The following is a 71,185-nucleotide window of genomic DNA, read 5'->3' on the forward strand; positions in this document are numbered from 1 at the left end:
GAAAGGCAGATAAACAAATACGTATTTTTCTGACAAATATATATATGTATATCTACAAAGTTATGAACCAAAGTGTTAATTGTTGGTATCATAAGGGTAGGAGTATAGCTGCAGCTTATGACCTCCTATCTCTAGAATAAACTTCTTGGGTAGGGCCTCCCTGGTGGCTCAAGGGATTAAGCACAGCACCGTGAAGCTATCTACAGCCTCTGCAGCACCAGTTCGATTCCCGGTCAGGGAGCTACCAACATGGAGCAGCAGATCTCTCCTGTCTCTCCCGCTGGTCCCCTCAGCAGTGTGTTTCAGTCAGTCTGCCTGTTCGGTTCCCCACTCTGTCTCTGGTGAATCCTCTCACCCCCTGCACCTCTGGCCTGTACCCCAGTTCTTGTATGCATAAATAAATAAATTAAAAAAACCCCAAAACCTTTTGAGTTGTGGTGAATTAGAACCAGCCTCTGGGTCCAAGTCCCTGCCCTGCAACTGTGCCACTGGTGGGCTTGGTGACCTTGAGCAAGTCCTTTAACACTTCTAAACCTAGTTGAGACATCAATAAATGTGGGTAAGAGTTCTTAACTCATAGAGTGAGTGTATTACTTTAGCCCCATGCCTACAGTATAGTAAACACTCAGAACAGAAGTTGTTCTCCTTGTGTAATTTCAAATTCCAAAAGAAAATGATTATTAAATCAGACATATTAGAAATGTGTCTTGGTGAAATAGCTGTGGTAGTTTCAAAAAAATGAACTATGAAGATGGTTATTTTCCTCTAACCCTGCAAACCATCTGAGGACAAGACAATGAAGGTTCTTATTCTCCTGAAGCTTGGCCATTAGCACGGAAAACATTGATGACCAGGTACTGTGAGGAAAGGGTGATCAGGAAGGCTGTGACTTTGTGGGCTGAAAGTCAACCGAAGGTCTGGTGCAGAAAAGAGTAGAGGAAACAGGACGTGCAAGGGCTTGCGGTGGGGAGGAAGTCTCTAAGTCAAAAGACGGCCCGTGGGGCTGGAGCAAAGGTAGAGAGAAGCAGGGCACAGGCCTGGGGAGTCAGGAGGCCATGCACTTGCAGTGATCTTGGGCAAGTCACTGTTTCTCTTTGAGAAATTTCTGTAAAATAGGAATGATAATACTCTGCTTCATACGGTTGCAAGGATCAAAGGAAATATTAATGGACGCGCTCTGCAAACACCTGTTCAGAATGTTACAAATACCACCTTTGGAAAAGGAGTCGCCAAGCTCAGTCTCGAACCAGCGAGCCGCACAGGTGTGCGCTTGCGCGACAGGCGGGCGGAGCTGGGCCTAGGGAGGCTGCAGGCCCCGCCTCTCGTCGCCCCGCCTCTCCTCGCCTCCTGGCCCCGCCCACTTCCGCGGGTACCCAACCGCGCGCCCTGCGTGCTGACGTCAGGCGCGTGCCCCTGTCCGGCAGCCGAGGAGACCCCGCGCAGTGCTGCCAACGCCCCGGCGGAGAAGCTGAGGTGAGTGCGGGGCCCGAGGCTCCCCGCGGGAGCGGTTCCCCCGCCGTCCCGTCCCCGCCGCGCCGCCCCCCGCCTCTCCCTGTCCGCGAGGACCCCCGGCCTGTGGGGCTCCGGGGCGCCTGGGAGCGCGAGGCGGGGGGGTGCCGGCTCGCGCGGCGCCGTCCTGGCTCGCGCGGGTCCGGGCTCTGAGGGGAACCGAGGGCTGGGGTTCTCGGGGTGAGGGCGAGGGGCGCCCGTCGGCCGAGGGGTGCGCGGCCCGGGCGCGGGGTGCCGGTGTGAGGGCGCGGGCGGGGCCGGGCTGTCACCGGGCGGCGGCGGAAGGAAGGGGTCACACCCATCCCGCCGCCGGGACTCCCCTCCCCCCGGCCCGGCCCGGCCCCGCGGGCCCGGGGTGTGCGGGGGGCGGGCGGCGGGCCGGGGCTCCCTGGGCCGCGGGGCGCTCGCGGGCGCCCGCGGCGAGCGGGGTGTGGGGGGCCGGGGCGCCGGGGCTGGGGCTGCCGGTTGCGCTCTGGCTTCGACTTCCTGCTTCGCCCGGCGGCGCCGCGGACATTTTGCGGCGGGCGGGGGAGGGGAGCGGAATCGCGAGCGCGGCGGGGAAGTGGCGGGGGGGGGGGGCGGGGGGGGCCGCGGGGCGGGGGCGCCGGGGGGGGGCGGGGACGACCGCGGCCGCAGACCGCCCCGGGCCCTGCCTGCGGCGCGCGGCGCTCGGCGGCTCCGCAGCCCGACGCCGGGCCGGCCGGCCGGGGGGGTCTGGCCGCGGCGTCTCCGGTCTCCTTTATTCCTGCCTCGCGCGAGTCCTGCGCCCGTGCCCTTCGCTTCTCCAGCGCGCCCTGCCTGGTCAGCCGAAGCTTCCCTTTCGGGGAGTTACCCAAGCACCTCGCGAAACTGTCGTTCCGCCGCTTGCCTAATTCCTCTTATGAGGGGGAAATTTTCTTTGTTCGCTTGTTTTTTCCTCCCCTTTAAGTCCGAGAGAAAATGCAGGGTGGAAGATTACGTCATCGCAATATAAGGGGTGAGAGTTTTAACTCCTACAAGTCAGGGACTCACCAAAATTCAGATCGCGTTTTGCAGCCTGGGTTGGTCACCGGCTGGTCTTATCCTGCCTGCTTTGCAGCGAAAGGTATTCAAGGGTGAGATTTTGGAACCCCAGCCGGCTCAGATGCATCTCGAAGCGGGGAATGTGAAATATCTCAAGATTAGCTTGTGCTGGGGAAGAAACGTAAGACAGCCCCTTTTACAGCCACTCGAGTGAGCAGTAACTTTTAAAGATCCCTTTGTTGCTCGAATGAAGTGAATTTATTAGTGGCAGCATTGCTTTGGTGCAAAAGGACTTCCCCAGATGGTTTGACTTCTTCCATATCACGCTGACTGATGCAGACTGTGGCCTAAATGGACTGACGTGCGTTTTTTGGGGCAAAGGTGTGGTGAAATTTGTTCATTTTTCTCCTAGTCTTTGCTTGCTAGACACTTTACTTTTGTAGTTCATAACAGGTTTTGGATTTTTAACCAACAAAACTTGAGTAACATCTTTGGACTTTTGGGGGGGTGGTCACAGTATTTGTTCCTCAGAATGTTAGGTCCATCCTAAATTGTGTGCTCTTCCTTGACTACAGAATGCAGTCGCACAGGAAAATGTTAGCGTTCTGAGACGAATGAGATCCAATTGTGTAATGCATCGTTATAAGGCTAGTTCTTGTTGGAGCAGGTACTTTCCTATTGTTTCTCATTTGTAGAGAGAACAGATTGCTTGTTAAGAAACACTTTAAAAGCAGTAGGTCGGTTTAAATCAGCTTTTTGTAGTGTGTAGGTGTAGATGATTGGATAGGTGTGGAACTTGGCTCTTCTGAAGTACATTTGTTTGCCATAATGTGGTATCTTTGTTCAAGAAATAAAAATGTAATACTTAGCTGCTGCCTTACTTCTTGAGTCTTGTATCTTTAGAAGCTTATATACCACTTGCATTTTTTACTTTTACAATACAGCAGGAGAGTTAGAATTTACCAGTCTTAGACTGAGACAAGGAGATAAGATGCTGGTAATTAACTCACCATTAAAAAATGAGCTCTTTTTCAGTAATCTCTTAAAGATCTGAAAGGTATCATAGCCTCCTAAAATGTTTTCATATAATCAGCATCTGTGTTCAGTTAAACTTAATTTTTTTTGGAATCTAAGTCAGGGCATAAAGGAAACGTGAGATTCTTAAAGCTTATCAAGCATTCTGTAACTTAAGGTTTGCTATCATTTATTAGGATTCTTTTTCTTGTAATTTTATAGTCTATTAAAAACCATTTCTGCTTATTTTCAAAATGGCTACACCAATAAAATGTTTTGATCCAAGAGCTGTCACATTTGGATAACTTCGAAGTACAGTTTACATTGCTCCTGGGAATATTAGTGACAGGCATTTTTGGAAGTAAATGTCAAATTGTGCATTTATTTATAGGTGCATTTTTAAAATTTTATTTTTTTATTATTTTATTATTAAAAGATTTATTTATTTTTGCAAACAAGAGCTGGGTACAGGCCAGAGATGCAGGGGGTGAGAGGATTCACCAGAGACAGAGCAGGGAGCAGAACAGGCCAACTGACTGAAATACACTGCTGAGGGGAGCAGCGGGCGAGACAGGAGAGGTCTGCCTCACCATGTGGGATTCTCTCTGGCTGGCCGGGAATCGAACCCACGCTGCAGAGGCTGTGGACAGCTTCACAGCGCTGTGCTCAACGCTCTGCGCCACTGGGGAGGCCCCCCATAGGTACATTTTATTTTATTTTAAAAAATTTATTTATGGATACAAGAGCTGGGGTACAGGCCAGAGGTGTGGGGTGAGAGGATTAAGTGGGGAACACAACAGGCAGAGTGACTGAAATACACTGCTGAGGGGAGCAGTGGGTGAGTCAAGAGAGATCTGCTGCGCCATGTGGGTCAGCTCCCTGACCCCAGATTGAACTCATGGTGTAGTGGCTGCGGATAGCTTCATAAATTGTGTCTTAATCCCCTGCGCCACCAGGGAGGCCCCTCTATAGGTACATTTTAAATGCATTTCTTTGTTTTAGGTTTTGTCTTTTTCTGAGAGGATAAGGAACATTTAGTGAGGAGTGGAGGTAATTATTTTAACTTATGTCCTATAAATGGATCTGTATATCCTACATTAAAAGACTCTTCTAGGCTTTTGTGTTGATTCCTTATTTAGCATTCTTTTTCAAGCATATTAGTTTCCCCCACTAGAATGTACATGCCATGAGGGCAGGGTTTTAATTGGCATGGTCACCTGTCTGTGGCACCTAGAATAGTGCTGAACACATAGGGGTATCAAGACAAGTTTGTCAGATGGATAATTTGATGATGTCTGAGCGTTAACACTTTCTGCATTTTCCCTAGACCCACGGTGGACTGTTTCCTGGACTCCTTTTCAGTCTAGTCAGCGGTATCCTTACTTGGGCTCACTGAAATGATGAGCACTGGTCTAGTCCTGCTCGACCTTGTCCCTCTGTTTGGTCCCGTGAATTCTGCCGCTGTACCGTTTGGACAGTTTACACTCCTTAGAGAGCCTTGTCTGATGACCAGTTCTTAATCTCCTAGAAATTATTCAGACCTTAATGTTTGTATTCTCTACTTCTTTGTTTGCAAATAGCAACTTATTTTTGCTCCTTCTTCCTCAGTGCTCAGCAGTGTCAAATTCCTGGTCATGTTATGCTTTGTTCCTTAACCAGTTTCTACTTTCAGTTCCCCTTCAGCCCAAAATATTTTTGCTAAGGTGGTTTTCTTAACTTGTTCATTTCAGCTGTGTCTGCCACTGCAGCTATTATAAATTCTGAATGTCAACCTCTTTCTCAGCAGTCACCCCTGGGATGTTGTTCTCAAACTGTCAGGTGTTTACCCAAATAGTGTCCCATTAAAAAACTATATTTGACAGAGATTTTTTTCCCTCAAATATTTAGTTATTGTGCTGAAGTTGGGAACAGTTTCTAATAGAGCAAAAAACTGTATATTGTTAGGTTGTGTTATTCACCTGCTTGCATTACGTCACCTGAAGAAAACCTCTGACTTGGGCTTTTTTGCTCACTGTTCTTTTTTTAATGCTTCACACTTTAACACTTGCATCATTTTCTCCAAAAGTAAGTCATTTCAGTTTGCCATTTTAGTTTCGCCTCTGCTGTTTTCTTGACAGATATACTTTATTATAATTATTAAAAGTGTGGACTCTGGAACCAGACTTCCTGGGTTCAAATCCTGCCATTTATTACCTACGTGTAGCCTAAGTAATGTCTTTGCGACTCAGGTTTAGCTTCTGTAAAATATGTCTAGCAGTAATCCCTATTGCACACTGTTATAGAATCAAAACTATTATCCACGTGAAATATTTAAGACTTATGGGCACATAGTAAGTGCTCTGTAGTTGTTTGCTCTTGTTATTATAACTCTGTTAGGTTCCTACCTTTGAGAAGCTACCTGTTTTCCCCAGACATCAATATTTTAATAACATAACCATCCTTTCTTGATTATTCTCGTGTGACCATAAAATTTATTAAATGAGGTGGTGCTTTAAGTTTTTATTCATTATCTTAACTGGTATCATAGAAACAAAGAGTGTGAAGTCTTAAGTATGCTTTGTTGTGGTCTATAGACCAGCAATATAAGCATTATCTTGGAGCTCAATAGAAATTTAAGGCTTCATCGAAGTACTGCTGATTCAGAAACTGTTTTTAACAAGATTCCCCACATGATTTTTATGCACATTAAAATTTGAGCACCTTTAGGACTGCTAGAATGACTGGTAGGTATCTTAACAGTGTTGAGTGCTTTATTTTTATTTATCCCTCTACTGAAGTATAACCTGGTTTCTTGTGGGTAGTGTACCAGAATTTATTGCAGGGATCGTAATCTGAAGGTGAATGTGAAGCTTATTTGACTTCTAAAGGAATTAAAATTTGCTTATTGTGTACAGTCACCTCATGTGTGTGCTTATGATCAGGAACTAATGTGCTGTTGAAAGTTATAATGTGTCAGACCTCCCTGGTGGCACAAGGGGTTAAGTCTCAGCACTGTGACTTTATGGGCATGTCATAGGAGTTCAAGCCCCCTGCCAGGTTGCTAACCCACAAGGCACAGCTGACCTCTCTTGTCTGGCTCTGGCCCGCTGCTCCCCTCAGCAGTGTGTTTCAGTACATCTGCCTGTTGTGCTTCCCACTCTGTCTCTGGTGAATCCTCCACGGCATTCTCCCCACCCCCCAGCTCTTCTATCCATAAATAAGTTAAATCTTAAAAAAAAATTATGTGCCATTACCTACTTAGTACTAATGAAATAATGTTAATTTCTAGTTACCATTTGAATGTATGACATTTTATTGAACACTAATTGTTATGAGGAACATAACAGGATTATTCATGTAATTGTTGACTATGAAAACAAGTGAAATGCAGTTGGCATTTAGCTGGTCAAATGTAAAAAATGTTTTTTAGGGGGCCTCGTTGGTGGCCTCGCAGTTAAGTCTCAGTGCTATCATCTTTATTGCCTGAGTTCCATCACCTGCCAGGGAGCTAACCCATACGGTGCAGCAGACCTCTCCTCTTTTGCTTGCTGCTCCCCTCAGCAGTGTATTTCAGTCAATCTGCCTGTTCTGCTCCCCACTCTGTCTCTGGTGAATCCTCTCACCCCTTCTCCCCCTGCTTATACCCTGGTTTTTCTATGCATAAATAAATCTTTAAAAAAAAGTTATTTGCTCCTCCCCCCAAATACATCATATCTCTGATCTCAAGGAGAAATGTTAATAACTAAAATCTAGTCTTAGCTCTCATCCTGGAAAAAAAAAAAAGTTGCGTTTTCAAGGGCCTAGATTGAATTTTTCTCCAATGAATTTTTCTCTAATTGAATTTTCTCTTAAACTGTTTGGTGTAGGAGAAACTCACCAGCACTCTTCCCTGGTCTGCTGGAGGGCAGTGTTTCCTAATCTTTTTCAGATTAAGGCAAACAGAATATTTGTATGCCACACTGGAGTAAATGCATGAGGCTCCTGTTGACTGCCTGGAGGTGCAGCTTTCCAAAATATGGTGTATTGTATATAATTTCCATAGGTAGAAATTTGTGCTTTGATGGTGTTGCTCTTGGTTTGAAAGTGTTCCTGAGATGGTAGATTGGTTTTCATTACATAGTTTCTTTTCTTTTCCTTTCTTGATCCATTTATTTGTGCATATAAGAACTGGGATACAGGCCAGAGGTGTGGGGGGTGAGAGGATTCACCAGAGACAAAGTGGGGAACAGAACAGGCAGACCAACCGAAACACACTGCTGAGGGGAGCAGCAGGTGAGTCAGGAGAGGTCTGTTGTGCCATGTGGGTAGCTCCCCGCCTGGGGATCGAATTGATGCTGCAGTGGCTTCGGATAGCTTCACAGGCTGCGTCCCAACCCCTTGCGCCACCAGGGAAGCCCCTACAGACTGTTTATTTTCAGTCTTTGCAGCTTGGTTTTTGTTTTGCTTGATCTTTTTTTAGTGGATACAGCTGTATTGTTACTGCTGTACCACTAAGCTGAGATATCTGCAGCAGCTCTACTGGACGTTCACTTTGGTGCAAATGTTATAGTATCTCTTATTACTTAAGATTATTTCCTCACGTGTACAGATGAATGCTTCTGTAGAAATTCACCCCATTAACAACAGATTTTGCATCAAAATTGGTAGACTGCTTTGATTCAGAATCTTGGGAGTCTTTTTCTTTTAAAAAAAAATGACTTGTGCTTTGTAAGAGGCAAGGTGAGAATTTGAATAGTTACCTCTATCTACCTCATTTGATACAACTAAGAAGGTTGACACCTCACCTGGTAACCTTTCAAAGAATGGTGTTCAGTTTGCCACTCATTTTAGAATTGTCTGTAATAATAGTGACTTAATTTTTTTTTTTTGATTTATTTTATTTATTTATACAAGTACTGGGTACAGTCAGAAGTGTGGGAGGGTGAGAGAATTCACCAGTCAGAGCGGAGAGCAGAGCAGGCTGACTGACGAAGTACAGTGCTGAGGGGAGCAGCAGGCGGCATGTGGGACCCTCACCCGGTGGCCGGGGATGGAACCGATGCTGCAGAGGCTGTGGGCAGCTTCGCAACCCAGCGCTCAACTGCTGCGCCACCGGGGAGGCCCTAGTGACTTAATTTTTTGCTGCAAATGTATGCTTGTATGTAGGATTTTGGATACAGGCTGGCACATGATTTCGTGCTTGATAGACTGAGGACCAGATTACTGGTACTGATTCTGAAAAGGCTGTTCTTTTGCATGTTTTCTTACAAGAACATAGCAGATTTCTTCAAACTTCTGTATCTGGTACACCTGTTCTCTGATTTCCCAAGCCAAAATTTTTCCTCCAGATTTGCTACCTCCTTAAATAAATCCATTCTCCACCCTCAAACTGTTAAATTATTTCTTATCTGTTTCCTTGCCACTACCCTAGTGTAAGAACTTCATGTAAGGCTTAGATTATTAAAATAGTTTCTTAAATGAGTTCCTTCAGTTTTTTCCTTAAATGAGTTCCTTTGTTTGTTTACCTTTGACAGTCTGCTTTGGAATACAGGTACAAGATTACCAAGATTCTGAATCAAAGCTGTGAATCAAAGTTCTGATGTTCACGAGTAAGAGAGAAGTGATAGCCTCCTACTCCCTACCCAGGGTAAAAGAAAAGACCTCTGCCTAGCTTTCATTGTCTATATGATTTGGACCTAATCTAGGTTTGTTTTTTCTTTTTTCTGCTTCCTCTTTGCAGAGTGGCACTATTTGTATACTTTTCTCCTGATATTCCATCTAACTAGAGGTTTAGTCTCATGTTCTTCTAGACCACTTCTGTATTTATTACTCTTTTGAAAACCTATGACACTTGCAGTTATAGTGTAATTTTGTAGGAATCAGACTACTACAGTTGTGTTAGTCTCTTCTGCTTGTAGCCAATAAAATATACCATGTGCGATGTATGTCAAACTGTTTATGGAAGTGTTTGGCACAGAATAAGCATTGTAAATTACTAAAATGTTTTGAGGGCCTTTGAAGGCAGGGTTTCTATCTTACCCAGTGTATTGCTATAATAGGCTGGCTTTTATACTTAATAGAGTTGTTTCTTGGAACAACAGAAGTCTATTGTTCTAGGTCCTAACTTGTGTCCTGAGGCAGTGAAGATTGGGTAAAATCTAGACACTTGAGTCTTGTTTTTTAAGGGACACAAATACTATGTGTGTCCATACAGCTACTGTTAAACTTTTTGCATTTATTTTTTACACATTAGAACACCAAACGTTAACAGTTTGGAAGTATATATTTTTAATAACATTGAATTACTGTGTTGGTAGTTCTTATAACTATATGGATGGCATTTCATCGTATAGTGTAGTGTTACTTAATTTTTCTGTTGTATTTACTGTTTTAATGTTACAGCATTTTATTGTTCTTTTTTTAAAGATTAATTTTATTTATTTATGCATACAAGAGTTGGGGTGTAGGCCAGAGGTGTGGGGACGGTGGTGAGAGGATTCACCAGAGACAGAGTGGGGAGCAGAACAGGCAGATCTACTGAAATATACTGCTGAGGGGAGCAGCAGGCAAGACAGGAGAGCTGTACTGCGCCTTGTGGGTCAGCTCCCTGGCCCAGGATTTAACTCATTCCACAGTGGAGCTTAATAGTGCTGAGACTTTAACCCCTGTGCCACCATGGAGGCCCCTGTTTTGTCTCTTAAATTTCAGATCCTCCTGCTACAAACTACATTTAGTTAAACTGTTCTTTGAGTTCAGAGTGAAGTTATACAGAAAGGAGTGATCATGGAACAGTAAATATTCATGTCAAGTAGAAGCACATTTTTCTGCATTTTATAACGTTGAGATGTTTCCACTTACCAGTGATTCTGATTATTTATCAGAGGACCATTTTGGTTTTTGCAAGTTTTAATTGGGGATAAGAGTAAGTTGCCATATTAGGTGTTTACTCTGTGCCAGGTGATGTATTACTTGCTTTATGTACATTACCTCATTTTCTTTATAGCACTTTTATGAGTTAGATGTTATTGTGTAGATGAGGATCATGCACATTGGAATAGAGCTAAGATTGGAACCTACATTTGTTTGCCTTAAAATATCCCCTTTTGGGCCTCCCTGGTGGCGCAGCGATTGAGCGCTGGCTTGCGAAGCTGCCCGCAGCCTCTGCAGCGCTGCTTTGATCCCGGGCTGCTCCCTGGCCACCGGAGGAGGGTCCCACATGGCGCACAGACCTCTCCTGCCGCCTGCTGCTCCCCTCAGCAGTGTACTTCGGTCCCTCTGCCTTCTCTGCTCCCCGCTCTGGCTCTGGTGAATTCTCTGACCCTCCCATGCTTCTGACTGTACCCAGTGCTTGTATAAATAAATAAATCTTTTTTTTTTTTTAAAAGAATAAGCACAACCACATGTGAATAAACTTAGAATGGCTAAATACTCACTTGTTATTCATTATTCAGTGAGTACCTGTGTGCCCAATATCCAGCTGTTTTCTGGGAATACGGCAGAGTCCCAGTCTTTAAGGGGCACTCATCTTTTTTTAAATTTGTCTACTGTTATATAACAAGTAAGCAAGATAATTACACATTATTACCACACTATAAAGAAGGTAAACAGGGTATTATGATAGATGTAAGGAAGGGATGGGGTGGGATGCTTAAGGAGAATTTTCTGAGAAGATTTGAACTCTGAGTTCTGAAGGATGAGCAGAGGGGACAGTACTCTTGACTAGTATAAAGATCTGGAGGCAGGACAGAGCCTGGCATATTTGCTTTTTGTTTATTTTTGTTTTCTTCTTGAGGCCTGGCATATTTGGAGAATATAGAGAGACCATGTAGCTATAGCATGGAGAGTGAGGGGAGAGGACTATGGAAGATGAGATTTGAGAGCTAAGAAGTGTCTTGTCCTGGGAGGTCAGAGAATGGGAGCAGTTTCTGATAGCTGCAATAGTTTGGGAAGATGTGTAAGATATGGTGGGATTTGGAGTGGTAAGTTTGGATAGAAATAGGAAGAGTTGCAAGGCCAAAATGTCCAAGATGTTTGGGGAGATATGAGTAAAGGCACAGACTTTGAAATATGCCCCAAACTATTGGACAACGGGCAGTTGACTAGCTGGGTTGAGTATAATGCATAGAAACGTGGTTGAGCAATTTTAGTCCTGTTTTCCCCCATGTTATCTGGCCCTCAGAGCTGTGGCCAATTCAGATTTGAGATTTGCTCTTTGGGGGCCTCCCTGGTGGTGCAGGCAGTTCAGCGCAGCACTGTGAAGCTGTCCGCAGCCTCTGCAGTGCCGGTTCGACCCCTGGCGGCCGCGGAGCAACCCACATGGTGCGGCAGACCTCACCTGTCTCGCCCGCTGCTCCCCTCAGTGTATTTTGGTCATCTGCCTGTTCTGTTCCCCACTCTGTTTCTGGTGAATCCTCTCAACCCTCCTGCGCCTCTGACCTGTACCTCAGTTCTTGTATAAATAAAATAAATCTTTTGAAAAAAAAAGCTCTTTGTCATTTTATGAGCCGGGAGGTCTGTGCATGTTTAACATCTCCTTGCACTTTCTTATTATTTCGTTACCCTTATTAAGAAAATGGGGAAAATGCGTATACGAGCATTAGTGTTGGTAATGTTACAAAGAATGTGTGTGGTGGAGAATGGTGCTTTTTTGTTTCTTTATATATTCTAGGATTGTTGACTCAAGAGTTCATTAACTTTGTTCCAGTCTTTGTGGGTAGGGCTATGTTTAGGTGCTTAAGGCTTTGTTGAATGAGTGAATGTATCTACAAGTGTTTAATATTTGGAGGGAAAATCTTAATGTAATCTCCATTCTCCTGTAATCAAATACTTTATTATTTATTATTGCTTACTTCACATTATGACTTACACATTATTGCTCATTCTTCAACTTTCTAAATTACTTTGAAAGCTAGAAACTTAAAATTTACATAGCTCATTTAAATACTGATAGGATTAATTTTCAAAAAAATCTCAGATACAGTATAAAATGATAACTAACACACCCTGGAGGAATTGGAGTTTGCTTTTAATGAGTGTATAATGTTTGCCATTCAACACTTTGCATATGTTAATTTAATTGGCAATTGGAGATAGTAGTTTTGCAATCATTTTGTTGGAGAGAGATTCATGGAGACTTGTAGCACTGTGTATTTGTCAAAAACCCAAAGATACTTTTATTTTACGTAGTATTTGAAAAGTATATTTAGGGGAAAGGACATAAATGATAGTATTGTTTCCAGCAATCAAAAGATGTAAGTAGGGGCCTCCTGGTGGTGCAAGGGGTTGAGTTGCAACCTATGAGGCTTGCCACAGCCACTGCAACACAGGTTCGATCCCTGGCCAGGGAGCTACCCACATGGCGCAGCAGACCTCTCCTGACTCGCCCACTGCTCCCCTCAGCAGTGTATTTCAGTCGATTTTCCTGTTCTGTTCCTTGCTTTGTCTCTGGTGAATCCTCTCACCCCCCACAACTCTGTCCTGTACCCCAGTTCTTGTGTATTTATAAATATATAAATAAATCTTTAAAAAAAAAGGATGTAGTAAATAGTATTGCTTATATTTCTGCCTGAATCTACTTCTCTGATTTTTTTTTTTTTTTTTTGGTAACTATCTACCAGTTTTGCACGTATTTGCCGATTTCACATCAGAAGCCAACAGGGAAAAAGCAATAAGGACTCTCAGACAGACATATACCATGGAGACCTTGTCCTTTAAACCTTTCTATAATGATTACTTAACCGCTATAGGAGAACACAATATAAGAATAGAGAATAAAATTAGGTTTTTTTTAAAAAATTAAAACAATGTATTAACTTTACTAAAAGCAAAACAAATTAATAATACATTCTTATTTGCTCACTGAGGAACCACCTTGCTTACCACCTTCGTTGATGCTAGACGCTTGCCTTCACTAATTTCTCCCTATAAGAACAGATATAGGTGGAACATAAGCAGATTAAAACAACCACTTGACTCTTACAGAAGTTGTATTGGCTGGACCGAGAATGAAAAGGTGGGAAAATTCTTGAAAATTATTTCAGGAGCACTTTCTATAGAAAAAAATTGGGTAATGAGTCAAATATTTAACACCATATGTTCTTATCTAACCTTTGCTCAAATCTAAGAAACTAGCTGCTGTATTACTTAGAGCACTTAAAATCACAACAGAAGGATTATTTTTCAAAGTGCTTTAGTCAACAGACAGGATCTGTGATTTTATTTTACTCTTTATAAAATAATCTGTTAGCCTGGCATTTTATGGATGCTGGCAGAAAATATAAGACTCCTGGGTCAGAAACAAAATAATGGTGTTACTGAAGGCACAAGCAGCAGTAGGAGTTCAAGTATAGTGTGTTACTTCCCCTTGGTCCTAAGATAGAAGCAGTGAGTTTGTTTCTCAGCTGAGAACACTAAGCTTGGGGAACTCACTATTTAATAGCAAGCAGGAAGCAAGCTTGCTCTTTCAGAGGGGGAGACATTACTGTATCCTTCAAAATTGTTTGCTGCAAACACAACCCTATGTCATAACCAGGTTAGAGTGGTTAGGGCCTTGCATTCTTAGCATACCCAAGATGTGTAGGAACACAGGAGAACTAGAGGGAACTGTCTTTTCCAACTCAGGCTTGTCTGCTCTTTACTTGTTGAAAGGTTGTTTAGGTTTTTTTTGTAGAAAATTCCATTTTAACTTATTTTTCAAATCAGAATGAATACATTTATTATTAAAAACTGAGCAAATTGCTGATTTTTAAAAATTCTCATTAGGGCGAGCAGCTGAGTAGAAGCTGTATGGGTTTCACCTTTTGAAGAATGCCAGTGTTTTCTGAGGTTATTTCCTATTTACTGAGAGATTCAGAAAACAAATTATTAAGTTCAAAAGAGCTACCTTTATGTGGCTTGTTTTGTACTTGCCTGTAGTCTGAAGAGTTGGGAGAGAATGTCAGGAAGCCTGGGCAGTGACTGTCTGACTCGGGACATCTCCTTCTCACTGAAGCCTCATTACCTGCAAATGATGAGGTTGAACTAGCTCACTGAGAATTCCAATTAAAAAATTGTTTTCTATTCTTTATTTTGGCTCTTTTAAGTGATATTGGGTGAACTCATGATTAAGTTCTCTTAAATTTTGTTTGACACTAAAAATTTACTTCAGGGTTTAAAAACATTCCCCTTAACAATAAGTAAGTCATTTAATCAGTAAGTCATTTAATCTTCTCTCTAAGCCTTGGAACTGGGACTTTAAGTAAAACCTACAGAGAAACTAGTCTTATAACAGGCAAAATGATATAAACAAGAGTTAAGGTCCTACTGCATATTTCTGGCTACAAAGACATCACTAGTCTTCTAAGTAAAGACTCCAAAGACATCTAATACGTCTAATAAAAAATTGTATTCGTTTTCCTGCCCACTTATTCCAGTTCAGGGTGGTGGATGGCTGGAGCCTCTCATGACTCTCTGGGCATTCTCGACAGGGTACCCTTTCAACTTGGTACGCTCACACATATACCGACACTTACTCTGAGTGGGACAATTTACACACACTAGTGAACCTGCCTTGCACATCTTTGGGATGTAGATGGAAACTGGAGGAGCTAGAGAAAACCCACAGACATGGAGACAGTGTGCAAACTCCACAGAGACTGTGGCCCCCACTGGGAATTAGCTTATTCCCTCATCAACTTTAGTGTTCTAGGACCTGTTGTATTGTTTGTTTTGGGGGAGAAAGGGATTTGTGGTGGAAGTGAAATGAGATTTTGGGGTTGGACAGTACCGTATTCTTAGTTGGACATAGAATGTCAGCCGTATGTGTCTGATACAAAACCAAACAAGACAGTGTTAGAACACCTGCATACATGTGCATGCTTCAGATGTATCTCTGTAGCTTGGGTTCTCTGGGTTACGTAATGATCATATGGGCAGATAATCAAAGAGCTACTTTAGATATGCTGCTGTATATTACATACATCAAAGGGTATGTAAACTGCATTCTTGAAAGTTGACTGGATTTGATAGAGACAAGTGGTACTGATTTTATTTATCTAATCCTAGAACCAGGCCAGGTGTTCACTGGGTAGATAAGGAAGGCTTCTGAAATTCTGGGTTATTAATTCTTGTGATTTCTATAGTGTATCTTTTTTTCCTGCATCCTAAGTATGAAAATGAGTTACTTCAGGGGGAAATGTGTTTCAAATGAAAACAGCATTTGTGTCTTTAAGATTAGCAAAACACTTCTGTCACTTCTATCCTCACTCCCCCTGTAGTACAAACCTCACAGGTTAAGCTCTCAGCCCCACAAGACTACTCTGCTTCAGGCGCTAGAACAGTGCCCAGGCTGTCCACACTTCTTTTTGGCTAAATTGCACAACTGTGGATTTCTGTGACCCCCTTCATAGTCGATAATTCTCTAAAACAACTCACAGAAGTCATGAAGACATTTATAATTGATACTATTAAAAATACAGCTCAGGAGCGGCCAAATGGAAGTCATCCATAGGACAGTGTATGAGGCAGGGGTGGGGCCAGGGCCATACAGCTTCCATGCCTGTCTTGGCACAGCACCCTTTCAGTACATGCTTCATCAGTTCAGAAGCTCTCCAGATTTCCTTGAATCTCTTTGTTCAAGAGTTTTCAGAGCTCAGCCTCTGCTTTTCCTCTGCTCTCTCTCCATTGGTAGGTGAAGCTGAAAGCTTCAACCCTACAATCACTTGATCTTTCTGGTGAGCAGTCCCATCCTGAGCTATCTAGGGACACCTAGATAGGGGTCTTACTAACGTAAACTCTGGTGTGATTGGAAGGAACAGTTATGAGTAACAAAAGGCACACATGGGTCATTTAGAAAATAACGATGGGTCTTAGGGTCTCTGTGCCTGGACCATAGATACTTATTTTTACCACGGTGAATTACCAAAAAATTGACTTAGCTTTTATTCATGTTGTTTACTGTTAATATTTGACATAGCTTTATAAGGAATATAATAATCTGAACATATACATATTTTTGCAAAACATTTATTAGCAAACACTCAATTTTAAATCTTTTTGTATGCTGTTTGTGCCTTGTACCTAGAGAGAACCATGGGACGATAGGGCATCTGTAGTTGGGAACCTTCCCTCCCTTCCTTCCTATAAATCCTTGTCCCAAGGGTTGTCTGGTGGAATTTCGTTGGCAGCTAGCTAATAATAACAACACTAATAGGAGGGGTTACATAACTTCTTTAAATTTTTTTAAAAGATTTATTTATGCATACAAGAGTTGGGGTACAGGCCAGAGATGTGGGGGAAGGGGGTGTATGAGAGGATTCACCAGAGACAGAGTGGGGAGCAGAACAGGCAGACTGACTGAAATACACTGCTAAGGGGAGCAGCGGGTGAGACAGGAGAGGTCTGTTGTGCCATGAGAGGTCTGTTGTGCATGCAGGAGCTGGGGTACAGGCCAGAGATGCGGGGGGAGGGGGGGTATGAGAGGATTCACTGGAGATAGAGTGGGGAACAGAACAGGCAGACTGACTGAAATACACTGCTGAGGGGAGCAGCGGGCGAGACAGGAGAGGTCTGTTGCACCATGTGGGTTGCTCCCTGCCCGGGGATCGAACTCGTGCTGCAGCGGCTGCAGATTGCTTCACAGTGCGGTGCTTAACCCCTTGCGCCACCAGGGAGGCCCACTTCTTTAAATTTGGAGTTCAAGCACCCAAGAAAACTAAAGGGACTTTAGCTTTGATAGTCTCAAAAGGTGATGGGATCCGTAAAACATTTTTGAATCTAGAAGATAGGGGTTTTTGGTGTGGCAGTCTGATTAGAGCGATGGGTATTGAGAAGGAATGTATAAGGTATGACTGACTTCACAATTTATTTTTCTTAAGATGGACAGAATCATATTTTATATTTTAAGTTGCCCAGCCCCAGTTCTAAGTTCTAGTACAAGTGAACATCATTATTAAAGAGGGAATAGTATATAGTTATTGGTACAAAATAACTTTTTCATCCACTCTGCAGAGCAAAATGGTAATTGGTACTATATAGCCTCTGCTGCCATAGTGAGTTGACATTATTTTTAAAGATTTATTGATTCATAAAAGAACTTGGGTATAGGTTGGAGATGCTGGAGGGGTGTGTGTGTGAGAGGATTCACCAGAGACATAATGGGGAGCCTCTGCAGCGCTGGTTTGACCCCTGGCTGCAGGGCGAGGGTCCCACATGGTGCGCAGACCTCTCCTGCCGCACCCGCTGCTCCCCTCACCAGTGTATTTCATCAGTCTGCCTGTTCTGTTCCCCGCTGTGGCTCTGGTGAATTCTCTCACCCTCCCGCGCTTTGACTGTACCCAGTGCTTGTATAAATGAATAAATCTTTAAGAAACCTAAGAAATGGAAGATTTGTGTGTTATATGGAAAGGGGAAGAGCAAACACTCTTACTAATTCTCTTCTTGCTTCCCTTCTCCCCAGATAAAATTCTGTACTGGTTTGTAGAGTGAAAAAATAGGAAATGAACTTAACTCCTGTTTTTTGCTTCCTCTTCTGCTTTCCTCTTCCCAATGCTGGCACCTGTTCTAGGTGTATATGTGCCACTTCATATGCAGTAATCCTGTCTGTTTATTTTATTTTTATTTTTTTTTTTAATAGAAGCATGCTTTATTTATTTGTTTGCTGGTTTGTTTGTTTGTTTTGTTTATACATGCACTGGGTACAGTCAGAAGCGCGGGAGGGTGAGAGAATTCACCAGAGCCAGAGTGGGGAGCAGAGCAGGCAGAAGGACCAAAGTACACTGCTGAGGGGAGCAGCAGGCGGCAGGAGAGGTCTGCACGCCATGTGGGACCCTCTTCCGGTGGCCGGGGAGCAGCCGGGGATCGAACCGGCGCCGCAGAGGCCGCGGGCAGCTTCGCAACCCAGCGCTCAACCGCTGCGCCACCGGGGAGGCCCTGTCTGTTTTTTTATTAATGTCACTTCTCAGGAGAGAGGTTGTATAGTATACTGTTTTAGAGCAGGGACTGAGAGTGACACTGCTTGGGTTAAAATTCTAGTTTAACCAATCACTGATTTAGTAATCTTGGCATACTTCACTGAGCCTCACTGTACCTGTAAAATGGGGTGGGTGGATGAAAAATGTGAAATATATGTAATATGTTTACAACAGTGTGTGGCATATAGTAAGTGCTATGTGTTTGCTATCATAATTATTACAGTATTTGAGAACACTTTTAAGTTGAGCCAGTAATCACCTGAAGTGTTTTGGTTAATGATCGCTCAAAATCCAGTATAAGTTTTACATTAGTAGATATGTAAAGTGCCTATTACCAATAGGTAGTTTATTTTGATAATTTGGGTTCTACTTTAAGAAACATATTTCTAGGTGACAAAAAAATGCCAGTAATAATTATCTTAATTTTCTGGTATGGTTTGTCTTGCTGTGTATGTACGGCAGTGTTCTCAAACTTTGTTGTGTATTAGAATTACATAAGGAGTTCTCACTTATTTACTAGATATGGGGTGAGGGTTCAGAAACCTGAATTGTCAACAAATCCATTCTGGGAAATTCTGGACTCTGAGAGGATACTTTTGGAATTGCTAGTTTAAAGGTTGAATTCAAGGAAAGGAGATAATAAAAGGTCACAAGCCATCAGATTTTCCCTAACTTGCTTTTAGGCAGTGATCATTTGTAAACTAAGAAAGCATTTTAAAAAACCATTTATTTATTTATGCATAGAAGAACGGGGTGTAGGCCAGAGGTTTGGGGGGTGGTGAGAGGATTCACCAGAGACAAGAGTGGCAAGCTGAACAGATGGATCTGCTGAAATACACTGCTAAGGTGAGCAGTGGGTGAGACAGGAGAGGTCTGATGCACCATGTGGGTTAGGTCCCTGGCTGGGGATCAAACTCAGGCCATAGCCATGGGTGGTAGCATGATAGCACCTAGACTTAACCCCTGTGCCACCAGGGAAACCTGAAAAAAAAACACTTAATTTGGGCCTCCTTGGTGGCCTAGGGGTTAAGTCTCAGTGCTATCACTGCTATGGCCTGAGTTGGATCCCCTGCCAGGGAGCTAACCTACACATGGCACAGCAGACCTCTCCTGTCTTGCCCACTGCTCCCCTCAGCAGTGTATTTTAGTAAATCCACCTGTTCTGCTCTCCACTCTGTCTCTGGTGAATTCTCTCAAACCCCCCCTTACCCCCACTTCCCCCCCACCTCTGGCCTATACCCCAGTTCTTCTATACCAAAAAAAGGGGGGTTTAATTTGGTGTTTAATAAAGATAGGATCTATACTCATACCTCTATTATTTTGTCAACATCAATTAGATTACTTTGTTTTAGGGCCTGCTCTATATTGAAAGAATTAATATAGGAGCTTTCAGGTGAATAAAAAATACCTGGCTGGATTTATTGGTGTTTGTGTCATAAGTTAAATAGCAGCAAGTATATTCATATTATGTTTTTCGTGTGCCTGCTATGTGTTGAGTGTCGAGCTTTTTTAGATAATAGTTCAATAAACAGGAAGGTATGGTGTAAGTTTTGATCCACTGGATCAATATAGGTGTGGTAGAGAAACTCATGTACATAGAATATGTGAGTATTTAACAACTGTACAAGGTGTTGGTATAATTAGTTCCTGTTTCACAAATGAGGAAACCTAGGTGAAATGAGGTATGAGAAACTTGCCCAGGTCACTAGTAAGTGCTGAGCAGAGATAAAAACCCAGCATTTTCCTGACTAATAAAAATTTATTTTATGTGAATTTATCTATTTTGGATATTCCTTCCAGCTTACTAGGCAGGACACACAAGAAGGACCTGATTGACTTGTACATTGTTTCTCCTGATCAGGAAGAAAAAAAGAACTTATAAGTTCTCAGAGTAGTAATATTTGTTTAATGTAGCCAAACAATATTCAGAGTATATTTCTCTTATGCTAATTCTTTTTACCCAACAAATCTTTTGGGGGAGGGGACACAGCTTAAACACAGCAGAAACGCTGGAACTGAAGCAGGGGCTGTACTGTGTGCAGGGAGGCAGCAACACTAGCTTGGGAAACGAGCAAGGAAAAAAAGGAGAGACTTTGGTTACCCAGGATGGAATCAATATTCTAAGAGTGCTGTTTATGAATTGTCTCTCCTGAAGACAGTACATTTTAATGGAATTTCCAAATATATCTGTAATATAAAAAAGGAATTCAACTTGAACCAGATTAAATTCATTTTCCTGTAATAGTTATTAATGATAAATTTGTGTCTTTGGAATGTTTCAGATCAGCTCTAACCTACATCACAACTGTGATAGTTTATGATTTAATGATGTGGCAGTCATATTCATGGAAACGTTTTGTTCTCATTTTTTTCTTCCTTATTTCCTAGAGAATTTCAATAAGAAATCCAACAAACAATAGTTCTTCCTTCAGTAGAAGTTTGAGTTTTACAAATGGCTAGTTGTTTGTATGGATTTTAACTCTTAAGAAGTCAATATCAAGTATAGAATGAAGATAAGGATTCTCATATTTAGGGATGACAATATGAATTTAGCCACAATCTTAAAAACAGCACTTATCTTAGATATTTTTGAGACAGGCTCAGAAGTGCTCAAGATCCATTGTTGTTAATTTATAAATCCAAATATTACTAAAAATTTTACTGATTCTAAGACATTTTTCCCCACATTTAACACTTTAAATTTAGGATATATTTTAAAATCACTGTCTTCTTAGAGTTTGTAAGTTTTGTAATTAGGACTTCAGTTCTGTTGCTGTAACAGATACCCAAAATACTAGGCCCTTAATGAGAGAAAAATTTCTTTTTTGTGTGTATGAAAGTTCTGGAAGGTCATTCAGTGCCAACCCCTCCTATTGTGTCACTCATCATTACTATGTAGTTTCTCTCTTGTGGTTCTGTATGTGGTTCAGTATGACTGATTCAGCACCCATCATCATGTTTGCCTTCCAGCCTCAAGGCTAGAACAGGGGAGCCTGCACCCCTTGCTTTTAGGGCTAATGCTGAAGTTTACGTCAGTCACCTCCACACTCATTTGCCAGAACTTAGGCACAGTGATCAGCATCTAGCTCAGAAGGAATTTACAAAACATCGTCTTTCTTACTGGGGGACATGTGCTTAGGAGAAAATTTTATTACTAAAGAAGTAAGAAAGAATTGGCAGGCTGCTGGTAGTCTCTGCCTCACTATGAAACACTACTTTCTGTCTATTAATGTTTAAATGCTACCTTAGAAAATCACCCGGGGGGTCGGAGGGCCAGGGAAAGGAAGGACTAGGGTCATAATAAGGGGGGAGATATAATTGCATAGGAAATATAACCAAAATGAAAATGCATACATTGTGCAAAGATGAAAAAAGATGTAAGAATTATATAAAATATTTAAATAAAAAAAAGAAAACACCTAGAAATGTTAAGAGAAATATTAATAGAAGATACAAGAACTGAATCTGAAATAGATTTGTAGGTATCTGGAAAATATTCTGTAGGATGGTTTCTGTTTACCTTTCTTCATTGAGAATTGAAAAATGTTCCATAGAAGACCTTTTTTAACCAGGATGCTAATCCTATTTTCAGAGGTGGACCCAGGAACCATGAGGAGACAGCTACTCCTCTGTCATCTTTATTATTAAGTGAAAGACATTCTTCTAGAATAATTCTCTAAGATCAACTTAGTACTGTAGTGTTTTGATTTGATTTAGTATGGGGATCAAGATCTCTCAGCCTTTAATGTTATACTAGTTTGAGTGTTTCTCTAATGCATACTAGGGCCAAGAAGAGGAAAAAAAAGATAAAGGTTAAATGAAGAGACATATGTAATCAAGATGGTTTTGACGAGGAATGGTAGCGTGTCTTCCTTCATGTAGGTCATGCACTCATTGTATATACAGAGATATTAACAGGCATTTACATGTATCATTACGATTAAGAGTTGTAAAAGGTGCCATGGGTGCCACAGGTATGACATTCAACCAAGACTTAAATGATTCTATGATTTTTTAAAAAAAAAATTTTTAATAAGGTGGCAGCTCTAGCTAACAAATTATAATTCCTTCAGGATTATGGTTGAAATAGGACTTTATCTTAAAATACAGGTTTATGGGGGTACTGGGGTGGGGTGTTGTTTTCCTTTTAATTCCAGAAAATTTATAGCATGTTTCATTGACTCTAAGATGCCATTTAATCTCAATTTCATAAATGTTAAAATGTGGAGAAAAAAATATCCAGTAATGACTGTAAGGAACCTTCAGATGTTTAAGTGTGAAAACAGACATCTCAGAACTGGTGAAATGTGGTGTTAAGTTCTCGGTACATTTGTGATCAGTGGCATCTTAGAATGGAGGACTTTCCAATAAGAGAAGCTGAACTAATTATATCTGTTTATAAGTCAGTATGCTTTCGAGTGATCTGACTTTTTCATTATCTCACTCCTGCACCTCTATATGCATAAGAGTACCCCAGCTCTTGTATGCATAAATAGCTTTTATAAAAAATGTAGGTTTTGACCTCTTTATGCCATGAATCTTTAATTAATAACTAGGGAACCTGGAGTTAAAGCAGCTGCTGATACCAGAGATCACCTCAATCTTTATCCAGTTCCTCATAATGCTCATCTGTTACAGGGGTAGTGGTGGTGGCTTGCTTTCTTCTTAGTTATTGCCTAACTATAGCTCTTAAGTTTGGGTGAAATTATAATCTAGAACACAAATGTATGTACTAGTACACACATGTATACACATACAACGTGTGTACACATACAACTAAAGTGAAGGAGAAGTTCCACAAAATAATACTTTGCATACTGCAAGGGATTCATTCTGATAGGAATCTTTTTTTTTTCCATCATAAAAATAGGTAAAGTGCCTCTTTGCACTACTTTGGACTTTTCAGAGAACACTTAAGAGGAAAACAACTAAGAATCTAAAAACTTAAAAAATCTGAGTCTTCTTTGTTATTGTGATTTCTCACTTTCGGTTCTTTCAACCAGTATTGGGGTTCTAGTTTGCTTCTTGCTTTGAATGAGGAGTGAACCTGTTGTAGTTGAAGGGGAAAAAATCTATAAGTATAAATAAAACATGTATCTTTAATCTTTTTGTAGGTCATCATCGAATCTGAAATATTTAAAGTGGATACAAAACTGTTTCAGCAATGCAGACAATTAAGTGCGTTGTTGTGGGTGATGGTGCTGTTGGTAAAACATGTCTCCTGATATCCTACACAACAAACAAATTTCCATCTGAGTATGTACCGACTGTAAGTATTCCATCTGTTAGTGAATTGTATTGTAATTTTATATCCATTGGAAAACACTTATCTGTGTGTACTGAATTTTTTCTGTTATCTGCCTTTGTTTCCTGTTTTTAAAGATCTTGACTTCTCATGGGTAAATTATATACACTTTAAAATTAAACAGCTGAAAAATCAGTGGAAAGTCAGAAGGGGTGACACAAGGGTTTGCAAGAAGTGCTGGGAGGCAAAACTCCAATAGACAAGATTCTAAAGAGTGGTGGTCTCAGTTTGGAGAAGTATGCCCTACATCTTGGAATGAGGTGACTTTTTTCTTTGATATCTTGGCCAATGATTAATCAGTGCTCAGAGGTCATCTGGGATGCTTTTTGGGGTCTTGTAATTTGATAGTGTCGTGCTGCTGCTTATTCCCTTTAGGGAATAAAAGAGAATCTTACGGAGCTGTTGTCTTAGCTGTCATAGACCCCCCCCCAACTGGTTTTTAGGGGTAGAGAAGACCTGTTTTGCTATGAGAACACCTAGCATTTGGGGGTCCTCTCCACAATTGCTTTTTATCAATTCCTTTGATGGATAGAGGGAAAGTTGGAACAACAGACGACGAAATGAGAGAAACATAGAAGAACACACTTGTGAAAGAATGTGATTTGGGGACTCCATTGTTTGTCCCAGTTGGTTGACCAACCCAGTAGTGTAATTACCTTAAGCATAGGTGTCCATTTTGTGGTGAGAGGGGGAGTTAGGGTTAGTCTGGTGTGGCAGTAACCACTCTTCTTAAGTGTGCTATTTTAGGGGTTATGAAACACCTATGTACTAGTATTATCTAGAAGTGAAAAAGAAGAAAACATGTGTACTTCAGCTTAATCATTAGACAAGAACATTATTTTTTTTTTTTAAGATTTATTTATTTATTTATACAAGCACTGGATACAGTCAGAAACGCGGGAGGGTGAGAGAATTCGCCAGAGCGGGGAGCAGAGCAGGCAGAAGGACCGAAGTACACTGCTGAGGGGAGCAGCGGGCACAGCAGGAGAGGTCTGCGTGCCATGCGGGACCCTCCTCTGGTGGCCGGGGAAGCAGCCAGGAATTGAACCAGAGCTGCGGAGGCTTCGGGCAGCTTTGCAACCCAGCGCTCAACTGCTGCGCCACTGGGGAGGCCCTAGACATGAACATTATTAAGAGAATGAATACAGATTAAAGGTTTGGGAATACATTTGGATTGGAATTGATGTTCTGTAATGTCCTAAGATAGACATGTAAGGTGGGCCAAGACCAGAGGAAGAAAGATTAGGTTTCTTCGGGAGAATCTGAAGGTGTAATTAAATTTAAAATACTACATTTTTTGAGTTGGTCTGTTGGGGTATTATCAGTGAAAGAAGTTTTGAGGTTAAAAACGACTTTTACGATACACAGATCTTGTTTTGTAGTGAGGACAACCATTAGAATCTTTGTGTTTCAGTCTTTAAGTTACTTTCTTGTAAACATGATTTCTGAGTCTTCTGTGTTTTATTTAAGGTAGACTTGTGGGTGTTTTATATATGTGTTTGGATCTCTAGAAAAGGGACAGGTGTTGACTTAAGAAGACAACCTGTCTGATTTGAGAGCTTAATCACATCCCTTATATTTCCTTGGTGTTATTAAGAACTGGCTTTGTTAATCTCATGGCCTTGCTTCCACTTTTGTTTACATTTAAACAACTTCCCAACAAACCATTAAACCATCAATCAGAAAATAGATAGCTAGTAGGTTAAGCAGGGCTAGTCTCCTAGTTGAAAAGCATTGCTTTTCACATGTAAATTAATTCAAAGAAATTATTGTGGATTTTTTCCTCTTTAGTGACATTACCTACCATTTTCACAAATAACTTAGTATAAGCAATATTAGTATATACTGAGCTCTTTCAAGATTTTACTAGTTAAGCAAGATATCTTTATATATATAGTTTGTATCCAATAACATGAGTTTTATTCCTGATATCCCAACAAATCTGCCAGCCTTTTCTTGGATCCTTTCCTTGAGTACCTTGAGGGAACTTTTATTTCTCTTTAACGGGCTTGTTTGCAACAAGAGTCTTCATATCTTTAACCCTGGAAGGGAAAAGATTATCATGGATCCTATGATAGATTCTGGTTTTAGGTTAAAAGGAAATGGTGTATGAAGAAAGAATTTCTTAGAAATCAGATTGAACATTGAGGTAAATTATAAACTTCTGTCTGAAAAATTTCAAATTTGAGCAGGATCATTTTGTATAGTTAGGGGACTTTGCTCCTGTGACATCTCTTACCCCTCTGTGGTTTTTTTATCCAAGCTAAGGTGGGGAGAGCAGACATTCCAGAACATACCCCCCATCACTTTTTCCAAGTACTGTTTACCTCATGCAAGGTCTTAGTTGGCAAGGTTGGTTATATAAGAAAGATGGTTATCTTAAGATAGGAAGGAAACATTGCTTTAAGAGTTGTCCTGTCCATTTTGACTATCCCCCTTGAACACTAACAATGTTGTATTTTTGTGTTTTTAGGTTTTTGACAACTATGCAGTCACAGTTATGATTGGTGGAGAGCCATATACTCTTGGACTTTTTGATACTGCAGGTGAAAACTTGATGTCTTTTATGTTTTGGTCTATAACTGCTGAAGCTTGTGCATTAGCAACCACTTTTGTTAATAGCTAGCAGGATTGAAGAACTTGATGGACCAAGGAGCATTTCCAGACCTGGAATGGCAAATAGGAGTTTGGGCTACCCTGGGTGAACAGTGTGATAGGAGATAGAGTGTGAGCAGAGCACATTAGACATGCTATATTATCACTCTCTGAAATTTGAAGGCTGTTTAAAATGTATGTCTGTATAGTACATTTAGAGATAGTTCTTTCTTTCTTTTTTTTTTTTTTTTTAAAGATTTATTTATTTAATTATACAAGCACTGGGTACAGTCAGAAGCATGGGAGGGTGAGAGAATTCACCAGAGCCAGAACCAGGAGCAGAACAGGCAGAAGGACCGAGGTACACGGCTGAGTGGAGCAGCGGGCACAGCAGGAGAGGTCTGCACGCCATGTGGGACCCTCGCCAGGGATCGAACTGGTGCTGCAGAGCCTGCGGGCAGCTTCGCAGCCCAGCGCTCAACCGCTGTGCCACCGGGGAGGCCCTCTTTTTTTATTTTTAAAGAACATTTTTCAAGTACCTTTTCTTTTGTTTTTTTAAAGATTTATTTATTTATGCATACAAGAGGTGTGGTACAGGCTAGAGATGTGGGGGGTGAGAAGATTCACCAGAGACAGAGTGGGGAACAGGACAGGCAGACTGACTGAAACACACTGCTGAGGGGAGTAGTGGGTGAGACAGGAGAGGTCTGCTGCGCCATGTGGGTTGCTCCCTGGCTCGACAACTGTTACAGGACAACTCGTGCTATAGAGGCTGCGGATTGCTTTATAGTGTGGTACTTTACCCCTTGCGCTACCAGGGAGGCCCCAGAGGTAGTTCTTATAGCAATAGATAACTTGTTTCATATTACCTCTGAAAATATTTTGAGGGTACACCAATATCTAGTTTACAATATTGACATTTGTGGCCACTTTTCAAATTACGAGAATAGATTACTTTCTTAAATATACCTAATTTTTCAGTGTTAGTTCTTCCTTGTTTTAGCAGTGACTGTATATCTTAATTTATGGCTTCTTTATATGTTGTTTCTGTTACTGTCAGTGCAGTTAGACAGGAAAATTTCAGAAAGGTAACCTTTTAGAATGTAGGAATTCTGAATTTCCTGATTTTTTAATGAGTTACCATGTCACTGCTTGCCAGCTGACATATACTCTTTTTTTTTTTTTGGTCATATACTCTTACTGAGTGTATTATACTGCCTATTTTGAGAAACTGTACATGTGTCACAACTTGTTTCAGACACGCATCATTGGAAATCAACAGGTGTATGTATACCACATTAAGTTCACTGCTTGAAAGTCCAAAAACTGTCCAGATTTAATTGAGAGAATGAAATAGAGATCAGTGACTTTCTAATGGTGTCTTAGACATGTTATGAATAAAAAATGATGAGTAATGGTATATTAGAGAAAACTTGGAAAATAAAGAAAATAATGATGTCTGTCTCCTGATAGGTGAGAGAATCTTCTACGTTAGTTTGCCCTTGGAGGCAGTCTGCATATAGGCAATCTGTATGCCAGAGACAAGATAATTTGTGGCTACTTCAGTTGAAAATTGATTAAAAATTTTATTTTCAGATTTTAAAGCTTATTTTCTATAAGTTTTTATAGTTTTTAATTTTTTAGCTTAATTGAAGTATACAATAGAATTCACGCATTTTCAGTGTTCATTTTGATTAGTTTTGTGACGATATTGTTGTGTAAACACCACCATAATCAAAATATATCACCTTAAAAATTTCCTTGCACCCTTTACAGTTAGCAAAGGTTCCTTGACCTGGTTCCAGGAACCACAGGTCTCCTTTCTGTCGTTAATAGTTTTCTTTTTTAAAATTTCATGTAAATGGAATTATATAATATTTTAATCTTTTGCGTTGAACTTTTTAAAGTTAGCATAATGTTTTTGGGATTCATCTGTATTGGTGTGTATCAATAGTTTGATTCTTGTATTATGGAGTGGTATTCCGTTCTACCCAACATAGAGTAATTTGCATGTTTATAGATGTTTGGCTTTCAATTTTTATACTATTATGAATGATGATGCTATGTATGCCAGTCTTTTTGTGGACTTATTTCTGAATGGTGAATGGTGTGGAGTAAGCCTTTATTTTTAATTGTATAGTTTATTAAAATAGTTAATTTTAACAAATTATTCTCAAGTGACAAGTATTAGGTTTATTCCACTTAGGTTGACAAGGCTTTACTCTTAATCAAAATCTCATTTGTTACTGTGTGAAATTTCTTCCAACACTTTAAACTGCATTTATAAATTTAATATATAGTAGCCCCCTCTTATCCACAGGGATATGTTCAAAGAGTACCAGTGGGATGCCGGAAACTGCACATACCATCCAACCCTATACACTTTGTTTTTTTCCTGTACTAACCTATATTAAAATTATATTGATTAACCATAGTAAGAGATTAACAACCATAACTAATGATAAATAGAACAATTCTAGCAAGATTGTATAATAAAAAAAGTTACATGAATGTGATATTTCTCTGTCTTAAACATCTCATCATAAGTAGTATTTTGGACTATGATTACCCATGGGTAACAGAAACCTCAGAAAATGAAGCTGTAGATAAGTTTATTTTAAACAGTTTGGTTGCTTGACATGCACATTGGAGTCTGAACAGAGAGTGGGAAACAAAAATAGCTGTAATAATGGGTTGTCAGAAATATATCTATGCAAAAATATGTCATGACTTTTCTGACAGCCCAGTATGTTGTAGTGAATTGCCCTGAGTATTGTCCATCCATTAAGAAGAAAACATTACTATCTTTAATCTGGATAGTAAGTTTTTATTGACAGATACAATTCAGCCCAACTCCAGGAGTCTTTGCCTTCACCAAAGGCAAGGGAGTTGAAAATGTGGAATTGGTAAAGGTGCAGACTCCAGGAAAAGTCACTCAGTGCTCTGGTGCTCAGGAACCTAGAGTTGGATGTTTCTTGTTGCTCACTTCCGCAGATTGCAGGTGCAAGATGATTAAAAGTGAAGCCCTTTCTAGTCTACGTCAGGCTTAATATTTTTGTAAATACATTCCACTTTCTAAATCTAAGAACAGGAATTGAACATATGTTCTGCTTTCAGAGGACTTGATTAACTGGCCTTCTTATTTTGTTTAATTGGTGCTTTTGGTATGCTTCAAAGCTCAAGTTAATATTAGTGTTCAAGCAGTTTCTTAATTAATTAATTTATTTTTTAAAAAGAGATTTATTTATTTATATAAGCACTGGGTACAGTCAGAAGTGTGGGAGGGTGAGTGAATTCACCAGAGCCAGAGCCGGGAGCAGAGCAGGCAGAAGGACCGATGTACACTGCTGAGGGGAGCAGTGGGCGGCAGGAGAGGTCTGCGCGCCATGTGGGACCCTCCTCTGGTGGCCGGGGAGCAGCCGGGGATCGAACCAGTGCTGTAGAGGCTGCGGGCAGCTTCGCAACCAAGCGCTCAACCGCTGCGCCACCAGGGAGGCCCTTCTTAATTTATTTTTAAAGATTTAGTTATTTGTAGAAGTATTGGGGTATAGACTAGAGGTGTGGGGGGTGGTGGTGAGTGGATTCACCACAGACAAAGTAGGGAATAGAACAGGCATATGTACTGAAATACACTGCTGAAGGGAGCTGCAGGTGAGTCAGGAGAGGCCTGCTGCACATGTGGGTCACCTCGCTGGCCAGGGATTGAACTTGTGCTGCAGTGGCTGCGGGTAGCTGTGTCTTAACCTGTTGCACCACCAGGGAGGCCCCACCCTTTTAGCCATTTTTAGGTATATAATTCAGTGGCATTAAGTATTTATTATTCTAATATATATAGAATTACTGCAGCTCAGGTTTGAATTGGAATGTTAAGTCCTTTCCCTGCAACTCCTTTTCTCCTCTCCTCTTTTGGAAATGTGTGTGGGTATTTTGAAAAACTTTATCTGAAAATAATTTCAAGTCTATAGTTACAAGAATAGTATCAGGTGGCCCCATGAGCTTTTTTTTTTTTTTTTTAAAGATTTATTTATTTGTTTATACAAGCACTGGTGCAGTCAGAAGCGCGCGAGGGTGAGAGGATTCACCAGAGCGGGGAACAGAACAGGCAGACTGACTGAAATACACTGCTGAGGGGAGCAGCGGGCGCGGCAGGACAGGTCTGCGCGCCATGTGGGACCCTTGCTGGGGGCCAGGGATCGAACTGGCGCTGAAGAGGCTGCAGGCAGCTTCGCAGCCCAGCACTCAACGGCTGCGCCACCAGGGGAGGCCCCCCATATAAGCTTTAACCAAATTTGTCAGTTGTTAACACTTGCTCTGTTTGCTTTATTTTTAACCTTTAACACATATGCACAGTACTTCTCTCCCCTTTTCTCCAGACTTTTGAGAGTAAGTTGGCATGCATCATTGCTGTTTAGTGTCAGATAAGTTTGTATTTCCTCGGAACAGAGTTGTTTCCGCTTCAGTCACTGGGCCCTGTAAGCACTCATGAACTAAACATGTGACTTGCTTTGGTAGTCACAATGGCAGTACATTTTGTCAGTTGGATTTCCCCAAGAACTTTTTTCCTTAGCTGGCTTCACTGTGGTGATTTCTAAACTTGATATGAGTAGACTTGATTTTTAATCATTTCTATATAACTTTTTTGTTTTTATTATATAATTATTGGGTTGCAAATGGAATCAAAGATTGAAAACTACAAACTGGTAATAAAGAAATAAAAACACAACAAATACATTGTTCTAAGGGCTTGAAAAGGTAAATAGAATTAGATGAGTGGGATTATTACTCAAAAATTGCACTGCAAATTAAATTCTTAAATTATAACGTATGACATACATTTTATTAGATAAGTAAGTTACTTTCTGATTAATACTAGTGCGCTATTAAGATGCATGTATAATCAATCTGTACACTGATTTGTGTTTTTCTTAGGATGTTGAAAACATCCTAATATGTCAATATTCAGTTGCTGATTTCTCCAATTTTTTTATTCCTAGGGCAAGAGGATTATGATAGATTACGACCGCTGAGTTATCCACAAACAGATGTATTTCTAGTCTGTTTTTCAGTGGTCTCTCCATCCTCATTTGAAAATGTGAAAGAAAAGGTAAGTTTGTTGGTTATTTTTGCTCTGAAGAAGATTGTTACAGAATTTCTAATGAGTTATAAATAACTTTGGACTTGTGAAATAACAAAGACATGTTTTGAAAAATACCTTTTCTCTAGTGGGTGCCTGAGATAACTCACCACTGTCCAAAGACTCCTTTCTTGCTTGTTGGGACCCAAATTGATCTCAGAGATGACCCTTCTACTATTGAGAAACTTGCCAAGAACAAACAGAAGCCTATCACTCCAGAGACTGCTGAAAAGCTGGCCCGTGACCTGAAGGCTGTCAAATATGTGGAGTGTTCTGCACTCACGCAGGTAAGGACTGTGTGGAAGCCCTCGCTTATTTATAGCTTAGTAGTTTCTTAGACCATCAGGATTTAGGGGTTATTTCTAACAGTGGTCCACAGTGCTCAAGGAAGCTGCCCAGACATGCTGTGATGAGCTTCATAGTGTGTATTCTTTGGTAGAGGTCTCTATTTCTGGAGAAAATTTTAAGTTTCTGAGTAAAACTCTTGTTGGTGAGCTTCTGTAGTGGGAAAGCCTTATGGAAAAGTTCAGATGAGCACTATTTGCAGGGGAGTATGTAAATGATTTATTTTCCCCAGAGGCTTAAATTTTCATTTAACTATATCTGATATTTTCTCACAGTTGATGCTATACTGTTTCTAGGGTAATTCAACTGGGATAGGAAATTAGTCATCATAATTGAGACTTTCACGTCAGAAAATGCTGCCTTGGCTATTTCTGAAGCATATTTTATATTGTGTCTCTTATTCCTGTATTCCTTCTTCATGGGTTCTTTTTCCTTCAGTCTCTTCCTGAATATTTTAATTGGAATTGTTTATAGTTTGATGGAGAACATTAGATTTCTGAGGACAGGGAATAGTGTCATAGTATTTAGAGTGAGAATTGTAACTGGTCTGTGTGATTTCCTTTTTTCCACCTTCATGATATTACCAACTGATTCTCCCTTTGGGTAGTGCTCTGTGGGCAAAGGGAAAAATTATGGAAATAATTAGCACAGATAATAGTTATAATATTCAGTTGGCACTAGGGCTTTGAAGTTTGAACAATGAATAAACATGCCTAATTAAAATAGGCAGGACTGAAGGTTAGAGATTTATTGTAATTACATTAAATCCACTTAAAAATCAGGTAATTGTTCTTTTTTTTATTAAGTTTGTTGCAAACTATTAGAGTTTTGGTTATATTTATACTAGGGTAAGTGGTATCTATAATTATATAATGTGCGTATACTAGGTATTTAGTCTGTAGTGTTTAGTGCATCATTTAATAATCTCTGATTTAGCCTAGGTTGGATATTTGTTGTTTATTTATTTATGCATAGATGAACCAGGGTTCAGAGACAGAATGGGGAGCAGAACAGGTGGATCCACTGAAATATACTGCTAAGGGGAGCAACGGGTGAGACAGGAGAGGTCTGCTGTGCCATGTGGGTCAGCTCCCTGATTGGGGATCAAACCCAGGCCATAGTGGTGCTAGTGCTGAGACTTAATCCCTAGACCACCAGGGAGGCCCTAGGTTGGATATTTAAAGATGGAATTTTTATGCTTAGTTAAATATTCCACAGATTTGTCTTCAAGGCCTGTACATTTTCCCAAATCCGATACCTGGCAGTTCTTTTATAACCACAGATATTTAAAATCAGAAGATTTACATCTTGCACACAGCACTTATTGAGGTTATTTAAAAAAATACCAGATACTTCTGTGCTTTGTTACCATCTTTAGAATAGTGTTGTGTGTGTGTGTGTGTGTGTGTGTGTGTATGTATATTGGAGGAGTGTGTGAAATGTGTGTCAGATTATAACTGATTAAATATGCATCTGTTGCACACTTTTGGTCTCCAAATACGGATTTATTTTGGGGGATATGGAGGCAAGATGGCTTTGTGGACCCAATTTGGGTCACTGGTGAAACTTTCATTACAGAATTTGATGCTTCCATAAAATTTTGTATAGTACTAATAGGTTTATATAGTAGTAGAGAATAGAAAATTTGAAAAGGTCTTTGTAACTTCATTTTCCTTTTGGATTTTGAAGTTTGGATAAGTCAGAAGAGGAGAATATAGAAAGTGGGGTCTCTGGTTGCCTTTGGAAGCTGAATCTGTTAGGATGCAATGTTCTGTATGTTGGGCCCTTTAAAACTGAGCTGTTTTATATAACCATATGGTTATATATAACCATGTTTTATATAAACCACATGGTGTGAGTAAAGCAAAGATTACTTGTGTGTTGTAGGGGATTAGTTGATCTTTGTCAATAAGGAAGAAAGGATTTGTTCTTACTAAGGGATGCCCTAGTTTCGTATAGGCTTCCCCTCTTTATTTTCCATATAAAATATATCTTTCCAGTTTTCTTCCTACTTTTATATCTTACTTGACCACCAGTTTGTTCCTAGATATGTAGAAAGAATTTCAGAGAATTTTAATTTGTTAATTCTACTTTGTAAAAGATAAGGAAAGAAGATCTTTTAACCTTGTTTCTTTTTAAATACTTACTGCTATTTCTCATTTATTTGCACTAGAGTGTGTGGGTGACAGATCTCTGGGATGCCATGGTGGGGTTGGGGACACCTGGGGCAGTCTGGGACTGACACTTGTTACTGGAGTGTATTTGGGGACTTTTGGGGAAATTTTTTCTTGGGGTCAAAATGACCTAAAGAATATCTTAAACTTCTTTGAGTAGTAGACTCGTGGCTTCAGATTTAGCTGAGTTTAGGTGGTATAGACCTGGGCCTAACGTACCAGTACTACGACACATTGTCACGTTGGTGTTCTGACTGAGGTGTAAGTGTATTTCTGTATCTTAATTTCTGTAGATCTGAGAATATTCCTTGTTTTCACTCCATGCTTTATGCTCAGATATCCATGCATACATCTTAAAGCATTGAACTGCTTGCAAAAACCCATTCTTAGGACCCCATTCTGTGTTTTTCCTATGATTTGGGTGGTGGTTACTTGCTCTAATAACACTATTGAATAACTGAAGTGTATGCTGTTTCTAGAGTCTGGCCTTTAAACTTCTCCCAGTTGGTACTGTTGAACAGTTAACCCTCTTTCTAACTAAACCTTTCGTTCTGGAAAACTGGTTTACTCTGAAATCTTGATTAATCCCATTTAGATATGTCGTTGAATCTAGAAACATGTAGCATGCTTGTTAGTCTGCTATTTGTGTCCTTCAGTTATTCAGGGGCTAAATTCACAGAAGCCTGAAAATCGCAATAGGTTTAGTTCCAAAATTTGTGCCATTTCTCATCATTGGAAATACTAGGGAATTCTACAAGGCTTAATTATCCGATGCCTGTGTCTTGTTTTTACATATCGCTATTTCTCTCCTGGCATTATTTTCATTAAAATATTGTAACATTAGCTTTTGAAGTGTGGTTGTTTTAGAAGTCATTATGTGCATTTTCATAAAAATTGCTTCTTGCTCAGTTAACCCTTTTCGAGGTAAAAAGTTTCTGTTCGGTTCTCTGTTCTCCAAACAATGGGTTTAAGATCTAGGTATCTGGCAGTTATTTTTCTTCAGGCACATTGCTTCTGTGAATTCAGCCCATTTAATCCAGACTGCTAATGTATCTGCTAGTCTTTCTAATCCTCTAACCTGGCTGCTGTTCTCTCTCCTCCCCTCTGTCTTATAGAGAGGTCTGAAGAATGTGTTTGATGAGGCTATCCTAGCTGCCCTCGAGCCTCCGGAAACTCAACCCAAAAGGAAGTGCTGTATATTCTAAACTGTTTTCTCCTTCCCCTCTTTGCTGCTGCTTCCTGTCCCACTACTGTAGAAAGATCCTTTAAAAACAAAGGAATAAAACCATCCTGTTTGAAAGCCTCTGCGTCTTTTTACTCACCACCTTAGAGCAACTTCTGTATTAGTTTTTGATCAAGAATGTAATATCTTATAGAATATTTTTTGTGATCAGTAGTCAAGTTGGACTTGTTTAACTTTCTGCTGCTTGAGTTGCCTGATGCTCAGAGCTTTTTAGTTTGGGTTATTATTGCAAAAGGGAACTTGGTCTGGCATTAAGAATGTCCTCTGGGAGAAAATAAGAAGAATTTAAAGACTTCTAGATCTTAGTTCTAGATGGAGAAAATAACGCAAACATCATTTTACTCTTATGATCAATTGTTAATTGTAATTGCATGACAAACTTTATGGAAAAAAGGTGACCTGCTAGTAGAGTGTAATGGGGAAGGGAAGATTCTTTTCTGGTTTTCCTTTGTGCAGTGGAACTTTGTGTTGCTATTGCTTTGGCTGTCTGTGCTATAGTGGAGTATTTGTCAGTTTGGGGTGGGAAAGATATCGATGTATCTGCTACTGCTTTAATGACATCATTTGTTACGTTATCTTTTAAGAATAGCATCCATTTTAACAGTTGACTTAGGTTTGTTAATGTTGAGATGTAAAGCTGTAAAGCTGCCACCTTTATATTTTCCTGCTTCTGATTTTATTGTGTGAGGGAAACATACAATTGTGGTTACCTTCAAATTTTGAAATTAAAAATATACAATTGTTTGTATAAATGCCTGATGAAGCGTTATTCCTGTTGCACTCACTGGTTCTAGTTTTTCATATGTATCATGTACATTTACATTTTTGCTTCCTTGAATCCCCTTCCTTCTGTCTACCTGGTGGGAGGAAGGGAGTTAAGAGTGAATATCCTTGATGCAGCCTCTGTAATCGCTCTCTCCATCTCTGCCTGCGCCTCCCATGTAATAAGGACCCCACTGCCCCATGCGGTCTCTTCCATATCCAGCTGTGTCATTGGAATGCAGAGCTGCTTCATTTGTTTTTATGTAAAATGTTTCAGCAGCACATTACAAAACTCACATTGAATGAGCAAATGACATTGTTGTGCTTGTTTGCTTCTTGTGACATACATTGGTCTGCAAAAAGCTTTCTCAAAGGACCACTGTCTCACTTATGAATCTGCGCCTCTGCTCCTGAATTGCTGGATCCTTCCAGTGCCCTGCCAGGACAAAACTTGGTGAAGATGATTGTGTTGAGATTCAGGGTGGTTTTATTGTTTCGTTTTTTGCCAACGCTGGGAGGTTTGAGTGTTTTTAATTTGCACTTCAGCTTTATTATACTGAAAATCAGACTGCCCGTTTTTTTTTCTTTCTGCCCCTTTTTAGAAAGGCCTAAAGAATGTATTTGACGAAGCAATATTGGCTGCCCTGGAGCCCCCAGAACCGAAGAAGAGCCGCAGGTGTGTGCTGCTATGAACATCTCTCCAGAGCCCTTTCTGCACAGCTGGTGTCGGCATCATACTAAAAGCAATGTTTAAATCAAACTAAAGATTAAAGATTAAAATTCGTTTTGCAATAATGACAAATGCCCTGCACCCACCCACATGCACCCATGTGAGATAAGGCCCATAATGGCCCCGCCCCCTCCTCAGTACTAGTTAATTTTAAGTAATTGTGTATTGTCGGAAAAGTAATCATCACTAGTTTTGTTTTGTCTTTTTAAAAAAAAATTTTTTTTTTGTGTTTGTTTAAAAGTGAGCCTTGCTTTAGATGACTCTGTAACAGACTAATTCGGATTGTTGAAGCTGCTCCCGGGTTCCACTCAGAAGAGTAATCTGGGATATCTAGGTTTTTCCCCCTTTTTTCCTTTTTTTTGGGGGTGGGGGAGTGTGTGTGGGTTTGTTTTTATTTAGTCATTTTTATTTTAATTCATTAACTTGGATAGCCCTTAAGGAAATGAGGATGGAGTCCACATTCCACTTCCTAGATCTAGTTTAGAAAACATGTTCCCCACCTGGTGCTCTTAGGAAGGAGTTGAGTGAAATGCCTCATTTAATAACAGACTCCTTTTTGAAAGTTGCCTTTTTTCTCCACCCTTGAGTAGATCAGTATTTGATGAAACTCTTGAAAGTGGACAGAATCTGTCTTGCCCCTCCTCTTTTCTAGGATGCACTATACATGTGACTGTGACTTTCAAGGAAATTTGTATGCCATTAGATTTTTTTTTTTTTTGAAGTTAATATCCAACTTCTTTCACTGATAAATGAAGAAAAGTATTGCACCTTTTGAAATATACCAAATGAATTGAGTAAATAATTAAAAAAAATCCCCCCCTCCACCGTCAGTCATTGTCTCACATGCTTAGCATAGACATTCAGCTTAACGTGTGTGTGCTATTCCTAGCTGAACACAGCTGAAGACCTGGTATGTAGAGGAAATATGAGGGGTGGTGCTAGAAGACAGAGGTCTGTGGAATGATTCACATCCTCTTCCAGGTTACGAGGATGGAGACTGCTTCATTAAGAAGCTGGGGATGGGGTGGGGGTGGGGAGAACATTTAACAACATGGGGACCAGTCAGGGGACTCCCCTTATTTCTGTTTTGTGTGTAAGGAACCCTAGAGCAACCAGTTGAGGCGCTCTAGTTTAATGAAAAACCATGGGGAGAGTCTTAATAAAGACTCTTAATTAAGTGTTAATAGCGATTTTATCAGCTTATTTTGGTTGCAATTTTTAAAAATGTCCAGGTAATCTTTTCTACCTTCCCCAAATCCCAAGTCTGTAGATTCATTAGTGTTGAACCAATGCTTTCTTGTGTCTCGTTTCTTTGTATATTCATTCTTTGAAGATGTATTAAACAAACAAAAAACCCTTCACAAGCCCGCCTGAGGGTTGTTATTTTCCCTTCGCCTCTTATGTTTTAGATATTTAGGAGTGGGACCTTGACTCTTACTAACACATACCTAACAAATTTCAGGATAAGATCTTAAATCCTCTTTATGTATTTTGTTTTCTGGCATTCAGTGAGATCATGTTTTTCCTTCCATTTATTCAAGTTTGTACTTTTTCTCCTGAGTTTGGCAGATAGCCTAGAAACTTCTTCCATTAAATACCAAGTGGGTTCATACCAGTTCTCAGTGAAGAAGTGTTCAGGAAGCTCACCTCTCATGTTGTTGGAGGGAAATGTGAGCACATCTCTAATCCATAGATAAGTTGGAAAGTTTTCCCCCAGGTTTTCTTTATCAGTGGTTTTCAACTTGATGGCTAGTTACTAAATGGAGCATAGTGTTGAGCAGTGGGATATTTACAGGCTTTCCAGGTATGGTCAAAATGCTTCCAGTTTTGAGAACCACAGATTCTGGTGGTTATAGTGCTTCTATCAGATTTGGGAGTGGTGCTTTAGATCTTTTGGAACACATATGGAACACTTTTTTTTAGGTGGCAGGAATGATTCATTTACCTTAAGGGCCTTTATGCTGATCAATATGATAATCTTAGAAACTAAACTATTCAGTTGAAGTTGAATCAGTATAACCTTGATAGTTTTCCACATGGAATCATGTACGGGTTGCTTCCATACTGTGCTAGAATTAAACTATGGGTTGTTTGGAAAAGACTTAGGAGGAGACAAAGGTAAGCTTACCATTTTTAACTGACGATGTGTCTAGGAAAAGATAACTGGATGGTGCTGTGAGACGTTGGGGAGCAGGGATTGTTTGTACCTAGTTATTAGTGGCATATAGCGCCATCCTGATTATTGTGATGGATTCTTGACCTAGAGCAGTGCTTCCCACATGAGGAATGACTTTAAAAATACTCATTGGTGGGGGATGATTGCAACAGTTAATAAATGAAAATAGGTTGCATGGTTGTTGATCAGTGATGCTCACACAGCAGAGCAAGGATGACAAAGGCATTGATTGAAGTTAACATTTTCTGATTAATTATTTTCAGTTTGACTTCAAGATACCAGAAGAACATGGGTGGCAAAAGGATGAAGCTGACATTGTTGTCTACTTAAATACTGTTTTTTTTTTTTTGTTTGATTTAGCAAACTTGTTCGTTGTCTTGGCTTTTTGAGTGGTGTTGCCCAGCAAATAGGGGTAGATGTTGGGGAAGGATTAGTTAAAACAGTTCTTGGCAGACTTAGTTTATGGCAAGATTTTTCAGTATATAGGCCAATGTAAAACTAATATTGCTAATTTTTTATAATACCAGTATTTAACTGAGGGCCTTAGAAATAGGTTCTAAATTTGTTAAAGTTACATCCTTAAGAGCTAAATTTTATGCCAATAGAGGGGAATATATTCTAAGAGGAAGAGAGGATTATGGGATAAAAAGAAATTGTATTTCCTTTATTCTAAGGTGTATTTTTCTTTTTAAAAATATTTCTTGGGGCCTCCCTGGTGGCGCAGCGGTTGAGCGCTGGGTTGCGAAGCTGCCCGCGGCCTCTGCAGCGCCGGTTCGATCCCCGGCTGCTCCCCGGCCACCGGAGGAGGGTCCCACATGGCGTGCAGACCTCTCCTGCCGCCCACTGCTCCCCTCAGCAGTGTACTTCGGTCCTTCTGCCTGCTCTGTTCCCTGCTCTGGCTCTGGGAATTCTCTCACCCTCCCGCGCTTCTGACTGTACCCAGTGCTTGTATAAACAAACCATCAAACAAAAACAAACAAATAAATAAATAAATCATTACACATCCTTAAAAAAAAAAAATTCTTGGAGGAGGGGACGCCATGCTTATACTCAATTGAGAGAAACATTTCTGTAATCCAGAGGTCTTTATTTTGTTCACACCTATTATACCATGAATTCATAGGGAAGGGGTTACCAGCAGCCCAGGCTCTTTCCCACTGGTTCTCACAAAATGTGCTGCTCTGGGTGCATCAGGCTGGCACTTCAGCTGAACCCAAGTTCCTTTCTCTTTGGCTTTTTTTCTGATCATTTTCTTTCACATGTTTCAGGAAGCTGTCTCAGCTCTTAGAGTGCTTAATATGCCCAATAGGAACATGAATTCTCTTGGCAAGACTCTTACCCTGGTATGTTTACTGCAATCCCAGCTACACGCTGGGTAATACAGACATTTCCAGTTTTGCTGTGATAACGTGTGGGGCATCCTTTGTGAATAGTGCCCGTCACCTTGATGTCTATAATAATCACCTTTCTTGTAGATTCTTGTGCATGTGGCCAAGAGAACACCTCCATGTTTTCTAAAAGGCCTGGAGAACACAGCCTGGTGCCTCTCATCTTTCCCTTTGTGTTGGTCGTTTTGGTGATTTACTGGAAGATGGCAGTGCCAGCTCAAAGGAAGAGGCTTTCCTCACATTTTCATGTAATCAGAATACATCTTATAAGCCCCTTTTAGCTGTAAAAATAATGGTGTACTTAGTCATCACTGAGGTAAAAATGCAAGTCAGGCACCAGTTGGTCAGTAGTGAGAAGCTTCAAATTAATCCCCTGAGATTCTGTACCTCAGTAAATTGAGTGAAACCTGGAAATCAGTGTAGTTCTTAAAAGCTCCCAGGTAGAACTTTGATTATATTTTAGGACAAGTGCATACCTCAGTGTGAATGTTCCTAGGGAGCTTGGGGCCATGTCTCATAGTCTTTGGAGAGAGGGTCTTGGCATCACAATTTTTTTTAAAGATTTATTTATGCATACAAGAGCTGGGGTACAGGCCAGAGATGCGGGGGGTGGGGGTGGTGAGAGGATTCACCAGAGACAGAGGGGGGAAGAGAACAGGCAGATTGACCGAAGTACACTGTTGAGGGGAGCAGCGGGCGAGTCAGGACAGGTCTGCTGCGCCATGTGGGTTGCTCCCTGGCTGGCCGGGGATCGAACTCGTGCTTCAGAGGCTGCGAATTGCTTCATAGTGTGGTGCTTAACTCCTTGCTCCACCAGGGAGGCCCACAATTATTTTTTTTTAATTACTTTTTGAGGGGCAGCACTTGAAAGCTCACTGTATTATTTTAATGTATCACCAGATTTGGAATCATTGTTTGAATTTTAGAATAATTTTGGACTAAAAGTTTTTACAGTTTTATCTGTTCTTTGAGGAAAAAGGTTTTCCAGACTTGTGGTCCCAAACCAGCATTCAGATCTTTACTCAATCAGATGGGTTTAAGAGTTCACGGCCATATAATTTTATTGGTGAACAGGCACTAAAATAGTTTGGGCAGACTTCTAAGTAATTACTTAGGCAGCAGTTTGAGAGAAGACTGGTATTTAAGATGTGGCCATCAGCTCCAGTTTCGTAAGTGAAGGCTAGAATGCAGGGGAAGGCTGTATTTCTCCACAAACTTAAAGACCAGGTGTACCGTGCAAATTTCATGGGAAATAGAAATCCCTCCCACTTCTTTTTTTTTTTTGTAGTTATATTAGATTTTATTTTAATTTAATTTAATTTTTTTTAAAGATTTATTTATATAAGCACTGAGTACAGTCAGGAGCGCGGGAGGGTGAGAGAATTCACCAGAGCCAGAGCAGGGAGCAGAGCAGGCAGAAGGACCGAAGTACACTGCTGAGGGGAGCAGCGGGCGGCAGGAGAGGTCTGGGCGCCATGTGGGACCCTCCTTCGGTGGCCGGGGAGCAGCCAGGGATCGAACCGGCGCCGCAGAGGCCGCGGGCAGCTTCGCAACCCAGCGCTCAACCGCTGCGCCACCGGGGAGGCCCTAGAAATCCCTCCCACTTCTTTAAGGAATATTTTGATCTAGCTGCAGAATATACAACAACCAAATCCCAAATAGTGTGAGTTTGTGCTGAAAATGAATGTGAAGTTGAAACTATTCCAACAGACTAAACTGGACTTCTAGGAGATGATGTTGCTTGGTAAGTCAAAAACAAGGTTACTTTCTGCAGCTGTCCCCTCTTTGTGATTTGTCAGACCTTTGTGATTTGTCCCACCTTTGGGCAGGGTGGGAGCCAGTGTCTTGTGGCTTCATTTCCCTTCTGTCAGTGAATATATAGTTGCAGGTAGATTGGTTTTCAAGTCTGAGTGGTTAAACAGGTGCTATGCAAATAATAGTACTGTCTTTGTGCATTGACTTGATACTGGTGAATTAATATTTATTGGATAGGGTCTTAGTTCCTGTGTCTTGGATTGTGGTTTAGCTGTAAATTGATGCAATCATGTGGCCAGTCTTCTCAGAGGCAGAAACGGGAAGGGGCTGCTTAAAGGTTTGCAAGATCGAGTGCTTTGAACCCATGAACCCATTTTCTCATAACTCCATGATCTCGTATTATTGTAGGTGGAGAAGCTTGTGCCAGTATCATGCTATCTCTCTTGTGCTGCATTTAAACAATTGATTGGGCTGCGTTTAAACTCTGTTCCCTCACCGCTTTTTTCCACTGGGACAGCCCCATGACTGGATTATTGAGATTTGCTCCACCCAGTGGTGAATTTAAGTTAAAACTGGTAGTTGTATCTAGTATCTGAACATCACTTGTGGGGTGGCTGAAGGGTGGAAAGAATGTGGTGAAATAGAAAGGAATAAAGGCTGAGTCAATACACTGGTAGACTGGGGAGATTTCTGACCTATCTAGAAGAGGTTGTTGAGAGTCAGTCTGAGAATTCGTAGTCAAACTTTAGAATCCAAGATGTCTGCTCTAGGGAAATAATTGTCTTGAGTTTTGATGCCAACCTTATTACCTGTGTGATCTTTGTTAAGTCAGTGAGTGTTCTGAAATTCCATTTGCTTCATCTGTAAATTAAGAATAATGATAATATTTACATCTCCGGGGTGGGTTTGAGGATTAAGTGAGATAAATGTGAACTTTTTTGTGAGCACAAAAATTAACAGGTTTACATTGCAGTAAATTTGGGCTATGTATGAAGCAGTACTTACTGATACCATTGTGGCGTGCTTGAGGGCTCATCTTGGAGATTTTGTGTTGTAGTAATAATAGGAGTTCTGATTTAGTATTTATAGAACTAGGATGTTAGAACTCAAGGTTGTTCAGAACTTTCTTCAAGAAAAACCTAAGACCCACAGATGGGGTTCCTCCTAAGCTATTTAATTTTGTGAAAGCATAGTTCCTTTTCTCCAAAGAATCTGCTAGGTTCTTCCATTTCTGGAACTGCTTTTTTTGGGGGGACCCCTCAGAGACAGGGAAGCAGGATACCTTTATCTTTTTTTTTTTTTTTTTTTTTTTAAAAAACATTATTTATTTATACAAGCATTGGGTACAGTCAGAAGCACAGAAGGGTGAGAGAATTCACCAGAGCAGGGAGCAGAGCAGGCAGAAGGACCGAAGTACACTGCTGAGGGGAGCAGCGGGCGGCAGGAGAGGTCTGCACACCATGTGGGACCCTCCTCCAGTGGCGGGGGAGCAGCCGGGGATCGAACTGGTGCTGCAGAGGCTGCGGGCAGCTTTGCAACCTAGCGCTCAACCGCTGCGCCACCGGGGAGGCCCCAGGATACCTTTATCTTGACAGTTTCTCCTCTGACCCAGAATTATTACCAGGACTGGTTGTCTTAGGGTTACCAGTTATCTGAAGCTGGCGTGAGGAGCTTGCTCATCCAAGCCAGTTAATAAATATCAGGGGCTAAGAACTGTTTGGAGACTTTATTAAGAAATACAAATCTCCCAAATGCTTTTGTTTATGTGAAACCATTATAGCAGATGTATATTTATTGCTGAAAGGTCCATTGTGATATAGCAAGATGGACACCAGGAAGAAGAGAAGTCATGCTTAGTTGTGTATATATAGAGTGTGCGTGTGTTGGGGGCGCGGTGTGAAAAGGAAATGAGGAAAGCGTTCTTGAAAAAGGCAGTATATTATTTGTACCTTGAGAGATGGGTCTGATTTGGACATGTAGAGATACCTAGGGGTGGGATGGGGGATCTGGTGGCTGAGTATGGATTTTTAGGTGAAAGGAATGTAAACAAAGATGAGCGACACCTGGTATGTTTGGAGAGTAGCCAGAAACTGTACTTCGGGATCGGTGTAGTGGGAAGAAAACTAGCCCCGAAGGCCCCATAATAAATGAGATTAGTTCCATTCCGAGTGGATTCTGCTCTTCTTACTGAGGAGCATAAAAGACATGGAACATAGTTGTTGGTGAAATAATAGCTGTTTACGGAGCACTTATTGTTTGCCTTGCACTATGTTAAGCCCACAATTATCACACTTAGTCCTCATAACAGCGTTGAGAGATTGATGCTGCAAGTACCTTCATTGTCTAGAGAAGGGCTTTGAGACTCCACAGTTGCTAAATATCTCAAGCTGGAATTGGAATTCAGGCAAGGAACTTTAGGCAGGGAACTTTAACCTGTTCCTTGCATGCTCTTCTGTGAAATGGAGAAAGCTAGATTGACCTTGCCTGGGAATTGTCAGGGTTAAAGGAAATGCTGTTTGTCAAACACTTAGCATAGCACTTGGTGGGTGGTAGGTCCTTGGCAGTAAATGGGATGGGTTGATGCTATCATCACCATCACTGGCTCATGTCAAACCAGGACCAGAGAATCCTGCTGCTTTCTGTTTTAGGCTGATATATGAGTGAGCACCCCTCAGCCCCACTGCTAAGAAGACTTAATGAGCTTGAGAGTGTATCATACTGTCCCATACTTCACCTCTAACTAGCTCTGTGATAGGGATGGACATTTGTCTGAGCTCCAGACCCACCATGGAGCCTCAGGAACCAACTGCCTGGACCTCTTTTGCAAAAACCTTGTTAAGAACTCCCTTGGTCTGATGGAAAAGGGATTTTTTTTTTTTTTTTTGAGATTTAATACTCATTTACACAAGAACCGGGGTACAGGTCAGATGCGTGGGAGGGTGAGAGGATTCACCAGAGACAGAGCGGTTAACAGAAGAGGCAGACAAATGAAATACACTGCTGAGGGGAGCAGCGGGCGTGACAGGAGGGGTCTGCCGCACCATGTGGGACCCTCTCAGGCCTGCTGGGATCGAACCAGCGCTGCAGAGGCTGCAGACAGCTTCACAGCGTGGCGCTCAACCGCCTGCGCCACCAGGGAGCCTTGGGATTTTGGTCTTGATTCTGAAGTTTATACTCCCCAAAGAATTGCCTGTTTTCTTCCAAACTTGAGGACTTCACAGTTGTGTTGGTGTTAGGGAGTTTGCCGCCTTTCTTGGCAACTTATGAAAGGTGGTCAGGCACCTGTGAATTCTTCACTTGCCTCATATGAGAATAACTTCACCTCAGGATTTGAGTGTGTGGTTATCTCATCTGCTGCTATAAAATTCGCCCATCTGAGATGACAGTTTATTCCAAGACCAGTGTTTCCTTATCTTGAGGCCTGGTGGATGTAGTGTGGCGAATGGTATCCTGTTGCTTTGAGCTTGTAGCATGGTGTTTGGTGTTCTCCATTTCTGCTGTGGTAGCACTACCACTATTGGACCAAGCTCTGAATTGGGAATTGGAGATAGAGCCCCACTATAGAAACAGAAAAGGTATCATCTGAAACAGCAGCTGTGATGGAAGCGAGCCCAGCAGTTCTGCTCCCCGCACTGCTTCCTTGTTCCAGATGTAAATACACCCCTGGGCTCCCTAGGACTCTGCCCAGAGATTTGAACAGTGGTGTAAGACCATCTCTATAGCTCTTAAGAGTTTTTTTGCTGATGACAGGTAGTAAAAATCTCTAAAACCTGTATGTTGAGTTTTCAAGAAGAATTAGGTTTTCATAGATATATGTGAGAGGTTCTAAAGATTAGTTCACTCTATAGCATTTTGTGTATTGCATCCAGAAAGACCTGATTTGGTTTTTGCTTGTGTAGGATAGTTATGGTTTCTTAGCAGTGGCAGACAGTGTCTGGGAATACAGTAAGACCTGGGTATTAACATGGTCAGCAGTGCAGCTATGTATCCTTTTACAGATAACACTCCTGAGAGTAGCCTATCATTCTCTATTTTTTTTTTTTAAGATTTATTTATGTATATAAGAACCTGGGGCACAGGCCAGAGGTATGTGTGTGGGGGTAGGTAGGGGTGCGTGAGAGGATTCACCAGAGACAGAGTGGGGAACATAACAGGCATATCTACTGAAATACACTGCTGAGGAGAGCAGCGGGTGAGTCAGGAGAGGTCTGTTGCGCCTTGGCCGGGGACCGAACTCATGCTGCAGTGGCTGCGGATAGCTTCATAGGTTGCATCTTAACCCCTTGCGCCACCAGGGAGGCCCCTGTCATTCTCTGTTACAGCTTATATAAAATAGGTGGAATATTTGCAGCTGATAATTGTGTTTCAGGAATCACTCTAGTGCCAGTTCTTTGTAGAACTTTTTAATTGTAAAGAGGAACAGTTCTGAATCATAGGAAAAGCATACATATTTTAGAGTAGAAGCACCTCTGTTTGAATCTGACCTTATCAGTGGAGTCTTGATTTACAGATCTATAAATTGAGCCAGTCAGCACCTGCTAACATTTGAGACCACAATTCTTAGGCTTCATTTGTCTGTGGGGTGCCTTGGTGAGGTGCCTGGTACCCATCAAACTATATTGTATGTTCCTTTTACCCATACACTGTAATTCATTCATTTGTTCATTAACTTATTTAACAAATATCCCTTAGTGCCTCCCATGAGCAGGTGATCAGAGCAAGACTCCTTATGCTTGTGGAATCTAGCATTTTCATAGTGGAAGGCAGACAAGTGAAATGTGTGGCAAGTAGATCGTCTTAAGTGCCATGAAGAAACATGAAAGCAGGCGCCTTCACGGTCCCATCAGGTCCAGTTCCATAGAGCTAGGATTATGAAAGGACATCCCTGGAAGTCTTCAATGACTATAAAGAAAAAACCCTTGCTTCTCAAAATTTATGTTTTGTGTGTGCCTTGGAATACTTTAAGCATTTTAAAGAGCTAGAAGACTTTCAGGTTGTTATTTCCCTCTGATTTTTTTTTTATAATTTTTTTTTTTAAAGATTTATTTATTTATACAAGCACTGGGTACAGTCAGAGGTACGGGAGGGTGAGAGAATTCACCAGAGCCAGAGCGGAGAGTAGAACAGGCAGAGTGACGAAGTACACTGCTGAGGGGAGCAGCGGGCGGCAGGAGAGGTCTGCGCACCATGTGGGGCCCTCGTCTGGCGGCTGGGGATCGAACTGGTGCTGCAGAGGCTGCGGGCAACTTCGCAACCCAGCGTTCAACCGCTGCGCCACCGAGGAGGCCCTTCCCTCTGATTTTTAATTGTCTTGAAGATCAGATATCTTAGAAGTATTTAAAGCTCTCTTTAGGAGTTTCAAAACTAGGCTGACAAGTCCTTGCTGAGTCATGTAGAAGGAGACTGGTGGGCGTGCACGGTTGCAGAGGGGGCTGCTGTGACAGCAGCCGTGACAGCGCGGAGAGCTGAGCGAGCGGCTGGTCAGAATGCTGGAGCCATGCTTTAGGACGACCCCCGTAAGGAGGAGGGACGGCACCTGGGGGTGGGCTGTACCTGCTGTCTTTCCTGGAGTCAGTGGGTGTGTAGGTGTCTGTTGGGGTCCTTCATTAGGAAGAGAGGGTATCCCTCCTGGAGAAAGAGGGCACTCAGGACTTGGGGGGAGGGTGTGGAACAAATTATTCAGGTGGTCTTTGATGGGATTGGTCTTAATACCAGCTTGAATTGGTTCAGGCCAATTTATCAGTGCTGGGAGTGACAATGTCACCTTCTGCTAAAAAGACAACTTGGAAGGGATTTTGGAGGTTATTTAAACCAATCTCATGTTTCAGGAGCTTGCAGGGGGCAGTGGGGAGGGAGGGTAGAAATACAGCAGTTTTGAAAGATAATTTACTGTGCAATTCACTTCTTTAAAGTACATAACACTGATGTTACAGTCACAGAGCTGAATGGCTATGAGGAAACATTTATTTTCTTTACTGCAGAAAGAAGCCTTGTACCTTTTAGCTATCACCTCCACATCTCTCCATCCCTAAGCAGCCACTAATTTACTCTCTATTGCTATAGACTGTCTTGTGGACATTTCATATATGGAGTCATACAGTGTGTGGTCTTTTGTGATTGGTTTCTTTCACTTAGCATCACGTTTTTTGTGGTGGGCTGTATATTCCCTTTTGTGGTTAAATGTTCCACTGTATGGCCACTATATTTTATCTAATTAATCAGTTGATGGCCTCTTGCCTCCACCTTTTGGCTCTTAGGCATGATGAGCCTATGAACATTCATGTATTCATTTTTGTGTGGCCTTTAATTTTCAGGTGGAGAAATTGAGTGGGATGATTTGCTCAATTCTCAGTGCTGTATCCAGTGTATTGTGGGGCCAGAGGAGACTGTGGTGCCATCTACTTGACCAAGATATTAACTAACTGAGGAACTTGGAACAGTTAGGGGTTTATAGAGGAACTGAGATTAGTTTTGGCCTTCCTCTTCCGCAGGAGGAGTGATAAATGGCAGGAGGATGAACTTAAGTGTCATATTTTCCACTGATCTTCCAGTTCTGGAGAAATGACTTCTGAAAGCCTTTTTGGAAAATGGATCGACTCTCCATTAAGTACCCATTAATACTTACTCTTTAGGCGTTGTTATTTGCAGGGCTGTGAAGCCTAGCAGTAATGTAGGTGAAGCAGTAATGCAGCCAGCATACCTGGCTGGCTGGTGGTATTTAGGGAGGTATCAGAGGGGTCAAGGAAAATGGCCTCAAGGTGAACCTGTCATGCTCCTGGGGAGCCACTAGGTGGCAGAGAAGCAGCAAGAAAAGTCTGGTTGATTATTCATCTGGGACTTTGCAAGTTTTCTTTAGTCTTTGCCTTTCTCGCTGTCACTGAGAAGAGGGAACAAACTCTCAAATTACTGGGGGAAGAGCCTACTGTCTACAGTGTCTCATCACCCATACTTAACCGCCTGAACCTCCGATTTTGAGAACCCTTACTACCCTCCCGCACCAGTGCGCCTCCCATTTCTCAAGTATCCATAAATTGTTGCCATTTCCCTAGAAGTGAAATCATCTGCCTTTTGGTTACCCTTCAGTCATGCATCAGTCTTAATTCCCTCTCTGCCCGCCTCTCAGTTGGCTCATGAACCCAGTCTTGTTACAGATGCAGTCTTTGGGGATCTTGTAGACCAAGTCACCCTCAGTTCCATATGGACACATTCTGTCCAGAGAAGCAGCATCAAATTGTGGCCGCTAGGGAGGGGTGAAATGCCTGGATGTGGCCTGGGGGCTAGAGGGAATTGGCTTATGTTGGGCTGGCAGGTGGGCGGGCAGAGAGCACAGGGAATACAGGGTGAGTCTGGAGGTTGGAACAGAAGAAAGGCAGGGAGAAAGGGTGAGTCAGGACTGTGCACGAAACCAGTAGGGAAACATGCAGGCGGCTGTAGCACCATGTTTCCAAAGCTGCTGCTGAGGTGGGTTTGTGTTCATCTTCAGCAAAGCCTGTGAGGCAAGTAGAAAAGGTGTTGATTATAAACGAGAATACCCATTCAAATTGAGCTCCTGGGAGATTGCGCAGATTAAACTGGAGTCTTTTGGTCCCGAGTCCAGTGCCCTCTGCTTGGGCTCTTCTGTGTGGCTGGTGATTCTTCCCCACCCAGTGGTGCTAAGGCTAGGAAAGCTAGAGCTGCTTTCCACTAACTCACAAAGTCAGATCATTCTTCTCACCTCTTTCTCCATTTTCCCGCCACGAAGCCACACTCCCTTGGGACAGACGGTCTCTATCACTTGGTCAGATTGAGTGAGGTAGAAGTGACTCAGGGAAGACCAGTCTGGCAACTACTTTTTTGGCTTCCAGACTGTAGAGTTTGGGTTTTGCTTCCTTTGAAGGAGTTTTCCCCTTCTGATACTAAAGGGTAAACCCACCCCCTTTTGGGGTTGAGAGGTTGGACATTAGGGACGAAGGTGTCTTAAGAAAGGAGGGAGAAGTTTCAGAGCTACCACCGGAGTTGCAGGCCTGGAATAAAACATGTCGGCCTGAAACCCATTGGTGTCTGAGCTGCTGTAACTTTGGACAAGTCCATTTGCATCTCAGCTGCTTCCTCCCTACAGCAGAATAGTTCTGTGTTGCGGGCCTGATGTGAACTAGATAGTCCCCGTGCAAGTGCTCTGCATCCTTGTTGCTTGTGGTCTCCTGTGTGCGGCCATGGGGTGGGCCCTTGACTGCCTTCTGCTCTGGGAGCTACAAGCAGGAATCGGGGCCCAGGCCTGGTTCTTGGGAATCTCACCCCAGGGGCTATAGAATCTGATGCATTTGTACTTTCCCAGGAGAAGGGGGAGGATGTCTTTAAACTTCTTGCTGGCTGCTGGGCCCTGGGACAAAGGGGAGACAAGCCCCAGGGCTGAGACAATCATGTCTTTATTATCTCAGATGTCTCAGGCCTGTCCCCCGCCTGGAGATATATGGCCGGGAAGGCTAACTCCATGGCCTCGGCGCGATTCCAGGTCCCAGGAATGTCTGGCTGTTTTATAGCAAACAGGATCACGCACAACAGCCCAGCATCCAGGCATCTCCGCCCCTGCAGGCTCATTCTCTCTGCCAGCTTGTAAAACAGTGGGACCTACAGCAGTGTGACACAGGCCCCATGTCTCTTGGGGACCAAGCGGCCTGGCACAGGGTGGTAATCCTGGGCATTGGCGAACCCATCCAAGGCACTGGGCACAGGACCAGCAGTGCAGGTCTGGTCATACCCAGGGACCAGACTACATTCTGCCTGACTTGGTTCTCACTTGTAAGCCACGAGCTGCCCTGATACTAGCCTGTTCTCTCTTGTACCCCTGGAGAGTAGCTGCAGGGAGCCCCACCAAGAAGGTTTGTTTATAGATGCATTTGGCACGGGAAGGGGAGGCCAGCAGCGAAGAGTCCTTGAGTTCCAACTCCCAGCTGCTCCCAGGTGCTGGGGAGCCTTCCACTCTGGGCCCCAAAGAAATGAGTCCATACTGTTGTCTTTGGCCGAGGCTTCAGGAACTCAGAGATGAGACCAGGAGACCACGGGTCAGATGACTGTCCAGGGCGTCATTTATAACAAAGCCACATGAGCTGGCCCTCCAGGGAGGCCTTGCGCAGGGGCCTGTGGTGGCGGTAGCAGGCCCAAGCCAGGCTCTCTGGGCCCTGAAAAGGCAGTGGGGTCGTGCAGTCAGGGATAGTAGTGGATGGATATGGTTTATCCCGCTGCCCTGGCTCCTTTGTTCTGGAGAAGGTAGCAGCCACCAAACTGTCATGTTTTAGAGCTTTACTTAAAGGATGTGTATCTAGTCCTGGGCTACTTTTCATCAGTCCAGTGGCCAGTCTTGGGCCTACCTGCACTCAGCAGGTGGCTGCACTGCATTTGTCTTGGAGGTGACGCTTCTGTTCTCTGGCATTTGTTCACTGAATCTTGACACTCCCCTTTCCTCATAAAGCAGATATTCAGATCCCACCCTGAAGGATCCTTGGAGGGTGTGGGTGGCTGAGGATCCGGATGAGCAAGCAGGTGGCACCATGTGGTACGCCCCTGAGGGGAAGCGCAGGTTTATAAAGCGGGTGCCTGCCTGCTCTTCTGTCATGTATCTCTGCTGAGCTGAAGTTTGGGTGCCCACCCTGAAACATTGGCTCAGCAACTCTCAGGATCCTGTGAGAGGGTGGACGCGGGAACATTCTCAAGTGTTAACAGCAGTAGTAACAGCTGATGTTACCTGCTTTATTTTCACAATAGTCTGATCTATGACTAAGTTACGGAGAAGGAGAGGGAGCGCTGGGGTAGCTGCAGAGCTCTTAACCACGGGGCTCCTCCCCCAGGGCAGTGCAGGCTGTTGGACTAGCCACTGGGTAGATTGCGTATATAATTTGAAGTGCTTATTTTACTCACTGCATTTATTTTGAAATGTCAGAACTGGCAAAGCAAAGGGTTTGTGTCTCAGAGCCGGGGGGCATCCTGCTGGATGAACTGGATGGAGTTCTGCCCCTTGAGGGCAAGCTGGAGGGAGTGATCTGCCTTTCCCCTCACCATGCTGGGGGCCTCCTAGCAAACTGAAGTCTGTTGTGGTTGCCAGTGGGCACCTAAGCAGCTGGGACACCAGGAACCAGGTGCCAATTTGAGCCTACCCTGGATGCTGAGAGGAAGGGGCTGGGGCTCCGTGCATATGGGGTGCTGTGGGCAAATGTGTGGTTGTAGTAACTGGCCAGGTGAAGGGGAGAATGCAGGTCCCCTTCAGAAGTGAAGGGACAGGAGCTCGTTTGTTGGACACTTACCTGCATATTGGTTCAAAGCCCCAACCCCCCCCCCACCCCCACCATAGCCTCTGAGACAGAGTAGATGGGGAAGCTGACTCTGAGGTCACCTACCCAGGAAAGCCTTGAAGAGTTTTGCTCCCAGAGCTGTGTGGCTTTAGTCCTCAGGGTTTTTACACCGCACCATGCCTGTTTTGAAGAACTTGTCCAAAGTCCCTTTCCTCACCCCTTCTGATCAAATGATTGTGCTACCCTCTCAGTCACCCTCTTTCTGGACTGAAGCGCCAGGAATTTGTCCCAGCAGCCAGTGTCCTACCTGGTCCCTTCCCTGGATGCACTCCAATTCTGTGAGGAGGCAGAGGGGTAGCAGCTCGCCCTGTCCCTGTCCTGGCTGTGATAACCATCAGCCAGCCATCCCTGAAGCTTCCCAGGTGGCTCCAGCTGCTGTCCAAGAAGGAGTTGAGGAGGAGGCCCAGGCTGCAGGAGGTGCTGGAAGGAGGGAAGAGGAGGATGGGAAAGCTCCCAGGAGAAGAGAGATCCAGCAAATTCTAGTCTCATGGAAACCCAGTGAGACCAGGAAACTACGATGCCAGCTCCACACCCCGGCACGCTCTTCAAGCCAGAGCCAGTGCGCTGGCTGCGACCGTCCGCGTGTCTCATCACCCTTCCAGGCCGTGAAGCCCTTCCCCATTCACGTCACTCCGTCATGTCACTCGGTCCCTTCAGCAGCTCCAGTGTTGGGGGGCCAGGCTGGGGAGGCAGTATAGAATAGAGACTGGAATTAGACCAGGGTGTGTTCCTGGCGCCTGGCTCTGCCATTCTCTTCATCTCTCTTGCCGATGAGATTTAGAGGTGACTCGCTTGCTCCAGATCCCACAGGCTGCGCCAGTGGGGCAACAGTGAGAGCCCAGGCCTCCAGGCAGTCTTGACGGAGGCTTCGTGAGGAGGGAAGGCACGAGCAGCGGCTACGGTGCTCTGCTTAGGTGCTGGTTAAAGTCCTATTTAGGAATCCGCTTGTCTGTGTACTTATGACCTGTTTGCTTTCCTTCAGTTTCCTAGTAAAAGATCATTTTGAAAGCTGCTTCCCTTTTTGGCTGAATTGAAGGGTAGAAGGGCTCATTACTCATCTATACCTTGGTCCAGGCTCGATGTTCTAGAGCCAGGTGTGGGCGCAAGCCAGTGGGTTGGGACTGGACCGTCAGCACCTTCCTGCTGTGGGCAGGAACTGACAGCCTCTCTGGCAGACACGGAGCCGGGGCAGGGCTGGGGGGCAGGGCTGCTGCCTTGGGTGCGTCTTGTCACCCCAGCACAGCGGCTCCAGCCTTCGCAGCCCTGGCCCCGGCCCCGGGAAGAGTGCTCTGCAATCACGGAGAGGAGCTTTGTTTCTTCGACTTGTTCCAGGGTGTTTCCTCACCTGGGTCGCCTTTTGTTTTCTCAGTTGTGGGGGTTTACAGAGCTTTCCAGGTCTGGGGGCAGGGGGGGTTGCTGGTGAAGCTAGAGCCTGGCCTCGTTCCAAGGTCACACACAGCTGTTCCCATGCCAGACCTCGAGCCCCTCGAGGAAAGGGTCCAGGTCTGAATGGCCTCTGGCTCCCACGTCTGGCGCAGACCCTGGGATTGTACCATATGGTCCAGGCCCTGCCTGCCTGGCCAAGGTGGCACAGCATGGGTTGCCCCTTCTCCCTCACAGGTGGTATGGGCGGGGGTGGGTGCTGAATCGGGGTATATGGCTCCTTGTGTCCAGCTTCCTCTTCCCGGCGGGCCCAAGGCTTGGGAACAGTGGCAGGCTTTCTGGGGCAGCCAGGGCGCCTGGCCAGAGTGTGCTCTGTCGGGCACTATCAGCTCTTCAGCAAGCCCCGGTCCTCCTCTTAACCTGGAGAAGGCCCCGGGTTATTGGTGTTGTTCTTGGCGGACCACCGGGCCCCTCAGCAAACAGGGAGGCGAGTGTGCACCCGGCCTGGGCCTGTTTGTGTTGGCCTCGGCAGGCGGGGGATTAGCTCAGCTGGGCTGCTAATTGCCTCCAAAGTGCCGGCCTGGATGCTGACAAGGGCTGGGCCTCTAGGCCCCTCCCCCCCAGCAGGCACTATGCCAGGCTTGGGGGCCTGGCCCAGAAGGGCCCCTTCTCCCCTGTCAGCGCCTGCTTGGCCTAGACCCTAGAGATGTGGGCAGGGGGTCACCAGGGCTGGCGGCTCAGGAAGGAATGGTGGGGGAGATAAGTATGAAGTCATCGCCTGGGCCAGGCCAGGCCAGACTATACCCGCTGCCCCACATGCCTTAGACTCCTTCCCACCCCCCTTTCTTGATTCTGATGCCTTCTGAAGCACTGTCTCCTCTTGCTAGAAAGCTGGGTTCCTCCGACTACATCCTTCCACCTCCGTCTTGGGTCTTTCGGTCCTTCGACAACTTCCTCTTCTGGTGACTTTCTCTGTTCCTGTGTCTGCTTTCCCACCCTCCGCCTTCTCACTATTTCTTAGCTCTTCTTAGCCCTACTCGGTTGCCCAGTCCCCTCTCCTGCCCCATTACTCTGTTTTCCTGTGTTCTGTAGCCCTTCGTTGGCCCAAGATCCACCTACCCAGACTCCCCTTGGGCCACTGGCTGTCAAGAAGGGGCTGAGAAGGAGGCCCACCTTACCACACAGTTTCACACCTTCCCAGAAGCCTTCAGGCCCGAGCTCTGAGGGCAGCTGCCAAGGATGGAATTCGAAGCTGACCCAGTCCAGGAATTCTGAAAACCTTCTGGCCCCTGCACATGCTTCTTACAGCTGACACCCCGCCTCTGCTCTGTCCTCCTTGGCCCTGCTTCCTGTCCCAGCCTGGCTGGTGCCCCGAGGCAGCACAGCCTTAGCCTTGCTCGTGCTGCCTGGGTATCCTGACCCCTGGGCTATTTCGTCTCCTGCCTGGGGACCTCCTGCCTGCCACAGACCTCAGGTCCTTGTGGCCTAGCTGCAACTGAGTCTTTTCCCACTCGTGCCCTGCCTCCTGTAGCGTCACCCGCCTCACCAGGCCCTCGTCTGTCATTGTATTAGTGTCTCCACATGAACACTCAAGAAAGGTCCTGGTCAACCCAATCAGGCCAAGGTTGGAATGGCTGATCGTGGCTAGGTGGAAGGTAGATGTAGCCTCTGTGCATCACAGGTGAATTTCAGTCAGCATGCAGGTGGGTCCTTTCCTGTGACCCTCTAGCCAGGTGTTCAGAAGAAAAGAGAGCAAAGGGGGCCCCCATATTTAGGATTTACTGCTCTTTAGCTGCTTTTTCCAGGTCCTTCCCTAAGGTCTTATCTCCCTTGTCTGTGGGGGAAAAAAAGCCACTGCCACAATTGCAAGATAAAGAAATAATCATTTTATCGTGCATCAGACTATTTCATGGGGTGTCCAATGGCAAGAAGCCTAGTATAAAACTGGAGGATGAGGTGGAGCCATAGAGGGGGTGGTAGCAGCAGGGATCAGAGCCAGAGCTGGGCCTTCTCCAGCCCTAGGCCTCTGAGCACCTCACCTTTGCCTTGGGGAGAGACAGGTGGGGACTATTGCTGACAAAATGGGCCCTCTGGCCCATTTCCAGGGTGGGTGGACCTCCTGTGTTCTTTATTTTATTTGGGACAGCTTGGGACTGGGTGTGTACAAGGACACTCCATTTCCTTGGCTGTGGATCCCTTTGGCTTTTGGGGTGCTGGTGGAGGTACTGGGAGGAAGAGGGCAGAGGTTCCTAGAATCTAGTCTGCTTCACTGAGGCTGCAACCTTCAGAACTCCCTAGAGTGTCAGCTTTGAGGAGCCCCCACCCCCAATTAGCAGAAGTGTGAAACTTACGAAGGGGCACAGACCCTCCCTCTTATTCCTGGGGTGGTGCTCATCGCACCAGCCCCCATCCCGGACCCATGATTGCTCTGGCTTTGGGGAGAGTGGCTCAGCCTTGTTGAAGGGGGAGAGTTTTCACGGCTTCCTGCGTTTGGGTCTGACCTCTGTGAGAGAGAGAAATTTCCCTGCCTTGAGCAGACTGCTAACAGAGCCCACCAGAGGAACAGGGGGCCCCACTGGGCAGCTGTGGGGACACTTGGTCGACTCAGCTTTCATCCATGGCAGAGACGGCCAAGGTTAGCCCACATTCAAATAAGGCTCCAGCATCTCACTTGGTTTGGGCCTCTTTCTTGAATGGACATTGAGCAAGGAGCATGGTGAGGGGCCCTTGCTGACCCTCTCTTTGTGAGGGAGCCAATGCCAGGAGGTGCAAGCTACAGGGCCCAGAGGACAGCTTCTGTGGCCTTCCCTCTGAATCTGGGATTTTGAATTTAGACACTGAGCCCTGGAGCCAATAGCCTGGGGATCCCAGAGCTTAAGACCCGCAACCTAGAACCCTCCTATGGGGGCAGCTTGAAGAGCTGCTGACAGTGAGTCCTTCTGGCTGGGAGCCTCCCTGAGAATCGGTGGTCAGGTCAGGCCTAGCTATGCTCAAGTCCTGCTCACAGAAGCCTGGGCTGGACCCCTGACACTTGGCTAGTGCACAGGGCCCCATCCGGTGCTGGTGCTGTTTCTGGGGGAGCTTCAGGAGCAACGGCACCCAGGGGAGGGGTGCCTCCACTGTTGGGCTCTCATTTTGTCAGCCTTCCAGCTGTCCACCACTCCCTCAGAGCCACACTCCCCTCAGGAACCACAGAGGCTCCAGCTCGGCCTGTGGCCTATAGCTCTTGCTGCTTCCTACCCCTCTTCCTGCAGCCAGAGACCCCTCCCCAAGGCTCAGACTCACAGAGGCCTGCATTTTCTGGGCTTTTGGGCTTAGGGGTCCAGGAGTTGCCTTGGCTGGAGGGCTCTGCCTCTACACTAGCTCACTCTGGGGCCCGGCTGAGCAATGCCCTGAGCTGTAAAGTAGGCACAGGCCTCCCTGTCTGGCCCACCTGCCAGGAATCTAGTGATCAGCAAGTGAGACGGCCCGGTACAGGGCCTACAACGTAGTGTTTGCTCGGCACTTTGGTTAAGTGAATGACGTCTGGTTGGAAGAGGGCTTTGTCAGGGCACTTTCCCGTGTGTGGGATTTCCGTGCTGTTTCACAGAGGAGCAGCAATGAGGAGGTGAGTCAGACGGGGGTGTCGCTGTGAAGCCCCAGCTGGGATCTCTGGTCCAGGAAGGCAGCCAGTGTTCCTGTCTGGGAGGGGTGAAGGTGTGTAGGATTTCCCTCTGAGGGGGAGGCTGGTGGACTGGGCTCTGGGGTGGCTCTGTGGCCTTCCCTTGCCCTTGACTTACATGCTCTTCCTTCCTGGAAGGTCCCACAGAGATTGAAACCTCCAGCCGCTCACAGAGGGCTGCAATAAACCCTTTGCCCTTGACCTGGTATCTTCCCATTCCCTTTCCAGGGGGCTCAAGAACAAGGCTACCAGACTGAAGCTGCCAGGGGTCTGTGTGGATGTGGGGGTGCAGCTTCTATCACAATGGCACCATTTCCCCTTACTCTTGGGCCACTTTTTCCCCTGGATGGCAGAGTCAGTAGGCACGTGACTGTGATACTCTTGTTACCCATCTCAAATCTGCAAATAGAAAAACAGACACAGATAACAACCGAGAGGTCAGCAGCAGCCACACGTGGACAGGCACGAGCAAGGTCCTTTTGGTCAGCGGCAGCCACTAAGGCCCAGTGGCCTTGGTGGATGCCCTTGGGACCGCCTACCTGGCTTCAGCAATAAATAATAACATGAGGACCCAAAAACCAAACCAAAACAAAAAATACAACCAGTATCTTTTGGGGTGGTGGTGGGGGACTGTTTAAATTATCGGCTTTCCCCGGCCACGAGGTGGTGCGGGCGCAGGCGCCAGTCACCGGCAGGTGTGCAGCTCCACCAGCCGCTGGCACTGCCGGCACTTGACGAAGCAGCACCAGTGGAATTTGCAGCTGCAGCGCTCGGCCAGCTCCACCTGCGCCGTGTGGAAGCCGCGGCCGCAGCACAGCAGCTCGCAGCCGTCGATGGCCTTGGACGTCTTGTTGCACGTGCGGCCCCTCGTGCCCAGCACGCCGCTGCGCGTGTCCTGCTCGCAGAAGTCCGGGCTGGGCTCCAAGTACACCAGGTCCTCGTCCGTGTGCGGCTTGAATTGTGCGTTGCGCGGCACCAGCGCGCGGGAGGAGCCTACGCGGCGCGGCTCCACCTCCGTGGCACCGTCGAATTTCTCTTTCAGTGCGTGGCCCACCTGGCGGAAGGGCGGCACGGCGCGCCAGCATGTCTTCACCTCGCAGGAGCCCGACACCCCGTGGCACTTGCACTCCACCCGCATGTGTGTCAGGATAGCCTGCAGGGACGGGGAGGGGACAGGGGCCACCAGGAGAGGTCAGGGGAGGCCGGCGGGGGTCTGCACAGGAGCCTTGGAGACGGCAGACGGTGTCATAGTGAAGCGCGCAGTCTGTGGCGGCAGGGGTTCAGATCCCAGCTCTGCCACTTAGGAGGTGTGCGTGTGACAGCAGGATGGACACCCCCTGTACTTAGATACAAGTGTGGGGTGCTGCACTGGGCCTCCCACTGTTCACTGGCTCCCCATCTGCAGCCCCAACCTGCTGCCTGGACCCCAGTGGCCTACAGGAGGCGCCTGGCCCTGGCCAGAGCTCCGGCAAATGCTTGGGAGAGTGTTCCGGGGCCTTGCTGTGCCCACCCTGCCCTGTGGTGAAGGGGGGGTGCCACACTACCTTCCTGCCAGCCTCGTTGTTGTGGAGGTTCATGAGGGCCCGGCTGGATGAGGCCCCCTTGCTTCTCTCCCGCACGTCCACGAACGACTGGGAGAAGGCCACGCCGTAGGCGATGTTGTCTGAGCATCCCGACCACTGGAAGCCTGGGGCGCGGTGGGCAGAGGGGGGCCCCGTGCATGAGTGCCCGGAGCGCAGGCCCCGCCTCCTCGTGCCCGCCCCACGCCTGCACTCACCCTGAGGGCTGACCCCATGCACTGTCCGGTCACAGCCACACTTCTCCAGCTCCCCGCTGCTGCACGCCCGCGTCACCGCGAAGGCCACACCTGCTGAAGAGATGGCGTACACGAAGGCCGCCTCCCGAGTCCCTGTGGGAGGCAGAGGGAGGGCAGGGCTGGGTCCCGGGGCTCCTCCCACACCCTCCTCTTCGAGGGGGAGGGCCCGTGGGGCCCCCTGTGCTGGGAGGCCCGGGAAAAGTGAGGCCAGCTGACATCCTGGGCAGGACGTGCTCCGAGTGGGCACTTACCGGCCACGTTCACCTGCTACGTGCTGGCCACGGCTCGCCTGTCTTCACGCCACTGAGCACCCCATACTGTTACCACCCCATTTTACAGAGGCCAGGCAACTTGTGAGGTCACACGGTATGCGGCTGTGCCAGCGGACGGCACCCTTACTACTGCGGGTTGCTTGTCCCCGCCGCCTCTCCTGAAGATCCGTGATGCTAACGCTATTTCACAGAGACAGGTGAGCTTGGAGAGGGCACCTGCCTGACCTACTGAGCTGGACTGCCCACCAGCTTCCTGTAAAGCCTGTGCCCATCCCAGCTGGCCCACTTGCCCTCTGACTCTGCCCCAGCCGCTCCTGCTGAGGCTGGCCTGCTCAGAATGACTCGCCTCATTCCCCTAAGAGGGAATCATTCTAACAGCCCCGACTCTCAGCGCATCCCCTGCTGGTCAGGGGATGCCCCTTGCCCAGTCGCCCTCTGCCAACAGGAGCTCTGGGCCCATTTCACAGATGGCAAAATGCAGGTTCCGGGAAGAGGACAGACTGGCCCCAGTCACCCAGCCAGGAAGTGACAGGAGCAGGACTCAAATGCAGATCTGGCTGCCGCGCCTGCCTGCTCCTTCCCCTCTGCGCCGTCTCCTCGGTGGTGCTATTTTGGTGCCTGCCCTCTCCCCTGCCTGAATGGGTGTTTTTATCCTCCCAGGAACCGTGCCTTCGGGGTGTAGCTGCTGTGGAGCCTTTCTGGGGGTGTGGGTGGAGGGAGGGGGTGTGTGTGTGCGTATGTGGTGTGTGTATGGCGGGGCCGGGTGTGTGACCAGACAGGGCCTGCTCCTCTCCCGGCCCCTGTGAGGGCCTCTGTGTGCCCGTGACTGTCCTTCTGTCTCTTGCCAGAGTGTCTGTGTCCACAGGAGCAGAGGGGGCAGGTTTGGGCTCCGTGGTTGGCAATTACCTCTGCGACACCCAGGCCTGTGCTCTCGGTTGCCCTGGGGAGCAGTCGCCGTGGTCAGACAGAAACAATCACCTCCTCTGTGCCCGCGTCTGTGGACGGGCAGCAGAGCCGGGCGCTGGGGTGGGGGCCGCACAGTCTCCGGCTCGGGACGCCCTGTTCCTGGTTCGGCCCCGGAGCTCGGGATACTGCCTGCTGCCCACTCTTCACTGCCCACTCTCCACTCTAGCTTGGCCATTTCAGGCCGGCATCAGGGGGGCTTGGCTGGAGCCACGGGGCCTTGACAGCCCGAGATGGAATCTTCTCCAAGTTAATCAAGGTTAATAGCAGGATCACGCTGGTTGGTTTTGTGCTGTGGCCGCCCAAAGAGAGACGACTTTAGTTTCTGGTATTTCTGGTATTTCCAGGCCTGAACCAGCACAAATCTCTGCCCCAAAGACCACGGGGGAAGGGAAAGCCAGAGCTAGGGTGGATGGACTGGTGGGCTGGCCCCAGACCCTGGCCTCTCTGGGCTCTCAGGTAAGCGCCTCTCTCACCCCCTGCTCTTGGCTCATCCAGTCCCCCCGAATAGCCCCTGGGGTGCAGGGCTCCCTATGAGGTCCCCGAACCAATATGCATCTTCTGGGACTCCAGGTAACCCCTTGCCCTGGCTTTGAGAACAAGGGCACCGTGGTTTTCTCAGCCTGGGAGCGGGCCTGCAGGAAGAGACTCAGGAAAGAATCGGGGAGGAAGTTGCTATGACAAGAGTTAAAGCCTGTTGTGAGCTGACTCTGTGTAAGGCCTTGTCCTTTCGCGGCTTCTCTCCTGGGGATGTGAGCAGTCGGCCTGTGCTCAGCACAGGAGGCCCCAGAAGGCCAGCAGGATGTGGCCAAGCCACCTTGTGCCTAAAGCCAACGGCAGTGACCCCTCCAGCCTTTTTCAGCTGGTCTGCCCTGGGCTCCAGCCCTTGGGTTCTGGTGCTGCAGCCCCCCAACCCCACCCCTGCTCCTCCCCTGGGCCTGGGTGCCCCAGCTGGAAGTCTGATCGCTAGTGGGGCCCCCGGCCCAGACTGCTGAGAGGGAAAAGAGGCCGTGGTGCACTGGGGGGTGGAGCAGAGGGGAATGTCCAGTCACAGGAGATGACAGCCCTGGTCGGGGCTTTGCCTGTTCCACTGCAGGAGGAAGACAATCGTGGCTTTTTCAGGGGCAGCAACCCGGGCCAGGGAAATGGAGAGCTCGCTAAGGTGCCAGAAGTGCCTCAAAACTTTCTGCATTTTCCATCAAGCCTCTGCCCCACCCCACGCCCACCTATCTTCCTGCTCTTTCTTCTTCCTAGAGGGCTTCCTTGCTGGCTCCATGGGTTTAGCCCCCATGTGTCTAAATCCTTTGGGTTCAGCTCAGTGTCATCTTGTCCAAGGTACTAAGGCTGCCTGGGAGTGGAAATTCAGAGTTGTCTGTGGATCCAGTTTTAACTACCCTTTCTGAGGGCCTACTATGTGCCTGTGCTCTTCCTTATGCTGGCCAAGGCTTGTGACAACCTCAACCACCAGTTCTGCAGCTCTACTCTGTGCAGGAAAATGTGAGGCGGGGTGAATTGTCTGGGCCACTCGGGCAGTCCGGCCATGCAGGACTTGGCTCCAAGGCCTGCCTGTCTTGCGCACATCACACACACACACACAATGTCTCTCCCAGATGTTGGAAGGAAAGACATCTGAACAGGAAGGAGTGTTTGGAGGCGAACCAGCTGAGGTTGAGGTGGGCTGGAGAGGAAGCCGTGGGCATGGTGATCCCCTAGGCCCCAGGCTGGTGTCCTGGTGGAAGTGTCAATGCAAGCATAACTCAGGTGTCCTAGGGAGGCCCGGCAGGGTGCACACTGGGATCTGAGGAAGACAGACCCCATGCTCTCTCCAGTCTGCACTCATCCTGCCTGTCCAGTTTCCTTTGCTTTCTTATCTGCCAAAGCTTACCTTTTCTTGAAGCCACCTCCAGGAAGTCTCTTTGGATTTAAGAGGTAGCTGAGGACAGGATTTGGAGCTGGACCACATCATGTTAGGGCTCTGGCCGTGTGACCTACCTCTCTGAGCCTCCCTGTCCCCACTCTAAATGGGGAAAGAGCGCCACCCTGCAGGCTAAGCCCTAACACTTTACCCTCATCTTAGGCTGCTTCTTCCTGGCCTGCCTGCCCCACACAGAATCCAGCAGTGGGCTGTTTTTCTTCTTCTTTGACCTCTGATACCAGGCTGGAAGCTCCTGGGGCCAGGCTGTCTCTCATACTTTTTTGGGCCCATCCCTTCCCTCTGCACCCACCAGCACCTGGCACAGGTAGAATCTTTGCAGGTACTTGGCAGAACTGGGTCATGGGGGAGAGTGTGGGTGCTCCCTGGGCAGGCCGGAGGTCCAGTCCTGATGTTGCCAGCGTTCTGGTCCCTAGAATAGGGCTGCTATCAGTACCTGCCTCCTCAGGCGGTTTGGCGATTCTAATGCCGTCACACATGGAAGGTGCCAGCACCTGGCACAGAGTAGGCGCTCAAGACACAGTAGCTGCTGTGGGAGCTACTGTAGGGTCACTAAGGTCATTTTATTCATTGACTAACAAATATAGGCAGGCACTTGCACTCCGAGGGCCACACTGTTGATGACGGGCTTGCCGTTGGGCTAAAAGCTTTCTTAGGTACAGATACTTCACCAGACATTTGTTGTTACCTGCTGTGAGCTACTGTGCTATGCCCAGGGTGCCAAAGGGATTTGTCTTCCAGGGACTCTCAGTGCAGAAGCGGGTCTGGGGTTTCCCCCTAAACTCCCAAATTGCTGTAATTACCTGTTGGCACCAAAAGGCTGGCCTGAGAGGCCACCCAGAAGAAAAGCATGTTCTCACCCTCATTGGGTCCAGTGTGATGCCAAGATTGAGGACAGGGAAAGAACACAGACTTCACAAGTCACAGCCCAGGCTGGAACGTGCCCACTACCTCCATCCAGCCCGATGACGTTACCATCAGTCAGATGTGGTGGGTGAAGTCAGACACCCCAGGAGTGGGAAGCTGGGCCTGCTATGGCCCGGCACCCATTCCCTCCCAGCCACAGCAGCTAGAATCTGAAAGGACTGCAAGGCTCTCTCGGGACAGGGCCTTGATCAAGGTCACAGAGAGAAAGGTGACAGCAGCGGGAGGAGGGAGCAGCAGAGAGGAGTCTGCATGGCCACGTCTGCCGTCCTGCTTGGGTCAGCCCTTCGGAGACCCCAGCATGCCCTGCTCACTGCAACATTGACCCTCACCAGGCTCTATGACCTCTTCCCTCCGCCCACCAGCACCTGACACAGGTGGAATCTTTGCAGGTACTTGGCAGAACTGGGTCATGGGGGAGAGTGTGGGTGCTCCCTGGGCAGTTCTTTTTCGCTCACTCAACAAATCAGTTGCCTGCTTTGTGTAGGTGCTGCTCTAGGCACCGGGATCACAGAGCCATCCCACTTCTGGTCTTGACCACTGTTAGCCACCTGAACACCTGCTGCTATTCCTGGCTGCCCTGATGCCATCTTTGCCAAATTTCTGTAGATTTCCAGCCTACAGCACCTGGCTGGGCATTAAGCCACACATTTTCTTTATCAGTCTCTGTCAGTTCACTGTCCCTCTTGCCTCTGTAGAACAGGGGCAGAGTGGCCTCCCCTGCTTGTGGTGGAGGGAGGGCAGACCCCAGGGTTTTCAGTAAGGGAGCTGCTCCTTCCAGGAGCCCCATGGGGAGGAGTCCATCAAAGGCATCATCTCTGAATCCTGCCCAGAATCCCAGGCAGTTGGTCCTCGGATGTCCCCATGTGGAGGGTAGGAGGGAGATGGACTTTGTCCAAGGGCTCAGTCAAGTGTTGGCAAGTCCCAGGTCTGGGTGCGTTACTACCCGTGCAAGCGCTGGGCCTCAGCTCAGCTCTAAGACGGGAGCAATGCCACACACTCTCAGAGCAGTGTGAGGTCAGTGGATGCAAGCAGCACACAGAAGCCCTCAACAAACTGGGGTTCCTCTCTCTAAGTATGGCTCTTGTGGGGAATTATTAGCTCTGGGCTCTTCCAAGTCTGAGGCTGTGACCCCAGCCAGGCAACTGTTATGCAGACCCTGGCCAAGCTCCCAACCCAGGAGCTATGAGCTGAGAAAGGCCTACCCAGATCGGCGACCACGGCTGGTGCCAGTGGTGTTTGGGATCTATTCCGAGGACATGTGCATGGCACCAATGAATCCTGGTGTTAACCCTATGATGTGAGCACGTGTTTGCCTCCAATGGGAGAATGCCGTGGCTTGAGGAGTGAAGTCACTTGCTCCAGGTCACACTTGCCCATGCTCTCCCTCCACCTGCCTCACCAGCCCCTGGGCTTTCTGCTGCCTTGGGAGGGACAAGCCCCTTCCTTTCTTGTTCATGGAGACAAATTAAGACCTTCCCTTGAGGAATTTTACAAAAACGGAGGAGCTAGATGCCTGGGAAGAGCTCAGGTCTGCCTCCAAACAAGATTGACATCGGCCTGGTCTGGGGTGAGGTCACCTTGACAGGACGCTTGACCCAGCCGCTCATACTCAGACCAAGCCCACTAGGATTCTCAGATTCTTGAAGGTTCGCTGAGCCCAGGCTGGCCCCGCTCCTTTGGCTCCTACTGCAGACGCAGATCAAGAAGGCGCTTCCCCACAGGGTCCCCCACAGGCTTCAGGCCAGAACTGACTCGTGCTTCCCCTTCTTTGCTGCCTCAAATCCTTGCCCAGACTTGCTTTCCGTGACTGGACGGTACCCACTGACTGTCCGGCTCTGCCATGTGCTGGCAAATAGGCAAATGAGACATCACCTTGCCTTTGAAGAGTGAAAGGTTTGGGGGGGAGGGTTAGGATGGGGGAGGCTGGCATCACAGTCCACCTAAAAGGTGCCGTGAACATCGTATAAACGCAGGGGGGTTGGACAAAAACGTGTGTGTATGTGTGAACTGAGGGAGAGAAAAATGGTGAAGGCAAATGGGTTCGAAAGTGAACACTGGTGAATCTAGGGATAGAGTATGAGGGAATTTCTTGTGCTATTTTTGCAGCTTCTCTAAAGGTTTAAAAAGATAGCAAAACGAAAAATGACCCAAAAGCGCCTTGGCATGAATGAAAAGCTTTGGCGCCCAGAGGAAAAAGCAACCACTTGTTTGCAGGAGCTGGGAAGACTCAAGACTGTGGGAGGGAACTGCTGAGACTGTAGCAAAAGAGGGTTGGGTGTTTGGGGGCCTGGCCAGTGAAAGCCAGATCATCTCTCCATCAGCCCACCCAAAACAACCCCCTGCTCTGTGCGAGCATCTTCCTGTCCTCAGGATCCACCTTTGAATCCAGTGACTGGGCCCCGTCTTGCACGCACGCACACACGCACACTTGCGCACACGTATGCACGCACGCAGCACTGGTATCATCAATGTGGGTCTCGCCGCTCTCTATTCTCTGCAGCTTCTCCAGAACAGCAGTGCTCAGTAATGCCAAGCATGATCGTGCCTCGTTGGCCTCTGCCAGCTCCCAGGAGAATGGCTTCCAAATTTCTATCACAGTTGGTTTCCAACAACATCTAAACGGTTTGCCGCAAGCCCAGCCGCCTTAGCCGTCCAGAACCGCAGGTGCCAAGACAAAGGTTGGCCCAGGCGACGCCTCGCCGCCTGCCGGAGCAAGTGGAAGAGCCCTGTGGACTCTCGGTGGCTCGGGAGTGTCAGTTTCATGGTGAGGAAGTAGAGAAGGAGGCGGCTGGTTTAGCACTTCCTCGAGGGTTAGCGGCTTGACCTGGCGCCCTCTCCAGGAGCCTTCCAGTTGCATGGAACGTTTTCTATGCGCTGGCCCCCTTCCTTTGGCTTAATGCCTTCTCATGTTTCCTGTCTCAGCAGAGCGCCTGCTTCCTTGGGAAAGCCTTCCCCGAGCACCCCGGCCCTGCCTAGGGGAGGGTCCACCCTTGTGCTCCTCCATCGCAGCATTTGCTCACCGTGGGTCAGAGCACAGAGCCTGGTGCTGGATGGCCCTGCAGCAAGTCCCGGTCCTGCCACAAGTCCGGTCCTGTTCTAATTCTGTGACCTTGGACAAGTCACTTAACCTCTCTGTGCCTCAGTTTCTTCATTTGCAATATGGAAGTCCATCTTAAAGCCCAGATGAGTTAATATTACTTACAACGACTGAAAACATTTAAAATGGTGTGCAGACCACTACCCCTCCCGAGCTGTGGTTACTGATGTGCCTGTATCCCCGCGGACTGCGAGCCCAGGAGCTGGGCGCTGGGTGCTGTCTCAGGACTGGACATGGCAAGTTCCCAATATGGCTCGTGTACAAGGGATCGAGTGCTCAGACAAAGCAGCGGGGGACTGGAGCCCAGGCTGAATTCTGATTCTGCAGTTCACCTTCTGAGAGTCCCGGGCAATCCCATCCCTCCCCCTGCCTGAACTGGGGCTCCTTCTGCAAGTCGGGCGGGTGGCTCTGCAGCGTGGAGTGCTGCAGGGAAGAAAACAGCACCCTCCCCCTCGGGCGCACCCAGCCTGTGCCTGCGCTCCTTCTGTCTGGGCCCCACTGCTGCTGTTTTCATGCACTGAATTTCCCGCCATTCATGAACAGGAGTCCCCACCAGAGAGCTGGTGGTCTCTCCTGGGGTCCCCACACTGCTGCACCTGCGAGCACCTCCTTACCTTGTGTTACCACCTTGCCGAAGACTGGCAGGGAGTCGAGTGTGGAGCAGTTCCAGCGACGGTTCCGGAACTGGTACTGGCATTCCTCGATGGCGAGCTGGGCTCCGCGGCGCACCGAGTCCATCACCTCCAGGTTCCGCTTGCACATCTGCACCTGCCTCTGGATCAGGCCCTTGAGCTTCTCGCACGTCTCCTCCTCTGAGATGCTCCCCACGGACGACAGCTTGGCCAGGTACCTGGGGAGAGGACGGTGCGGGTGGGATGCAGTGCAGAGCCCCTGCTTGCTTTCCTTCGTTCCCAGCCTGGCTCTCTGGCATCTGCGGGGGGCCTGGCTGGCCACGTCTCTCTGGATCTGCCCGTTATCTTGCATGGGAAGGCCTCCACCTCAAGCCAGCGCGGCAGGCAGGGCATGGGGAGGGAAGTTGACAGGGTCCCCGTAGGGACCCTCCCTGCACTGGGTGGCCCCTGCACCAGCAGCTGAGCCTGGTTGAGATGCCCTCTAGCTGAGAGGCTGGCGCCATTGTACCCATGCTTTTCTTTCCCTGCCCCCTGCAGACTCCCCCTTCCCACCCACCACCCTTGCCCCCAGTGCAAGATCAAGATCCCCCCCGGTCACACCCCAGGGCCACCTGAAGGAGACTGGTATCTTTGTGCAACACTTGGGAGTGGGACATCAAGGGCGGTGAGGCTGGAGGGCAGGGGAGGGTGTTTACCCTGGGGTGGGGGGAAGAGGGGCTTCAAAAACAAAGTGTGCCATGCTGTCGCCTCAGCCCTGGAGTTTATAGCCTGAGGGTGGGCAACATGCTGGCTCTGCCTCCAGGGTTATGGCCTGGTGGCTTGTCAGCCCTCTGGGGCCAGGCCCCTGCGGGGAGGCTAACTCAGTGGGAGACAGAGCACACTGATGTTGGTTGATCACCTACTATGCCTCGGGCCCTGCAGCAGGGGCTTCATCCTAGTGCATCCTCATCCCAAAGCCTTGAGGCGATTATTACTCTGCCCATTTTATGGATTCCAAATTGAAGGCTGAGAGGGTGACATGCCCAAGGTGACGACAATAGCAAGTGCCAGAGCTGAGCATCAAGCCCTTCAAGCCCCATGGTCTTCCTCCATGCACTGACGGAGCTCAGGTGTGTTAAGGTCACCTGGCTTGTAAGGGTAGACCTGGATTGCAGCCCAAGTCCAGATGGCTCCATGGCTTTTGTCCCAACCACCACTTGTCACCCTGTCTTCCTTCCCCCACCCAGGTGTCCTCCATCAGGGCCAAGTGCACATAGCAGTAGCCTAATGGGGGTTGTGCAAAGGAGAGCAGAGTGAAAGACCTCCTCTTCCTGTCTCCTGTTAGACCTGCTCAGTGGGAGATGCACCTGATCACCCCCCAGGGTGGGGCTGCATGGGGCAGCCTTCTGGGGTCTTGAGGGAGCAGCAGAACACAGAGAATGTGCTCTGAAGGTGGTCTGCCCCACACCCCTCATTTTACAGGTGAGCACAGAGAGACCAAGGGGCCTTCCCCCCCCCCACCCCCAGGAGGAAATTCAGACCCTGGCGCGCCTGCAGCCTCAACCACACAGATCTGGAGCACAGATCAAGCCTGCTGCCTTGCCTGCCATGGACCAGGCCTCCCCAGGGGTGTGGCTGGCAAACAGGTTGTCTGGGGCAGGACTTTCTGGGGAGTGAGGTGAAGATGCTTTTGCATCCTGTAAGGAATGGGGCCCAAATTTCTTGTCCAGAGAAGCCTCAAGGGACAAGGCACCACTGCCCTGGATTCAGGGTTTCCGTCTGTGCTGTGGGGAGCAGACCACGGTTCTGGCAAAGGGACGGAACTGCTGTCAGAAGCCAAAGGGATCCCATGTGTGAACAGCGGTCTGACCCAGAGCTAAAGCAGGGGGGCAGGAACCCGATGCTGTTGGCTGAATGAGTGGAGCCCCAATAGAGCAGTGCATAGAAAGTCCTATAGGGGAACTTTTCGACATTTAACAATGTACACCCAAAACTTACATAAATGTTAGAATATGACGCTATTTCAATTTAAAAAAGGGGGAAAATGGAATGAAAACCTGCTATCCTAGTTGCCCCTGCATGCAGTTGAGCATATTTGAAAAAAATATGGGAAATTATTATGATGATAAAAGTAAAAAGAGCTAACTTAACAGAACTTAGTCAGGACTGGGCTAAGTACTGACACTGATTTAATCCTCCCAGCAAACCAACGAACCCTTATTTTGTACAGGAGGAAACTGAGACAGAGGCAGGCTAAGACTTTGCCTGTGTGCGATGTCACACAGCTCGGAGGAGGTGAGGCCAGGTTCTGCCCAACTTCAAAAGCCTCTGATAGAGACCGTGTCCTTTCATGCCACTCGGGGACTGGGTGGGGCTGGCCCCGGGGGCAGAAAGGGCAGGGTGCTGGGTTTGTTCAGCCTGAGGATGTGGCCAGGGAGCGGTCGGCAGGCCACCTCCTGACAGGTACAGGCAGCACGTGGGCTGGACTGGAGCATGGTTCTCAAACTGGGCTGTGTAGCAACCATTTGTGGGGTTTGTCGAGAGTGCAGTTGCCCGGTCCCACTCCAGGTGGGACTGGCCAGGGACCTGGGCCTTTAATGCGTTCCCAGGAGTAGCAGTGAAGCCAGGCTCACACTGGCCCCAAGGGCACTTTAGGGGAAGCAACAGGACAGACATGGGTGATGCTTTCTTTGAAGTTCAGGGGGAGCCCCTCTCCCCATCTCTGCGGCATCATCCCCCTGGCTGTGGAGCCTGTTTGAGTCAGGCTGGGAACGGAGCTGCAGTTCCTAGCCCAGGGGGCTGTTGTGAGAAATCAGCGTGATTTGCTGAGGTGGGTACACCTGGCTCTCGGCTGGGCTGGGCATAGCTGCACCATCCTGAGTTTCTCCTGCCTGGCAGTGTGGTCAGGGGAGGAGGGCTGTCAGCGGGGGCCCTCCAACTTCCTCCACGCTCCCCTAATTCCCTGCTGCAGAGGAGGTGGGGACATTCTGCCTCTCCATTGGGTCCTACGCAGGGGAAGCACAGAGATTGGTAGGGTCCAGTGAAATCCTGGGATCCCGAGCCTCCCAGAGGGAGATAAGGGGGGGAAGGTGACTGAGGGTGAGGGTACATCTGGAGGTGGCAGGTGCCTACTGGGTCGCTCAGACTTGCCTGGGTGCTCCCCCTGCCTCAGCCAGAAGAGCTCGTCCCACCTGGCTTTCTTGGCCTGCAGGGGGCGCCAAGAGCCCAGCTACTGGCCGTGGGCCAGGTCCACGTTTAGGAGTTTAGGAGGAGCTGGTGAGGGGACATGGCATTGGGCCTCAAGTTGGATCCTTTCCCACCCAGACACCAGGGTGGGCCTCTTGGAGAATCTTGAAGAAGGGTCTGTGAGGTGTGTTCCAGTCTCAGCCACTGCTCCCTTTGCATCCCGCCAAGGGGCCAGGTTGGGCTGTGCTGGATCCTGGCTTCTGGTGAAGGGATGTGATGGAGGCCAGGGGCAGGAGGGGCAGGTTGGGGAGGCCTGGCTGAGCCACCAACCCACAGTGTGGCCTTGGGTAAGTCTCTGCCCCATTAGAGCTGTTTCCATATGGGTACAATAAAATAGCGGTTCTGGGCAGCCTTTCCTGTTATCGGAGGCGGTGGCTCTCCTTCTGGGGGCTGGAAGTAGGGACTGCAAGCCTCACACCCAGGCTGAGAGATGGCACCCCAGCCATTCATGGAGGAATGGGTGGGCTGGAGGAGCTGCTCACTCCCGCTCCTAGCCCCTAGGCTCAGAGCTCAACCAGGGGACATGGGCTGAAATAACAGTGGTAGGGATTTAGGGGTGAGCTGCTGGGCTGCCACGGCCGTGAGTCACTGGGACAGCTTCCAGGAAGAAGCTGAGAAACCTCTTCCGCTGAGGAGTGTCCCTGCCCCAAAGCTGGCACCAATGCCCACCACCCCCGAAACCTTCCCTGTCTCTGCCCCAGCAGCTGTCCCTCCTTGCCACGTGAGGCCTAGCCCCACCTGCATCTGGTTCTCCCAGACCCCAGGTCTTTGCTGGGGAAGAGTTGGTCTCAGAGCTGCAAACAGAGCTGGAGTTGGTTAAGACTGAGTATCCTGGGCTCACAGGCCTTCACCCACACGCTTGCTGGCTCTGGGATCTGGTTAGAGTGCCTGGCCTCATTTATAGATGAGCAAA

General features: G+C 46.3%; 2 protein-coding genes across 3 annotated transcripts in view; one reads left to right on the plus strand and one right to left on the minus strand.

Annotated features, from left to right (window-relative positions):
* Nucleotides 1-23,595: 23,595 nt before the first annotated feature.
* On the plus strand, nucleotides 23,596-36,681 carry CDC42 (cell division cycle 42; the record flags this gene model as incomplete). Of its 2 annotated transcripts, none has more annotated exons than XM_084243130.1 (5): nucleotides 23,596-23,700; nucleotides 26,210-26,282; nucleotides 31,326-31,435; nucleotides 31,555-31,752; nucleotides 36,592-36,681. In XM_084243130.1, the coding sequence occupies 5 exons, from the start codon at nucleotides 23,596-23,598 to the stop codon at nucleotides 36,679-36,681; spliced, it is 576 nt and encodes a 191-aa protein (XP_084099256.1). The 2 variants fall into 2 exon arrangements, with proteins under 2 accessions (XP_084099256.1, XP_084099255.1); XM_084243129.1 differs by lacking the exon at nucleotides 36,592-36,681 and adding an exon at nucleotides 35,100-35,224.
* Nucleotides 36,682-58,092: 21,411 nt separating this feature from the next.
* WNT4 (Wnt family member 4) overlaps nucleotides 58,093-71,185 on the minus strand; it is a gene marked incomplete at both ends in the record, with an annotated part of 22,769 nt that continues 9,676 nt past the window's right edge. The window contains 4 exons of the mRNA XM_084241671.1: nucleotides 58,093-58,560; nucleotides 58,952-59,094; nucleotides 59,185-59,316; nucleotides 67,030-67,265. Of these exons, the coding sequence (XP_084097797.1) occupies nucleotides 58,093-58,560; nucleotides 58,952-59,094; nucleotides 59,185-59,316; nucleotides 67,030-67,265 (979 nt within the window). The remainder of the gene's footprint in view (nucleotides 58,561-58,951; nucleotides 59,095-59,184; nucleotides 59,317-67,029; nucleotides 67,266-71,185) is intronic.

The sequence above is a fragment of the Talpa europaea genome (assembly GCF_964194135.1).
Source record: "Talpa europaea genome assembly, chromosome: 9".
Lineage (NCBI taxonomy): Eukaryota > Metazoa > Chordata > Mammalia > Eulipotyphla > Talpidae > Talpa > Talpa europaea.